The sequence below is a fragment of the Salvelinus fontinalis genome, unplaced genomic scaffold (assembly GCF_029448725.1).
Source record: "Salvelinus fontinalis isolate EN_2023a unplaced genomic scaffold, ASM2944872v1 scaffold_0137, whole genome shotgun sequence".
Classification (NCBI taxonomy): Eukaryota; Metazoa; Chordata; class Actinopteri; order Salmoniformes; family Salmonidae; genus Salvelinus; species Salvelinus fontinalis.
In genome coordinates this window covers 121,906-192,500 of record NW_026600346.1, presented here as the reverse complement: position 1 = coordinate 192,500, position 70,595 = coordinate 121,906, and the positions used below count along the sequence as shown (strand labels likewise).

The 70,595-nt window shown below is 45.8% G+C and overlaps 2 protein-coding genes and 9 long non-coding RNA genes across 15 annotated transcripts; 2 read left to right on the top strand and 9 right to left on the bottom strand.

Annotated features, from left to right (window-relative positions):
• The first annotated feature begins 4,680 nt into the window (after positions 1 to 4,680).
• LOC129843436 (uncharacterized) lies at positions 4,681 to 9,419 on the top strand. 3 transcript variants are annotated; one of them, XR_008757838.1, is made up of 3 exons: positions 4,681 to 5,009; positions 5,057 to 5,469; positions 5,564 to 9,419. It is a non-coding gene; the product is annotated as an uncharacterized LOC129843436 (long non-coding RNA). The 3 variants fall into 3 exon arrangements; XR_008757837.1 differs by having other exon boundaries at positions 5,057 to 7,104; positions 7,199 to 9,419; XR_008757836.1 differs by having other exon boundaries at positions 5,057 to 8,185; positions 8,280 to 9,419.
• A 13,396-nt stretch (positions 9,420 to 22,815) lies between these two features.
• On the bottom strand, positions 22,816 to 26,369 carry LOC129843438 (hematopoietically-expressed homeobox protein hhex-like). Its single transcript, XM_055912158.1, has 4 exons — positions 25,794 to 26,369; positions 24,059 to 24,237; positions 23,792 to 23,842; positions 22,816 to 23,563 (listed from the first exon to the last, which is right to left on the bottom strand). The coding sequence occupies exons 1-4, from the start codon at positions 26,152 to 26,154 to the stop codon at positions 23,300 to 23,302; spliced, it is 855 nt and encodes a 284-aa protein (XP_055768133.1). The 5' UTR covers positions 26,155 to 26,369; the 3' UTR covers positions 22,816 to 23,299.
• On the top strand, positions 23,530 to 70,206 carry LOC129843437 (fumarate hydratase, mitochondrial). Of its 2 annotated transcripts, XM_055912156.1 has the most exons (11): positions 23,530 to 23,619; positions 34,400 to 34,563; positions 38,659 to 38,787; positions 39,602 to 39,712; positions 40,821 to 40,997; positions 42,531 to 42,713; positions 43,852 to 44,017; positions 44,513 to 44,716; positions 60,393 to 60,520; positions 65,365 to 65,518; positions 69,981 to 70,206. In XM_055912156.1, exons 2-11 carry the CDS (start codon positions 34,444 to 34,446, stop codon positions 70,121 to 70,123), a joined length of 1,515 nt encoding a protein of 504 aa, XP_055768131.1. In that variant the 5' UTR covers positions 23,530 to 23,619; positions 34,400 to 34,443; the 3' UTR covers positions 70,124 to 70,206. The 2 variants fall into 2 exon arrangements, with proteins under 2 accessions (XP_055768131.1, XP_055768132.1); XM_055912157.1 differs by lacking the exon at positions 34,400 to 34,563.
• Positions 46,995 to 47,452, bottom strand: LOC129843441 (uncharacterized). Its single transcript, XR_008757841.1, has 3 exons — positions 47,400 to 47,452; positions 47,161 to 47,217; positions 46,995 to 47,046 (listed from the first exon to the last, which is right to left on the bottom strand). It is a non-coding gene; the product is annotated as an uncharacterized LOC129843441 (long non-coding RNA).
• Positions 47,579 to 47,905, bottom strand: LOC129843446 (uncharacterized). Its single transcript, XR_008757847.1, has 2 exons — positions 47,859 to 47,905; positions 47,579 to 47,630 (listed from the first exon to the last, which is right to left on the bottom strand). It is a non-coding gene; the product is annotated as an uncharacterized LOC129843446 (long non-coding RNA).
• LOC129843439 (uncharacterized) lies at positions 48,558 to 50,195 on the bottom strand. The gene is made up of 4 exons (XR_008757839.1): positions 49,978 to 50,195; positions 49,622 to 49,947; positions 49,157 to 49,281; positions 48,558 to 48,594 (listed from the first exon to the last, which is right to left on the bottom strand). It is a non-coding gene; the product is annotated as an uncharacterized LOC129843439 (long non-coding RNA).
• Positions 50,347 to 50,732, bottom strand: LOC129843442 (uncharacterized). The gene is made up of 2 exons (XR_008757842.1): positions 50,668 to 50,732; positions 50,347 to 50,599 (listed from the first exon to the last, which is right to left on the bottom strand). It is a non-coding gene; the product is annotated as an uncharacterized LOC129843442 (long non-coding RNA).
• Positions 51,597 to 51,915, bottom strand: LOC129843445 (uncharacterized). Its single transcript, XR_008757846.1, has 2 exons — positions 51,850 to 51,915; positions 51,597 to 51,773 (listed from the first exon to the last, which is right to left on the bottom strand). It is a non-coding gene; the product is annotated as an uncharacterized LOC129843445 (long non-coding RNA).
• On the bottom strand, positions 52,040 to 52,672 carry LOC129843444 (uncharacterized). 2 transcript variants are annotated; one of them, XR_008757845.1, is made up of 3 exons: positions 52,638 to 52,672; positions 52,320 to 52,417; positions 52,040 to 52,129 (listed from the first exon to the last, which is right to left on the bottom strand). It is a non-coding gene; the product is annotated as an uncharacterized LOC129843444 (long non-coding RNA). The 2 variants fall into 2 exon arrangements; XR_008757844.1 differs by lacking the exon at positions 52,638 to 52,672 and adding an exon at positions 52,505 to 52,568 and having other exon boundaries at positions 52,320 to 52,398.
• LOC129843440 (uncharacterized) lies at positions 54,096 to 54,730 on the bottom strand. Its single transcript, XR_008757840.1, has 3 exons — positions 54,673 to 54,730; positions 54,244 to 54,338; positions 54,096 to 54,213 (listed from the first exon to the last, which is right to left on the bottom strand). It is a non-coding gene; the product is annotated as an uncharacterized LOC129843440 (long non-coding RNA).
• Positions 54,928 to 55,291, bottom strand: LOC129843443 (uncharacterized). The gene is made up of 3 exons (XR_008757843.1): positions 55,211 to 55,291; positions 55,094 to 55,172; positions 54,928 to 55,017 (listed from the first exon to the last, which is right to left on the bottom strand). It is a non-coding gene; the product is annotated as an uncharacterized LOC129843443 (long non-coding RNA).
• Positions 70,207 to 70,595: the final 389 nt, after the last annotated feature.

Here is a 70,595-nt window from a genome sequence, read left to right as displayed (position 1 = left end):
AACCAATTGCACTTTATGGCAGCGAGGTGTGGGGTCCACTTGCAAAACAAGATTTCATCAAATGGGACAAACATCCCATTGAAACCCTGCATGCAGAGTTCTGTAAGATTCTCCTACATGTCCAGAGGAAAACTACAAACAATGCATGCAGGGCAGAATTAGGCAAATATCCACTAATAATAAAAACTCAAAAAAGAGCAATTAAGTTTTGGAAACATCTAAAATACAGTGACCCCCTCTCATATCACTACCAAGCCCTGCAATACCAAGAGCTGAGCAAAGAAAAGAGTCCCCTCATCCAGCTGGTCCTGGGGCTGAGTTCACTAACCTGTTCTACTAACACACTGAAGCCTCAGGACCAGAACATCCAATCAATCAGGATAAACCAAATTACAACACAGTCAAAACAAAACTACATTGCTTATTGGGAAACACAAGCACAAACACAAAGCAAAATGCAGTGCTATCTGGCCCTAAATCGACAGTACACCGTGGCTAACTATTTGACTATGGTTACTGATCAAAACCTTAGAAAAACCTTGACAAAGTACAGGCTCAGTGAGCACAGCCTTGCCATTGAGAAGGGTAGACACAGGAAAACCTGGCTCCCTGTAGAGGAAAGGCTGTGCAACCACTGCACAACAGCAGAACCTGAGACGGAGCTGCATTTCCTGACAAAATATCAAAAATATAAAACAATTAGAGAGTGTCATTTCCCCAAATTTGAAACTCTTATTCAAGGTTTCAAAGACCTCTCTGATGAGGATAGGCTACCCGTCCTGTTGGGGGAGGACGCAGAGAGCTGTGGGTTGGCAGCGCACTACATTGCTGCCTGCCATAAGTTGAGGGACAGTGTCTGACAGACCAATCAACCTGCACATGTCCTCTACTGTATGTTTATTGTTATTGTTGAATGTATGGTTATTTTGACACTTAGTTATTGTTGTTACTGTTGTCCCGTTGACCATTTTGAGTCTCATTTTTTATATTGTAAATAAGCTTTGGCAATATGTACATTGTTACGTCATGCCAATAAAGCAAATTGAATTGAATTGAGAGGGAGAGGGAGAGGGAGAGAGAGAGAGAGAGAGAGAGAGAGAGAGAGAGGGAGAGAGAGAGGGAGACAGAGGGAGAGACAGAGGGAGAGACAGAGACAGAAGGAGAGACAGAGGGAGAGGGAGAGGGAGAGGGAGAGGGAGAGGGAGAGGGAGAGGGAGAGGGAGAGGGAGAGAGAGAGAGGGAGAGAGAGAGAGAGAGAGACAGAGAGACAGAGAGAGAGACAGAGACAGAAGGAGAGACAGAGGGAGAGGGAGAGGGAGAGGGAGAGGGAGGGAGAGAGGGAGAGCAACATTTGTATGTCCTTATATTGAACCTCTTTAGTCAGTAATTTTGCCCTGAATATACAGTCTCTGACAGCTATAGCAGTAATCGTATTATTATTAATAATATGAAGATAATTCTTAATTTATATGTTTGAGATTATGTGTGTATTGCTAGGTATTACTGCGTGGTTGGAGCTAGAAACACAAGCGTTTCACTGCACCTGCGATATAACATCTGCAAATATGTGTACGCTACCGATAAAGTTGGATTTGATTTGATTTCCCTGCTGCTACCCTGAATCGCCTTGTCATTAACAGGGTGGATGTTTGCTGCCTGTGGAACAAACTATTTATTAACTGATCTTGTTATTCCATCAGTCCTCTTTGTTTGAGCAAGTCATCTGTTTTATGGACCTATCTGTAATTGGAGGATCAGGTAGAACGTCTTGTGGTCCTTTAAGTGGTAGCTGAGTACTTTGAAAAACGTCCTATCTACATCTGGCCACGGCCCCCTAATTGAAAAACAAATAGTACAGCTGAGTGAACAATAAAACACACTGAGTGAGATCTCCTTAGCTGTCACAGGAATCTCCATCTCTTTTCAAACGGGACACATGACTCATTGAATTCGTGTTTATTAAACGTTTCATATTAATCTCGAAATGCTACCTTTTAAAGGGGGGGGGGGGGGGGGGGTTTCTGTGATAACAACTAAGCGGCTAAATGTTGACTTAGTCTCCGAGGGATACAGAGAGACCTAACTCCACTGTTACCATTGATGGAATTGTTTACTTGAAAACATATTTTCTCTCCGTCTGGTCAATTAGCAGGTGTTCTTATTAGAGCAGTGAGGTAGAATAAACCGCCGGGCTGGTTAAGCTCTCAGTCGAGAATCGGAGATCCTGTGTGTTCTCTCTGTTTGTGTCTCTGAGACAAATGGACACAGACACAGAGGGACAGAGAGACAGAGGAACACAGAGACAGAGGGACACAGAGACAGAGGGACACAGAGACAGAGGGACACAGAGACAGAGGGACACAGAGACAGGGGGACACAGAGACAGAGGAACACAGAGACAGAGGGACACAGAGGGACACAGACACAGAGGGACACAGAGGGACACAGAGACAGAGGAACACAGAGACAGAGGAACACAGAGGGACACAGAGGAACACAGAGACAGAGAGACACAGAGGAACACAGAGACAGAGGAACACAGAGGGACACAGAGGGACACAGAGACAGAGGGACACAGAGGAACACAGAGACAGAGAGACACAGGGACACAGAGGCACACAGAGACAGAGAGACACAGAGGAACACAGAGACAGAGGAACACAGAGGGACACAGAGGGACACAGAGACAGAGGAACACAGAGGGACACAGAGGAACACAGAGACAGAGGGACACAGAGGAACACAGAGACAGAGAGACACAGAGACAGAGGGACACAGAGGCACACAGAGACAGAAGGACACAGAGGGACACAGAGACAGAGGGACACAGAGACAGGGGGACACAGAGACAGAGGAACACAGAGACAGAGGGACACAGAGGGACACAGACACAGAGGGACACAGAGGGACACAGAGACAGAGGAACACAGAGACAGAGGAACACAGAGGGACACAGAGACAGAGAGACACAGAGGAACACAGAGACAGAGGAACACAGAGGGACACAGAGGGACACAGAGACAGACGGACACAGAGGAACACAGAGACAGAGAGACAGAGAGACAGAGAGACAGAGGGACACAGAGGCACACAGAGACAGAAGGACACAGAGGGACACAGAGACAGAAGGACACAGAGGGACATGACATTGGTGCACCTCACCTCATTCTAACAGACAGATGCGAGGGACTCTATTTATTTATATGTCTATCTGACGGGGCCTTTGGAGCCTGAAGCAATCCACTCAATGTTTCACCTAATATCCACAGACCAAACTGTGTGTTCTTTCTCCACTGTTGATTCTATTGAGCACAATTTGTGAACCATTACACAATACAGGTGAAAATCGATGTACATTCTATTGGTTTTGGGATGGTCTAGGTGATCTACGGGCCATTGAACCCCATGAGTATTCATGTAGGTGCATACAGTTTAAATATTTATCACACACTCTCAGACCTTAGTTCATTGCAGGTCATGTTGCTTCATGTAAACTCTGTTGTTTTTTTTGTCTTTCTGCTGAATGATAAGCTATTTAATGTTCAATCTGCTGGTAGAGGAGTGGATGTAGAGCAGGGCTGTGTTGGACAATGTACCAGACCTACATCCTGGTGATTCAACAGGGCTGTGTTGGACAATGTACCAGACCTACATCCTGGTGATTCAACAGGGCTGTGATGGACAATGTACCAGACCTACATCCTGGTGATTCAACAGGGCTGTGTTGGACAATGTACCAGACCTACATCCTGGTGATTCAACAGTGCTGTGATGGACAATGTACCAGACCTACATCCTGGTGATTCAACAGGGCTGTGATGGACAATGTACCAGACCTACATCCTGGGGATTCAACAGAGCTGTGATGGACAATGTACCAGGTCTACATCCTGGTGATTCAACAGGGCTGTGATGGACAATGTACCAGACCTACATCCTGGTGATTCAACAGAGCTGTGATGGACAATGTACCAGACCAACATCCTGGTGATTCAACAGAGCTGTGATGGACAATGTACCAGGTCTACATCCTGGTGATTCAACAGGGCTGTGATGGACAATGTACCAGACCTACATCCTGGTGATTCAACAGAGCTGTGATGGACAATGTACCAGACCTACATCCTGGTGATTCAACAGAGCTGTGATGGACAATGTACCAGGTCTACATCCTGGTGATTCAACAGGGCTGTGATGGACAATGTACCAGGTCTACATCCTGGTGATTCAACAGGGCTGTGATGGACAATGTACCAGGTCTACATCCTGGTGATTCAACAGGGCTGTGTTGGACAATGTACCAGGTCTACATCCTGGTGATTCAACAGGGCTGTGATGGACAATGTACCAGGTCTACATCCTGGTGATTCAACAGGGCTGTGATGGACAATGTACCAGGTCTACATCCTGGTGATTCAACAGAGCTGTGATGGACAATGTACCAGGTCTACATCCTGGTGATTCAACAGGGCTGTGATGGACAATGTACCAGGTCTACATCCTGGTGATTCAACAGGGCTGTGATGGACAATGTACCAGGTCTATATCCTGGTGATTCAACAGAGCTGTGATGGACAATGTACCAGACCTACATCCTGGGGATTCAACAGAGCTGTGATGGACAATGTACCAGGTCTACATCCTGGTGATTCAACAGGGCTGTGATGGGCAATGTACCAGACCTACATCCTGGTGATTCAACAGAGCTGTGATGGACAATGTACCAGGTCTACATCCTGGGGAGTCAACAGGGCTGTGATGGACAATGTACCAGGTCTACATCCTGGTGATTCAACAGGGCTGTGATGGACAATGTACCAGACCTACATCCTGGTGATTCAACAGAGCTGTGATGGACAATGTATCAGGTCTACATCCTGGTGATTCAACAGGGCTGTGTTGGACAATGTACCAGGTCTACATCCTGGTGATTCAACAGGGCTGTGATGGACAATGTACCAGACCTACATCCTGGTGATTCAACAGGGCTGTGATGGACAATGTACCAGGTCTACATCCTGGTGATTCAACAGAGCTGTGATGGACAATGTACCAGACCTACATCCTGGTGATTCAACAGGGCTGTGTACCAGGTCTACATCCTGGTGATTCAACAGGGCTGTGATGGACAATGTAACAGGTCTATATCCTGGTGATTCAACAGGGCTGTGATGGACAATGTAACAGACCTACATCCTGGTGATTCAACAGAGCTGTGATGGACAATGTACCAGGTCTACATCCTGGTGATTCAACAGGGCTGTGATGGACAATGTACCAGGTCTACATCCTGGTGATTCAACAGGGCTGTGATGGACAATGTACCAGGTCTACATCCTGGTGATTCAACAGGGCTGTGTTGGACAATGTACCAGGTCTACATCCTGGTGATTCAACAGGGCTGTGATGGACAATGTACCAGGTCTACATCCTGGTGATTCAACAGGGCTGTGATGGACAATGTACCAGGTCTACATCCTGGTGATTCAACAGAGCTGTGATGGACAATGTTCCAGGTCTACATCCTGGTGATTCAACAGAGCTGTGATGGACAATGTACCAGACCTACATCCTGGTGATTCAACAGGGCTGTGATGGACAATGTACCAGACCTACATCCTGGTGATTCAACAGGGCTGTGATGGACAATGTAACAGGTCTACATCCTGGTGATTCAACAGAGCTGTGATGGACAATGTACCAGGTCTACATCCTGGTGATTCAACAGAGCTGTGATGGACAATGTACCAGACCTACATCCTGGTGATTCAACAGGGCTGTGATGGACAATGTACCAGACCTACATCCTGGTGATTCAACAGAGCTGTGATGGACAATGTACCAGACCTACATCCTGGTGATTCAACAGGGCTGTGATGGACAATGTACCAGGTCTACATCCTGGTGATTCAACAGGGCTGTGATGGACAATGTACCAGGTCTATATCCTGGTGATTCAACAGAGCTGTGATGGACAATGTACCAGACCTACATCCTGGGGATTCAACAGAGCTGTGATGGACAATGTACCAGGTCTACATCCTGGTGATTCAACAGGGCTGTGATGGACAATGTACCAGACCTACATCCTGGTGATTCAACAGAGCTGTGATGGACAATGTACCAGGTCTACATCCTGGGGAGTCAACAGGGCTGTGATGGACAATGTACCAGGTCTACATCCTGGTGATTCAACAGGGCTGTGATGGACAATGTACCAGGTCTACATCCTGGTGATTCAACAGGGCTGTGATGGACAATGTACCAGACCTACATCCTGGTGATTCAACAGGGCTGTGATGGACAATGTACCAGACCTACATCCTGGTGATTCAACAGGGCTGTGATGGACAATGTAACAGGTCTATATCCTGGTGATTCAACAGAGCTGTGATGGACAATGTACCAGGTCTACATCCTGGTGATTCAACAGGGCTGTGTTGGACAATGTACCAGGTCTACATCCTGGTGATTCAACAGGGCTGTGATGGACAATGTACCAGGTCTACATCCTGGTGATTCAACAGGGCTGTGATGGACAATGTACCAGGTCTACATCCTGGTGATTCAACAGAGCTGTGATGGACAATGTACCAGACCTACATCCTGGTGATTCAACAGGGCTGTGATGGACAATGTACCAGGTCTACATCCTGGTGATTCAACAGAGCTGTGATGGACAATGTACCAGACCTACATCCTGGTGATTCAACAGGGCTGTGTACCAGGTCTACATCCTGGTGATTCAACAGGGCTGTGATGGACAATGTAACAGGTCTATATCCTGGTGATTCAACAGGGCTGTGATGGACAATGTAACAGACCTACATCCTGGTGATTCAACAGAGCTGTGATGGACAATGTACCAGGTCTACATCCTGGTGATTCAACAGGGCTGTGATGGACAATGTACCAGGTCTACATCCTGGTGATTCAACAGGGCTGTGATGGACAATGTACCAGGTCTACATCCTGGTGATTCAACAGGGCTGTGTTGGACAATGTACCAGGTCTACATCCTGGTGATTCAACAGGGCTGTGATGGACAATGTACCAGGTCTACATCCTGGTGATTCAACAGGGCTGTGATGGACAATGTACCAGGTCTACATCCTGGTGATTCAACAGAGCTGTGATGGACAATGTTCCAGGTCTACATCCTGGTGATTCAACAGAGCTGTGATGGACAATGTACCAGACCTACATCCTGGTGATTCAACAGGGCTGTGATGGACAATGTACCAGACCTACATCCTGGTGATTCAACAGGGCTGTGATGGACAATGTAACAGGTCTACATCCTGGTGATTCAACAGAGCTGTGATGGACAATGTACCAGGTCTACATCCTGGTGATTCAACAGAGCTGTGATGGACAATGTACCAGACCTACATCCTGGTGATTCAACAGGGCTGTGATGGACAATGTACCAGACCTACATCCTGGTGATTCAACAGAGCTGTGATGGACAATGTACCAGACCTACATCCTGGTGATTCAACAGGGCTGTGATGGACAATGTACCAGGTCTACATCCTGGTGATTCAACAGGGCTGTGATGGACAATGTACCAGGTCTATATCCTGGTGATTCAACAGAGCTGTGATGGACAATGTACCAGACCTACATCCTGGGGATTCAACAGAGCTGTGATGGACAATGTACCAGGTCTACATCCTGGTGATTCAACAGGGCTGTGATGGACAATGTACCAGACCTACATCCTGGTGATTCAACAGAGCTGTGATGGACAATGTACCAGGTCTACATCCTGGGGAGTCAACAGGGCTGTGATGGACAATGTACCAGGTCTACATCCTGGTGATTCAACAGGGCTGTGATGGACAATGTACCAGGTCTACATCCTGGTGATTCAACAGGGCTGTGATGGACAATGTACCAGACCTACATCCTGGTGATTCAACAGGGCTGTGATGGACAATGTACCAGACCTACATCCTGGTGATTCAACAGGGCTGTGATGGACAATGTAACAGGTCTATATCCTGGTGATTCAACAGAGCTGTGATGGACAATGTACCAGGTCTACATCCTGGTGATTCAACAGGGCTGTGTTGGACAATGTACCAGGTCTACATCCTGGTGATTCAACAGGGCTGTGATGGACAATGTACCAGGTCTACATCCTGGTGATTCAACAGGGCTGTGATGGACAATGTACCAGGTCTACATCCTGGTGATTCAACAGAGCTGTGATGGACAATGTACCAGACCTACATCCTGGTGATTCAACAGAGCTGTGATGGACAATGTACCAGACCTACATCCTGGTGATTCAACAGGGCTGTGATGGACAATGTACCAGGTCTACATCCTGGTGATTCAACAGGGCTGTGATGGACAATGTACCAGGTCTACATCCTGGTGATTCAACAGGGCTGTGTTGGACAATGTACCAGGTCTACATCCTGGTGATTCAACAGAGCTGTGTTGGACAATGTAACAGGTCTACATCCTGGTGATTCAACAGGGCTGTGATGGACAATGTACCAGGTCTACATCCTGGGGATTCAACAGAGCTGTGATGGACAATGTACCAGGTCTACATCCTGGTGATTCAACAGGGCTGTGTACCAGGTCTACATCCTGGTGATTCAACAGGAAATAGGCTTCTTGGAAATGGAATGCATGTCCTGTATTCACACTCATAACATGGATTTAGTCAATAACCTATAGGAATACAGTAGAAACCATTGAGCTCATTTACAAGGAAATTAATGTTTAACTTAAAAAGGAAGATACACTTTTAGACAGAACATGTGCTATCTAGAACCTTTAAGGGGTCTTCAGCTGTCCCCATAGGAGAACCCTTTAATTAAGGGTTATTCAGCTGTCCCCATAGGATAACCCTTTAATTAAGGGGTATTCAGCTGTCCCCATAGGAGAACCCTTTAATTAAGGGGTCTTCAGCTGTCCCCATAGGAGACCCTTTAATTAAGGGCTATTCAGCTGTCCCCATAGGAGAACCCTTTAATTAAGGGTTATTCAGCTGTCCCCATAGGAGAACCCTTTAAGGGGTCTTCAGCTGTCCCCATAGGAGAACCCTTTAAGGGGCTTTCAGCTGTCCCCATAGGAGAACCCTTTAAGGGGTCTTCAGCTGTCCACATAGGAGAACCCTTTAATTAAGGGTTATTCAGCTGTCCCCATAGGAGAACCCTTTAAGGGGTCTTCAGCTGTCCCCATAGGAGAACCCTTTAAGGGGTCTTCAGCTGTCCCCATAGGAGAACCCTTTAATTAAGGGTTATTCAGCTGTCCCCATAGGAGAACCCTTTAAGGGTTATTCAGCTGTCCCCATAGGAGAACCCTTTAATTAAGGGTTATTCAGCTGTCCCCATAGGAGAACCCTTTAATTAAGGGGTATTCAGCTGTCCCCATAGGAGAACCCTTTAAGGGTTATTCAGCTGTCCCCATAGGAGAACCCTTTAATTAAGGGGTCTTCAGCTGTTCCCATAGGAGAACCCTTTAAGGGGTCTTCAGCCGTCCCCATAGGAGAACCCTTTAATTAAGGGTTATTCAGCTGTCCCCATAGGATAACCCTTTAATTAAGGGGTATTCAGCTGTCCCCATAGGAGAACCCTTTAATTAAATGTTATTCAGCTGTCCCCATAGGAGAACCCTTTAATTAAGGGGTCTTCAGCTGTTCCCATAGGAGAACCCTTTAAGGGGTCTTCGGCCGTCCCCATAGGAGAACCCTTTAAGGGGTCTTCAGCTGTCCACATAGGAGAACCCTTTAATTAAGGGTTATTCAGCTGTCCCCATAGGAGAACCCTTTAAGGGGTCTTCAGCTGTCCCCATAGGAGAACCCTTTAAGGGGCTTTCAGCTGTCCCCATAGGAGAACCCTTTAAGGGGTCTTCAGCTGTCCACATAGGAGAACCCTTTAATTAAGGGTTATTCAGCTGTCCCCATAGGAGAACCCTTTAAGGGGTCTTCAGCTGTCCCCATAGGAGAACCCTTTAAGGGGTCTTCAGCTGTCCCCATAGGAGAACCCTTTAATTAAGGGTTATTCAGCTGTCCCCATAGGAGAACCCTTTAAGGGTTATTCAGCTGTCCCCATAGGAGAACCCTTTAATTAAGGGTTATTCAGCTGTCCCCATAGGAGAACCCTTTAATTAAGGGGTATTCAGCTGTCCCCATAGGAGAACCCTTTAAGGGTTATTCAGCTGTCCCCATAGGAGAACCCTTTAATTAAGGGGTCTTCAGCTGTTCCCATAGGAGAACCCTTTAAGGGGTCTTCAGCCGTCCCCATAGGAGAACCCTTTAATTAAGGGTTATTCAGCTGTCCCCATAGGATAACCCTTTAATTAAGGGGTATTCAGCTGTCCCCATAGGAGAACCCTTTAATTAAATGTTATTCAGCTGTCCCCATAGGAGAACCCTTTAATTAAGGGGTCTTCAGCTGTTCCCATAGGAGAACCCTTTAAGGGGTCTTCGGCCGTCCCCATAGGAGAACCCTTTAAGGGGTCTTCAGCTGTCCACATAGGAGAACCCTTTAATTAAGGGTTATTCAGCTCTCCCCATAGGAGAACCCTTTAATTAAGGGGTCTTCAGCTGTCCCCAAAGGAGAACCCTTTAATTAAGGCGTCTTCAGTTGTCCCCATAGGAGAACCCTTTAAGGGGTCTTCAGCTGTCCCCATAGGAGAACCCTTTAAGGGGTCTTCAGCTGTCCCCATAGGAGAACCCTTTAAGGGGTCTTCAGTTGTCCACATAGGAGAACCCTTTAAGGGGTCTTCAGCTGTCCACATAGGAGAACCCTTTAATTAAGGGGTCTTCAGCTGTCCCCATAGGAGAACCCTTAAAAGGGTCTTCAGCTGTCCCCATAGGAGAACCCTTTAAGGGGTCTTCAGCTGTCCACATAGGAGAACCCTTTAAGGGGTCTTCAGCTGTCCCCATAGGAGAACCCTTTAAGGGGTCTTCAGCTGTCCCCATAGGAGAACCCTTTAAGGGGTCTTCAGCTGTCCACATAGGAGAACCCTTTAAGGGGTCTTCAGCTGTCCCCATAGGAGAACCCTTTAAGGGGTCTTCAGCTGTCCACATAGGAGAACCCTTTAAGGGGTCTTCAGCTGTCCCCATAGGAGAACCCTTTAATTAAGGGTTATTCAGCTGTCCCCATAGGTGAACCCTTTAAGGGGTCTTCAGCTGTCCCCATAGGAGAACCCTTTGATTAACCGTCTTTGGTTGCAGGTGGGTTCCATGCAGAACCCTTTCTACAGAGGGTTACACCTGGAACCCAACAGGGTTCTGGTACGGGGACAGCCGAACAACCGTTTTGGAAGCCTTGTTTCTAACATTATGTATATTGGTAACTAAGGGGATCCAGGAAGTGGTATTGAACTGAAGACATGATAAAGACACCTGACACATCCCTCGTCTTTTCTCAGCAACCAAGTGATGACGCACAGAAGCTGTTAAAACGTCCAGGTGAATATCTGATGACAACACGCCTTTATCACTGAGGTGTCATGACTGTGTCATTGACTTTTCTCCCCTCCAATGAGTCACCTGTTGGTCGGGCTTTTCTCCCCTCCAACGAGTCACCTGTTGGTCAGGCTGAGGTGTCTGTCTTATATCTGAGGTGTCTGTCTTCTATCTGAGGTGTCTGTCTTATATCTGAGGTGTCTGTCTTATATCTGAGGTGTCTGTCGTCTATCTGAGGTGTCTGTCTTATATCTGAGGTGTCTGTCTTATATCTGAGGTGTCTGTCTTATATCTGAGGTGTCTGTCTTATATCTGAGCGTTATTAGAAAGCTCAGGATTTACAATTGTTTTACAGTGGAATGACCCTTTGACCTGTTCACTTCCATTAATTTACCCTTCAGGCAGTCAGTACTGGGTTACCTTCAGACAGTCAGTACTGGGTTACCTTCAGACAGTCAGTACTGGGTTACCTTCAGTCAGTCAGTACTGGGTTACCTTCAGACAGTCAGTACTGGGTTACCTTCAGACAGTCAGTACTGGGTTACATTCAGACAGTCAGTACTGGGGTACCTTCAGACAGTCAGTACTGGGTTACCTTCAGACAGTCAGTACTGGGTTACCTTCTGACAGTCAGTACTGGGTTACCTTCAGACAGTCAGTACTGGGTTACCTTCAGACAGTACTGGGTTACCTTCAGACAGTCAGTACTGGGTTACCTTCAGACAGTACTGGGTTACCTTCAGTCAGTCAGTACTGGGTTACCTTCAGTCAGTCAGTACTGGGTTACCTTCAGACAGTCAGTACTGGGTTACCTTCAGACAGTCAGTACTGGGTTACCTTCAGACAGTCAGTACTGGGTTACCTTCAGACAGTCAGTACTGGGTTACCTTCAGACAGTCAGTACTGGGTACCTTCAGACAGTCAGTACTGGGGTACCTTCAGTCAGTACTGGGTTACCTTCAGACAGTCAGTACTGGGTTACCTTCAGACAGTCAGTACTGGGTTACCTTCAGACAGTCAGTACTGGGTTACCTTCAGTCAGTACTGGGTTACCTTCAGACAGTCAGTACTGGGGTACCTTCAGACAGTCAGTACTGGGTTACCTTCAGACAGTACTGGGTTACCTTCAGACAGTCAGTACTGGGGTACCTTCAGACAGTCAGTACTGGGTTACATTCAGACAGTCAGTACTGGGTTACCTTCAGACAGTCAGTACTGGGTTACCTTCAGTCAGTACTGGGTTACCTTCAGTCAGTACTGGGTTACCTTCAGACAGTCAGTACTGGGTTACCTTCAGACAGTCAGTACTGGGTTACCTTCAGACAGTCAGTACTGGGTTACCTTCAGACAGTCAGTACTGGGGTACCTTCAGTCAGTACTGGGTTACCTTCAGACAGTACTGGGTTACCTTCAGACAGTACTGGGTTACCTTCAGACAGTCAGTACTGGGTTACCTTCAGACAGTCAGTACTGGGTTACCTTCAGACAGTCAGTACTGGGTTACCTTCAGACAGTCAGTACTGGGTTACCTTCAGACAGTCAGTACTGGGTTACCTTCAGACAGACAGTACTGGGTTACCTTCAGACAGTCAGTACTGGGTTACCTTCAGACAGTACTGGGTTACCTTCAGACAGTCAGTACTGGGTTACCTTCAGACAGTCAGTACTGGGTTACCTTCAGTCAGTACTGGGTTACCTTCAGTCAGTACTGGGTTACCTTCAGACAGTCAGTACTGGGTTACCTTCAGACAGTCAGTACTGGGTTACCTTCAGTCAGTACTGGGTTACCTTCAGTCAGTACTGGGTTACCTTCAGACAGTCAGTACTGGGTTACCTTCAGACAGTACTGGGTTACCTACAGTCAGTACTGGGTTACCTTCAGATAGTCAGTACTGGGTTACCTTCAGACAGTCAGTACTGGGGTACCTTCAGTCAGTACTGGGTTACCTTCAGACAGTCAGTACTGGGTTACCTTCAGTCAGTCAGTACTGGGTTACCTTCAGACAGTCAGTACTGGGTTACCTTCAGACAGTCAGTACTGGGTTACCTTCAGACAGTCAGTACTGGGTTACCTTCAGACAGTCAGTACTGGGTTACCTTCAGACAGTCAGTACTGGGTTACCTTCAGACAGTCAGTACTGGGTTACCTTCAGACAGTCATTACTGGGTTACCTTCAGTCAGTACTGGGTTACCTTCAGACAGTCAGTACTGGGTTACCTTCAGACAGTCAGTACTGGGGTACCTTCAGTCAGTACTGGGGTACCTTCAGACAGTCAGTACTGGGTTACCTTCAGACAGTCAGTACTGGGTTACCTTCTGACAGTCAGTACTGGGTTACCTTCAGACAGTCAGTACTGGGTTACCTTCAGACAGTACTGGGTTACCTTCAGACAGTCAGTACTGGGTTACCTTCAGACAGTACTGGGTTACCTTCAGTCAGTCAGTACTGGGTTACCTTCAGTCAGTCAGTACTGGGTTACCTTCAGACAGTCAGTACTGGGTTACCTTCAGACAGTCAGTACTGGGTTACCTTCAGACAGTCAGTACTGGGTTACCTTCAGACAGTCAGTACTGGGTTACCTTCAGACAGTCAGTACTGGGTACCTTCAGACAGTCAGTACTGGGGTACCTTCAGTCAGTACTGGGTTACCTTCAGACAGTCAGTACTGGGTTACCTTCAGACAGTCAGTACTGGGTTACCTTCAGACAGTCAGTACTAGGTTACCTTCAGTCAGTACTGGGTTACCTTCAGACAGTCAGTACTGGGGTACCTTCAGACAGTCAGTACTGGGTTACCTTCAGACAGTACTGGGTTACCTTCAGACAGTCAGTACTGGGTTACCTTCAGACAGTCAGTACTGGGTTACCTTCAGACAGTCAGTACTGGGTTACATTCAGACAGTCAGTACTGGGTTACCTTCAGTCAGTACTGGGTTACCTTCAGTCAGTACTGGGTTACCTTCAGACAGTCAGTACTGGGTTACCTTCAGACAGTCAGTACTGGGTTACCTTCAGACAGTCAGTACTGGGTTACCTTCAGACAGTCAGTACTGGGGTACCTTCAGTCAGTACTGGGTTACCTTCAGACAGTACTGGGTTACCTTCAGACAGTACTGGGTTACCTTCAGACAGTCAGTACTGGGTTACCTTCAGACAGTCAGTACTGGGTTACCTTCAGACAGTCAGTACTGGTTTACCTTCAGACAGTCAGTACTGGGTTACCTTTAGACAGTCAGTACTGGGTTACCTTCAGACAGACAGTACTGGGTTACCTTCAGACAGTCAGTACTGGGTTACCTTCAGACAGTACTGGGTTACCTTCAGACAGTCAGTACTGGGTTACCTTCAGACAGTCAGTACTGGGTTACCTTCAGTCAGTACTGGGTTACCTTCAGTCAGTACTGGGTTACCTTCAGACAGTCAGTACTGGGTTACCTTCAGACAGTCAGTACTGGGTTACCTTCAGTCAGTACTGGGTTACCTTCAGACAGTCAGTACTGGGTTACCTTCAGACAGTACTGGGTTACCTACAGTCAGTACTGGGTTACCTTCAGATAGTCAGTACTGGGTTACCTTCAGACAGTCAGTACTGGGGTACCTTCAGTCAGTACTGGGTTACCTTCAGACAGTCAGTACTGGGTTACCTTCAGTCAGTCAGTACTGGGTTACCTTCAGACAGTCAGTACTGGGTTACCTTCAGACAGTCAGTACTGGGTTACCTTCAGACAGTCAGTACTGGGTTACCTTCAGACAGTCAGTACTGGGTTACCTTCAGACAGTCAGTACTGGGTTACCTTCAGACAGTCAGTACTGGGTTACCTTCAGACAGTCATTACTGGGTTACCTTCAGTCAGTACTGGGTTACCTTCAGACAGTCAGTACTGGGTTACCTTCAGACAGTCAGTACTGGGGTACCTTCAGTCAGTACTGGGGTACCTTCAGACAGTCAGTACTGGGTTACCGTCAGACAGTCAGTACTGGGTTACCTTCAGACAGTCAGTACTGGGTTACCTTCAGACAGTCAGTACTGGGTTACATTCAGACAGTCAGTACTGGGTTACATTCAGACAGTCAGTACTGGGTTACCTTCAGACAGTACTGGGTTACCTTCAGACAGTCAGTACTGGGTTACCTTCAGTCAGTACTGGGGTACCTTCAGACAGTCAGTACTGGGTTACCTTCAGACAGTCAGTACTGGGTTACCTTCAGACAGTCAGTACTGGGTTACCTTCAGACAGTCAGTACTGGGTTACCTTCAGACAGTCAGTACTGGGTTACCTTCAGACAGCCAGTACTGGGTTAACTTCAGACAGTCAGTACTGGGTTACTTTCAGTCAGTACTGGGGTACCTTCAGACAGTCAGTACTGGGTTACCTTCAGTCAGTACTGGGTTACCTTCAGTCAGTACTGGGTTACCTTCAGACAGTCAGTACTGGGTTACCTTCAGACAGTACTGGGTTACCTTCAGACAGTCAGTACTGGGTTACCTTCAGACAGTCAGTACTGGGTTACCTTCAGACAGTCAGTACTGGGTTACATTCAGACAGTCAGTACTGGGTTACCTTCAGACAGTCAGTACTGGGTTACTTTCAGTCAGTACTGGGGTACCTTCAGTCAGTACTGGGTTACCTTCAGTCAGTACTGGGTTACCTTCAGACAGTCAGTACTGGGTTACCTTCAGTCAGTACTGGGTTACCTTCAGACAGTCAGTACTGGGTTACCTTCAGTCAGTCAGTACTGGGTTACCTTCAGACAGTCAGTACTGGGTTACCTTCAGACAGTCAGTACTGGGTTACCTTCAGACAGTCAGTACTGGGTTACCTTCAGACAGTCAGTACTGGGTTACCTTCAGACAGTCAGTACTGGGTTACCTTCAGACAGTCAGTACTGGGTTACCTTCAGTCAGTACTGGGTTACCTTCAGACAGTACTGGGTTACCTTCAGACAGTCAGTACTGGGTTACCTTCAGACAGTCAGTACTGGGTTACCTTCAGACAGTACTGGGGTACCTTCAGTCAGTACTGGGTTACCTTCAGACAGTCAGTACTGGGTTACCTTCAGACAGTCAGTACTGGGTTACCTTCAGACAGTCAGTACTGGGGTACCTTCAGACAGTCAGTACTGGGTTACCTTCAGACAGTCAGTACTGGGTTACCTTCAGTCAGTACTGGGTTACCTTCAGTCAGTACTGGGTTACCTTCAGACAGTACTGGGTTACCTTCAGATAGTCAGTACTGGGTTACCTTCAGACAGTCAGTACTGGGTTACCTTCAGACAGTCAGTACTGGGTTACCTTCAGACAGTACTGGGTTACCTTCAGTCAGTACTGGGTTACCTTCAGACAGTACTGGGTTACCTTCAGTCAGTACTGGGTTACCTTCAGACAGTCAGTACTGGGTTACCTTCAGTCAGTCAGTACTGGGTTACCTTCAGTCAGTACTGGGTTACCTTCAGTCAGTACTGGGTTACCTTCAGACAGTACTGGGTTACCTTCAGTCAGTACTGGGTTACCTTCAGACAGTACTGGGTTACCTTTAGTCAGTACTGGGTTACCTTCAGACAGTCAGTACTGGGTTACCTTCAGACAGTCAGTACTGGGTTACCTTCAGACAGTCAGTACTGGGTTACCTTCAGACAGTCAGTACTGGGTTACCTTCAGTCAGTCAGTACTGGGTTACCTTCAGCCAGTCAGTACTGGGTTACCTTCAGACAGTCAGTACTGGGTTACCTTCAGACAGTACTGGGTTACCTTCAGACAGTCAGTACTGGGTTACCTTCAGACAGTCAGTACTGGGTTACCTTCAGACAGTACTGGGGTACCTTCAGTCAGTACTGGGTTACCTTCAGACAATCAGTACTGGGTTACCTTCAGACAGTCAGTACTGGGTTACCTTCAGACAGTCAGTACTGGGGTACCTTCAGACAGTCAGTACTGGGTTACCTTCAGACAGTCAGTACTGGGTTACCTTCAGACAGTACTGGGTTACCGTCAGACAGTCAGTACTGGGGTACCTTCAGACAGTCAGTACTGGGTTACCTTCAGACAGTCAGTACTGGGTTACCTACAGACAGTCAGTACTGGGTTACCTTCAGACAGTCAGTACTGGGTTACCTTCAGACAGTACTGGGTTACCTTCAGACAGTCAGTACTGGGTTACCTTCAGTCAGTACTGGGTTACCTTCAGTCAGTACTGGGTTACCTACAGACAGTCAGTACTGGGTTACCTTCAGACAGACAGTACTGGGTTACCTTCAGACAGTACTGGGTTACCTTCAGACAGTACTGGGTTACCTTCAGACAGTCAGTACTGGGTTACCTTCAGTCAGTACTGGGTTACCTTCAGTCAGTACTGGGTTACCTACAGACAGTCAGTACTGGGTTACCTTCAGACAGTCAGTACTGGGTTACCTTCAGACAGTACTGGGTTACCTTCAGACAGTCAGTACTGGGTTACCTTCAGACAGTACTGGGTTACCTTCAGACAGTCAGTACTGGGTTACCTTCAGACAGTCAGTACTGGGTTACCTTCAGTCAGTACTGGGTTACCTTCAGTCAGTACTGGGTTACCTTCAGACAGTCAGTACTGGGTTACCTTCAGACAGTCAGTACTGGGTTACCTTCAGTCAGTACTGGGTTACCTTCAGACAGTCAGTACTGGGTTACCTTCAGACAGTACTGGGTTACCTACAGTCAGTACTGGGTTACCTTCAGATAGTCAGTACTGGGTTACCTTCAGACAGTCAGTACTGGGGTACCTTCAGTCAGTACTGGGTTACCTTCAGACAGTCAGTACTGGGTTACCTTCAGTCAGTCAGTACTGGGTTACCTTCAGACAGTCAGTACTGGGTTACCTTCAGACAGTCAGTACTGGGTTACCTTCAGACAGTCAGTACTGGGTTACATTCAGACAGTCAGTACTGGGTTACCTTCAGACAGTCAGTACTGGGTTACCTTCAGACAGTCAGTACTGGGTTACCTTCAGACAGTCAGTACTGGGTTACCTTCAGTCAGTACTGGGTTACCTTCAGTCAGTACTGGGTTACCTTCAGACAGTCAGTACTGGGGTACCTTCAGTCAGTACTGGGGTACCTTCAGACAGTCAGTACTGGGTTACCGTCAGACAGTCAGTACTGGGTTACCTTCAGACAGTCAGTACTGGGTTACCTTCAGACAGTCAGTACTGGGTTACATTCAGACAGTCAGTACTGGGTTACATTCAGACAGTCAGTACTGGGTTACCTTCAGACAGTACTGGGTTACCTTCAGACAGTCAGTACTGGGTTACCTTCAGTCAGTACTGGGGTACCTTCAGACAGTCAGTACTGGGTTACCTTCAGACAGTCAGTACTGGGTTACCTTCAGACAGTCAGTACTGGGTTACCTTCAGACAGTCAGTACTGGGTTACCTTCAGACAGTCAGTACTGGGTTACCTTCAGACAGTCAGTACTGGGTTACTTTCAGTCAGTACTGGGGTACCTTCAGACAGTCAGTACTGGGTTACCTTCAGTCAGTACTGGGTTACCTTCAGTCAGTACTGGGTTACCTTCAGACAGTCAGTACTGGGTTACCTTCAGACAGTACTGGGTTACCTTCAGACAGTCAGTACTGGGTTACCTTCAGACAGTCAGTACTGGGTTACCTTCAGACAGTCAGTCCTGGGTTACATTCAGACAGTCAGTACTGGGTTACCTTCAGACAGTCAGTACTGGGTTACCTTCAGACAGTCAGTACTGGGTTACTTTCAGTCAGTACTGGGGTACCTTCAGTCAGTACTGGGTTACCTTCAGTCAGTACTGGGTTACCTTCAGACAGTCAGTACTGGGTTACCTTCAGATAGTCAGTACTGGGTTACATTCAGACAGTCAGTACTGGGTTACCTTCAGACAGTCAGTACTGGGTTACCTTCAGACAGTCAGTACTGGGTTACCTTCAGTCAGTACTGGGTTACCTTCAGACAGTCAGTACTGGGTTACCCTCAGACAGTCAGTACTGGGTTACCTTCAGACAGTCAGTACTGGGTTACCTTCAGTCAGTACTGGGTTACCTTCAGACAGTCAGTACTGGGTTACCTTCAGTCAGTACTGGGTTACCTTCAGACAGTCAGTACTGGGTTACCTTCAGTCAGTCAGTACTGGGTTACCTTCAGACAGTCAGTACTGGGTTACCTTCAGACAGTCAGTACTGGGTTACCTTCAGTTAGTCAGTACTGGGTTACCTTCAGACAGTCAGTACTGGGTTACCTTCAGACAGTCAGTACTGGGTTACCTTCAGACAGTCAGTACTGGGTTACCTTCAGACAGTACTGGGTTACCTTCAGACAGTCAGTACTGGGTTACCTTCAGACAGTCAGTACTGGGTTACCTTCAGACAGTCAGTACTGGGTTACCTTCAGACAGTCAGTACTGGGTTACCTTCAGACAGTCAGTACTGGGTTACCTTCAGACAGTCAGTACTGGGGTACCTTCAGACAGTCAGTACTGGGTTACCTTCAGACAGTCAGTACTGGGTTACCTTCAGTCAGTACTGGGTTACCTTCAGACAGTCAGTACTGGGTTACCTTCAGACAGTACTGGGTTACCTTCAGTCAGTACTGGGTTACCTTCAGACAGTCAGTACTGGGTTACCTTCAGACAGTCAGTACTGGGTTACCTTCAGACAGTACTGGGGTACCTTCAGTCAGTACTGGGTTACCTTCAGACAGTCAGTACTGGGTTACCTTCAGTCAGTCAGTACTGGGTTACCTTCAGACAGTACTGGGTTACCTTCAGTCAGTACTGGGTTACCTTCAGACAGTACTGGGTTACCTTCAGTCAGTACTGGGTTACCTTCAGACAGTCAGTACTGGGTTACCTTCAGACAGTCAGTACTGGGTTACCTTCAGACAGTCAGTACTGGGTTACCTTCAGACAGTCAGTACTGGGTTACCTTCAGTCAGTCAGTACTGGGTTACCTTCAGCCAGTCAGTACTGGGTTACCTTCAGACAGTCAGTACTGGGTTACCTTCAGACAGTACTGGGTTACCTTCAGACAGTCAGTACTGGGTTACCTTCAGACAGTCAGTACTGGGTTACCTTCAGACAGTACTGGGGTACCTTCAGTCAGTACTGGGTTACCTTCAGACAGTCAGTACTGGGTTACCTTCAGACAGTCAGTACTGGGTTACCTTCAGACAGTCAGTACTGGGGTACCTTCAGACAGTCAGTACTGGGTTACCTTCAGACAGTCAGTACTGGGTTACCTTCAGACAGTACTGGGTTACCGTCAGACAGTCAGTACTGGGGTACCTTCAGACAGTCAGTACTGGGTTACCTTCAGACAGTCAGTACTGGGTTACCTACAGACAGTCAGTACTGGGTTACCTTCAGACAGTCAGTACTGGGTTACCTTCAGACAGTACTGGGTTACCTTCAGACAGTACTGGGTTACCTTCAGTCAGTACTGGGTTACCTTCAGTCAGTACTGGGTTACCTACAGACAGTCAGTACTGGGTTACCTTCAGACAGACAGTACTGGGTTACCTTCAGTCAGTACTGGGTTACCTTCAGACAGTCAGTACTGGGTTACCTTCAGACAGTTAGTACTGGGTACCTTCAGACAGTCAGTACTGGGTTACCTTCAGTCAGTACTGGGTTACCTTCAGACAGTCAGTACTGGGTTACCTTCAGTCAGTACTGGGTTACCTTCAGTCAGTACTGGGTTACCTTCAGACAGTCAGTACTGGGTTACCTTCAGACAGTCAGTACTGGGTTACCTTCAGACAGTACTGGGTTACCTTCAGTCAGTCAGTACTGGGTTACCTTCAGACAGTCAGTACTGGGTTACCTTCAGACAGTCAGTACTGGGTTACCTTCAGACAGTCAGTACTGGGTTACCTTCAGACAGTCAGTACTGGGTTACCTTCAGACAGTACTGGGTTACCTTCAGTCAGTCAGTACTGGGTTACCTTCAGACAGTCAGTACTGGGTTACCTTCAGACAGTCAGTACTGGGTTACCTTCAGACAGTCAGTACTGGGTTACCTTCAGACAGTCAGTACTGGGTTACCTTCAGACAGTACTGGGTTACCTTCAGACAGTCAGTACTGGGGTACCTTCAGTCAGTACTGGGTTACCTTCAGACAGTCAGTACTGGGTTACCTTCAGTCAGTACTGGGTTACCTTCAGTCAGTCAGTACTGGGTTACCTTCAGTCAGTACTGGGTTACCTTCAGACAGTCTGTACTGGGTTACCTTCAGACAGTCAGTACTGGGTTACCTTCAGACAGTACTGGGTTACCTTCAGACAGTCAGTACTGGGTTACCTTCAGTCAGTACTGGGTTACCTTCAGACAGTCAGTACTGGGTTACCTTCAGACAGTCAGTACTGGGTTACCTTCAGACAGTCAGTACTGGGTTACCTTCAGACAGTCAGTACTGGGTTACCTTCAGACAGTCAGTACTGGGTTACCTTCAGTCAGTACTGGGTTACCTTCAGACAGTCAGTACTGGGTTACCTTCAGACAGTACTGGGTTACCTTCAGTCAGTACTGGGTTACCTTCAGACAGTCAGTACTGGGTTACCTTCAGTCAGTACTGGGTTACCTTCAGACAGTCAGTACTGGGTTACCTTCAGACAGTCAGTACTGGGTTACCTTCAGACAGTACTGGGTTACCTTCAGACAGTACTGGGTTACCTTCAGACAGTACTGGGTTACCTTCAGACAGTCAGTACTGGGTTACCTTCAGTCAGTACTGGGTTACCTTCAGACAGTCAGTACTGGGTTACCTTCAGACAGTCAGTACTGGGTTACCTTCAGACAGTCAGTACTGGGTTACCTTCAGACAGTCAGTACTGGGTTACCTTCAGACAGTCAGTACTGGGTTACCTTCAGGCAGTGTTGTGGGCGTGGTAGATCAAAACAAAACTGTTTAGACTGCAGACATTTTCCTGAGAAGACAGATTTTCGGGATGTCACACCATATTCTGACAAACACACCTGCTACGAAAAGTCAATTCTGACATAAACTACATCCCATCTACAAAACCCTGAAAAGTCAGTTCTGACATAAACTACATCCCATCTACAAAACCCTGAAAAGTCAATTCTGACATAAACTACATCCCATCTACAAAACCCTGAAAAGTCAGTTCTGACATAAACTACATCCCATCTACAAAACCCTGTAGAAAACACCTTCCACCACAGACACGGATGTGGCATACTGCGATATCGCTATATACTGAGATATCGCATACCCAGATATCGCTCGCTTAATTAAGAGTCTCTGCCAAGGGTTCTACTAAACTAACACATGGAATTGTTTGAAGATGGTCATACCACGAATCATTTAGCTTTTTAATTTAGTAAAACATTTTTTTATTAAAAGGAAGTTTGTTTTAAAGTGTCTGTCCGATATCTGAGAGGTATAAGAACGATCAGGATTTTATTTTCATATTTGTACCCGTATTTAACAACAAAAATAAAAGGCACTAAACTACATCCACATAATTCCATTCATGTTTTTAACCGGTACGAGGCTTCCTTCAAATCAAATCAAATTGTATATGTCACATGAGCCGAATACCGTGAAATGTTTACGTTCCCGTCCAGAGAGGTTTGTGGTCGTCCTAGATCAAAACATGTCGTTCGTAGGCCTAACCGTTTCCGACGCTCATTTTTTTTTCTCAATTCATATTTATTTTTTTAAACTCATAATGACATTAAAACAACATCACAAAATATACAGGTAATTATATACAAAAAACAAATCAATGTCCCAGATGCTACGACAAATGTTTACTGACGTTGGTCCTCTTCCCGGGCCGTCAGTCACCCAGTGGGACAACATCCAGGTTGACCTGTAAACAGTGATCTGATGAGCTCATATCTGTGGATTCAGTGGGAACTCCATGTCATCCTCTATGTCCAGCTCTTGGTCTGTATCATCTGACATGTCTGACTCTATTTGTCCTTGTGATAGAGGCGATGTGGAACACTGCAACCGACTGTGAGTGTGCGTCATCTCTGTAGCCCTACATCTCTGGTCCCGGCCCGGGCTGAGGCTCACACCGGACTCCGGTCCCTCCTCGCAGTTTCTCCCGGTGCTCTCGTCCTCCAGATCTGTCTTACTGCCGGTAGGGTTCTCCTGGGGGAAATAACAACAACGGTGACCAATCAACCACAACGAACATTTCACATTGGGTACGCCATTGGCATTGTGCATGAATTTTACGCACAGGCTACTCAAGCACGAAATCTATAATACATTTCATTTTTTAGCTTGAAATTAGATATAAATAGTCTTTACTCTATTCATAATTGACAACTTTAATCGAAAAGTACATGAATAAACCCAGTCCTAATTTATTCATACCTGCTTCAGTCGCCTCCACTTGGCTCTTCGATTTTGGAACCACGTCTTCACCTGGAAAACAATGTCAACGAGAAATGTTTTAAAATGTCAGGCTATTAGATTCTGTGTCAGATCATTTACCTTCGACTAAAGGCCTATGTGGAAATCAGTTGAACGAAACATGTAATTGATGATACGGATGAAACGGATAAAAGCCAACTGATTTACCGAAGGTAATCTGACATGAATAGAGCCTGGACGTGGACCCTAATAAAACATACTGCTGACCTGTCGTTCACTCAGTTGCAACATTTTCGCCAGTCGTTTTCGTTCTGGGGGTGAAAGGTACTTCTGTGTCTCAAACTTCTTCTCCAACTCTATCGTCTGGTCGTTGGAGAATCGGACTTGTCCACCTTTTCTCTTGTGCAGTGGACGCTGAATGAACGGGCTCCATAGAAGTTGTTTACCTTTGAAGACAAAAAAAATAACAAAAAATAATGATTTCATATTTTAAAAACATGTTTATACAAACGGGGCAGAATTATGTGGTTAATGTTACACCTTTAAAGTAGCCCCCCAGGAAAAAAAAGTGAAAATAAATCAAAATTGTTTTCGTTAACTTGATTCGTTTCTCCTCCAGCAGAGGCCTAAATGTTTCTATGCAAATATTTACAGCTATTGTAATCTTTCTTGTCCGTTTTTGCAGGCATCCGTTTCACCTCCGTTTTTAAGGAAGGCCGTGAGATGAAACTTGAAGCTGAGTGGAGAGAGTAAAACTATGGCAAAATATCCGTCCGGTGTTTCCTGTTGCCTTACCAGTTTCTCTCATTACTAACGACCTTTCCGTCAACATACTGCAAGTGATGCTATTAAAAATCGAAATATGTTTTAATCAGCTTATCTCATTTAACTATAACCATAACCTCATAAGAATACAATAATAATCACCATAACAATTCAATCTTTAAAAAAAAAAAATATATATATACATATACACACATACATACATATCTTCCAAAAGGCAAGAAATAAATAATCGCTTTTTAAAAGGTTATGTGATTCATTATACCCCCAAAAATATATTAGTTTTGTGGCACAATGATCAAACCCAGATTTTTCTTATAGGCATGAATTGAATCATTTAATAAATGAAATAAATTGGATAAAATAGTGAAATTCTAATAAATTCAAAGTCACCCTAAAGATTTTAAATTGCGTCAGTCAGTGCATAGGCCTATTTCATGATTGCAGTTTGATTATTTTAGCAACCATAAAGTCACAATTCACCACAAAGGAAATGAACAATATCAGACAAACGGATCCCGGCTATCAGAAGTCGAGTGTTTCCTGAATGTGTCTGTATTGAGGATGTCGATAAAATAATCAGCATCATGCACGACTCCCGGGGAAGAGGCAGCTCGAGGCCGCCAGGAAAACATTCAACAGCTTCTGAAAGCAGATTTACTCCTATCGAGAGCTCAAGACTTCCTGTATGAACGGAAAGGGTCAGGCTTGCTGAGCAGAGAGGCAGTTCACCCCAGGGCGACACTTTCATGCTGAAATAACAAGTGATATAGAGGATGTTTTAGTCGCAGGATGCATCAGATGTTTGAAACAATAACGGATTTTGCAACACAAAAAAAACTCAAGGTTGTTGATTTATTAAGTGGCCCAAACACTTTAACAATTAGCTAATTAAACAGATTACTTAATGTATTTAGGCAAATGATGTATAGGCAAATGATGCCTGAAGTAAATCAACTATGTTCAAGCATGATACAATGCTTATACATTTTTACCTCTAAAACATACTACCACTTTAGGATGGAAACCTGCAGCACGCAGGGAATGAGAATCTAGTTTCAAAATCAAGTACACGCACAAACGTTTCATCTCCTTTCGCCTACACATTGTACACAGGTTATTACAGATGCATAGTAGTTGTCAACATTAAAAGTATCTTAACGAATTTCAGCATAAAAATCATTCAAACAAACAAGAGATTGATATGAGGTGAACTCACCAAGCGGATCGTGCCTGATCAGAGCATGAGTATAGTCCCCCATAGTGCGGTGGAATGGATACAGTGAATTAGCGAAAGCCCCCGAGGCATACGTGGCTGTCAGCGCGGCGTGGTGAGAGAACGCAGGGTGGATCGGTGTCGGTTCATAGATGGGGGTCCGGTACGGAGAGACCAAACTGGTGAAGGATGAATTCGGTGACGGTAGATTTGGCGTGGAGACCACCGCTGAAGACTGGGCCAGGGTCTCATTTCTCCCCAGGATGTCTTCTATGTAGAAAGGAGTCGGGTGGACGGGCTGGATAGGGGTCGGCGCGTAAAGAGGAACACCCATGGCTGAAGGCGCACTGTGTTGGTACTGCATCTTGCGTAATGAATAATATCTCTATCCAACTATATTATCTTCTGCTGTCAAAGGAAGAAGTGTAGGAAACCTATAGGCGCCTGCCTCTCTCTCTCTCCATGAGTAAGCTGAGGTTTGTTCGCTGGTGAGTGTGACCCCAGTTAAAGCTACTTCATATCTCAGCATTAGAGGGAGGAGATAACGGAGCAGGCCACTTCCTGCAGGTACACACACACACACACTGCGATTGGTCCCCTCGGCAAATACACTTTATCATTCAATAATATCCAATCATTAGGCTATCCTTTATCTTACCTTTAAGCGCCTATGTTCATTAATAAAATAGGCCTTTACATGTTATCTGTGTGTTTGTTAAAGATGGTATGAACATCTCCTGACGTGTGGCACATGTAATAAGACATTTCCTTATAAGTGATTCAATAGGCACGTGGTTTTCCAGATTAAATAGACTATTCATGTGGTTTTCCATGTGCGTAAAACGTAGAAAAAAATCTCTAATCTGTACAAAGTGAATTATAATGGATCAATCGGATAGGATATTTGGAGCACATTATCACAGACTATTACTACATATTTAAACGGCAACAACAGATTGTAAAATACAATTGTGTCTGTGACAGGTGATTAACTCATGATTTGGATGATTAAAATGATACTGAGGGTGATTCCTGTATCAGTGAGCCAATAGAGAGACACTATAACAGTGTTGTGTGTTGTGGCCTATTATGAATGTTAGTGGTTTTAAATAGCTAACCGAGTAGGCCTCTATCGGATTATTCCCGCATCGTTTCCTCTTCTCTGTTAAACAGTAATGAATACATTCCGTTATAAACTTCTCTAATGTGTCAGTTTGATCAATAATAAGTCATCTGTGCTCTCTCCAGTTTAAAACAGAGCCTATGACTACGAGCAGGCCCTAGCCTATATTTTGAACATTTTGTGTAATATTTCGCAGCTATTTGGGTGTGTATTCTATATTCACTGAAGCTGCAATTTTTCTAACTCGGCTCTTTTCAGCTCTTTTAACAGTTATTTTTTGTCTTGATGCAAAATTGTGCCGCAAAGCTGAAATCCCATTGACAATAGTTCCACTGATTAGCCCATGCGATTCTTCTACAAGCGAGTCACTCCAATAGTGGACACTTTCTAACGTTGTGATTTAGATAACAGAGACCCAAAGAATAAACACTGACATGAGAGAAGCTGAGACATATCGCCTCACATGAAAGTCAAATCACTAGATGGCTAATATTTGGACGTTTGACAATCATTGCAGTGAATTGATCGGAGTGGCGTCGGACTCCTGTTCCGACAACAGCTGATAATTTACAGAGAGCAGGGTGGGTGGTTATCGCTGTCTAACGTCGTCAAGCGGCAGGGACCTTGTTGGCGCCACATGTCCGATTTTACAGACGTTTTGAATTGAATGGAGTCAATTAATAGAAAAGGTTTTACTAAAATAAATTATCATCAAACACCCAACTGTCTCTATTTTAAATATGTGGTATTTTATTAAAGCTAATCTCATGAATATCCATAGGCCGTCTAGGCTACTTTATCCAGTCAATTGTGAGAGAACGTTAAATGGTGTAGTCACAGGCTTTAGGACTATAATCTGTAATGGCACAGTTGGATATTCGTTTTCAACAAATGATACAAAGTGAGTCTTCAACGGTGTTATCACCTGATAGCTTTATGGTGTTAAAATGAAGGACTCGTTATGATGATTAGTCTGCCTACATGTAATTATAGTTTATCCGCCCCCAGATTACCAAGTAACATCCTAGATTTTGGACAACAATTAAAATGCTTATGGTTTGCGACCTGCTTTATGCTGCCTGGTGGTTAGAGCGTTGGACTAGTAACCGAAAGGTTGCTAGATTGAATCCCCGAGTTGACAAGGTAAAAATCTGTCATTTTGCCCCTTGAACAAGGCAGTTAACCCACTGATCCCCTGTAGGCCGTTATTGTAAATAAGACTTTTTTTCTTAACTGACTAGCCTAGTTAAATAAAGGTTAAACAAAGGTTAGATTAAAAAACACATAGGGTGGCCCTATCATGGTTTCACTTGTCCCCATTGAGTGCTGCCCGCCTGTGTGATTTATGGACCACCTAAACAGAAGGAGCAACATTGCTGCCATCTACAGGAAGATAGATATATAGGAGCAGACTAGTTTTTTATTTCTGAAGGGTAAAAACGGTGCATCTCCTATTGAATGACAACAACAAACATGTCATGTTCCCACTCCCACTAGGAGTAGTACTGTTGACCAATCACCGACGAAAGGGGCGTAAACTTCGGATCCCGAATTTTCACAAAATGTCACGTGAACAAACAGCCGAGAAAAGCCCGCCTAAATTCAAAACAAACAAACAGTTATTTTCTGGGTTAAAAAGGGGCTGATATGGTGGCCGTGACAGGGATTTTAGAAAAGCCCCCCCCATCTTGGTGGTGTAGAGAAATGTATGCCGTTTAAAGCTAATTTCCTGCAATTCTACAAACAAAAAATTGCCATGCAAATGAGAGAAAAGGTTGAAGTTTTCAAACTGATCTCTCCTTTAAACTTCTCTCTCCTTCAAGGAGTCCATTTGGCGCTAGCACAAAACTCCAACCTGAGCACCAATTACGTGAACAAGAAGCTCAACATATTAAATATTTTCCAGTATTTGAGAATTTGTACATTTAATTTGTATAGCGCTTTATATTACAGTTATCTAAAGCTTAACTTGTCATCTGCAATATCGTAAAGCGTTGAAATCATGACATTACGTACTTTCGAGGAAAACAGGGAGGTTTCTATTAAAGTCATAGCCAGACTTTTAGAAGGGATTGCTTGACGATTAGCTTAGCAACCGCTGATAACGGGAACGTGATTGGTCGATATTCTGCTGGGCGGAGCGTTATATGTTCCTCTATTCATTTCCTGCTGGGATTCTTATCTCCTCCTTTTCTACATGACTCAGCCAACCAAAATCTCTCCAGGGGGAGCGGCTGAAAGCGGATGTTTCCGGTTTTCAAGATACAGTATTTTCCATAGAATTAGGAATTAGAATACTAGAATCAGTGGCGATATTAGCATGTAAATCTTGGTATGGCAAACTCATTTAAAAAAAAAAATGCATGCCAGCAAAGCCACTACACAACACAACACCAAACAATACAATAATTGCACTATAATGATGACAAACGGTGCCCACAAACTGTTAGGGTCTTTATAAAGCTTTCCCCAACAGCAGAGCTTTATTTTCAGCACCATGGAGTGAATCCTTACCACTGTTACACCTGGTTATCAGCGGAGCCTTGTCTGGCAGCGACACAGTTCATTCAGCCTCATTTACTGCCCTAAAAAAAAAACACATGGTACCAGTCAAAAGTTTAGACACACATACTCATTCAGGGTTTTTTTTTTTTTTTTTTACTATTTTCTACATTGTAGAATAATAGCGAAGACATCAAAACAAAACCCTGAAAGACTATGAAATATCACATATGGAATCATGTCGTAACCAAAAAAAAGTGTTTAAAGAATCTCAAATATAAAGTATATTTTGATTTGTTTAAGTAGCCACCCTTTGCCTTGATGACAGCTTTGCACACTCTTGGCATTCTCTCAACCAGCTTCATGAGGTAGTCACCTGGAATGCATTTCAATTAACAGGTGTGCCTTGTTAAAAGTTAATTTGTGGAATTTCTTTCCTTCTTAATGTGTTTGAGACAATCAGTTGTGTTGTGACAAGGTAGGGGTGGTATACAGAAGATAGCCCTATTTGGTAAAAGACCAAGTCCATACTATGGCAAGAACAGCTCAAATAAGCAAAGGGAAACAACAGTATCATGATTATAAGACATGAAGGTCCGTCAATCAGGAACATTTCAAGAACTTTTAAAGTTTCTTCAAGTGCAGTCGCAAAAACCATCAAGCGCTTTGATGAAACTGGCTCTCATGAGAACCGCTACAGGAAATGAAGACCCAGAGTTACCTCTGCTGCAGAGGATAAGATCATTAGAGATTAACTGCACCTCAGATTGCAGCCCAAATAAGTGCTTCACAGAGTTCAAGTAATAGACACATCTCAACATCAACTGTTCAGAGGAGACTGTGTGAATCAGGCCTTCGTGGTCGAATTACTGCAAAGAAACCACTTCTAAAAGGACACCAATAAGAAGAAGAGACCAAGAAACATTAGACCGGTGGAAATCTGTCCCTTTGATCTGATGAGTTCAAATTTGTAATTTTTGGTTCCAACTGCAGTGTCTTTGTGAGACACAGAGTAGGTGAACGGAGGATCTCCGCATGTGTGGTTCCCACCGTGAAGCGTGGAGGAGGAGGTGTGATGGTGCTTCGCTGGTGACACTGAGGAGGCTATATTGTAGAGGCTGTTTATACATAAATTAGGTATAAAACCCATATGAACTGTATCTATAATTAAAAATCGAATCAAATAAAATGTTATTGGTCACATACACATATTTAGCAGATGTTATTGGTCACATACACATATTTAGCAGATGTTATTGGTCACATACACATATTTAGCAGACGTTATTGGTCACATATACCTATTTAAAATATGTTATTGAGGATGTAGCGAAATGCTTATGTTTCTAGCTCCAACAGTGCAGTAGTATCTAACTAAATGCTTGTGTTTCTAGCTCCAACAGTGCAGTAGTATCTAACAATTCACAACAATACACACAAATCTAAAAGAATGGAATTAAGGAATATATAAATATTAGGATGAGCAATGTCGGAGTGGCATAAAATACAGTAGAATAGAATACAGTATATACATATGAGATGAGTAAAATAGTATGTAAACATTAATAACGTGACTAGTAATCCATTATTGAAGTGACCAGTGATTCCCATGTCTATGTACAGTTGAAGTTGGAAGTTTACATACACCTTAGCCAAACACATTTAAACTCAGTTTTTCACAATTCCTGACATTTAATCCAAGTAAAAATTCCCAGTCTTAGGTCAGTTAGGATCACCACTTTATTTTAAGAATGTGAAATGTCAGAATAATAGTAGAGAGAATGATTTATTTTGGCTTTTATTTCTTTCATCACATTCCCAGTGGGTCAGAAGTTTACATACACTCAATTAGTATTTGGTAGCATTTCCTTTAAATTGTTTAACTTTGGTCAAACATTACGGGTAGCCTTCCACATGCTTCCCACAATAAGTTGGGTGAATTTTAACCCATTCCTCCTGACAGAGCTGGTGTAACTGAGTCAGGTTTGTAGGCCTCCTTGCTCACGCACAGTTTTTCAGTTCTGCCCAAAAATGTTCTATGGGATTGAGGTCAGTGCTTTGTGATGGCCACTCCAATACCTTGACTTTGTTGTCCTTAAGCCATTTCGCCACAACTTTGGAAGTATGCTTGGGTTCATTGTCCATTTGGAAGACCCATTTGCGACCAAGCTTTAACTTCCTGACTGATGTCTTGAGATGTTGCTTCAGTATATCCACATCATTTTACTGCCTCATGATGCCATCTATTTTGTGAAGTGTACCAGTCCCTCCTGCAGCAAAGCACACCCACAACATGATGCTGCCACCCCCGTGTTTCACGGTTGGGATGGTGTTCTTCGGCTGGCAAGCCCCCCCCTTTTTCCTCCTAACATAACGATGGTCATTATGGCCAAACAGTTCTATTTTGTTTCATCAGACCAGAGGACATTTCTCCAAAAAGTACAAACCGTAATCTGGCTTTTTTTATGGCGGTTTTGGAGCAGTGGCTTCTTCCTTGCTGAGTGGCCTTTCAGGTTATGTCGATATAGGACTCGTTCTACTGTGGATATAGATACTTTTGTACCTGTTTCCTCCAGCATCTTCACAAGGTACTTTGCTGTTGTTCTGGGATTTATTTGCACTTTTCGCACCAAAGTATGTTCATCTCTAGGAGACAGAACGCGTCTCCTTCCTGAGCGGTATGACGACTGCGTGGTCCCATGGTGTTTATACTTGCGTACTATTGTTTGTACAGATGAACGTGGTACCTTCAGGCATTTGGAAATTGCTTCCAAGGATGAACCAGACTTGTGGAGGTCTACAATAATTTTTCTGAGGTCTTGGCTGATTTCTTTTTGATTTTCCCATGATGTCAAGCAAAGAGGCACTGAGATTGAAGGTAGTCCTTGAAATACATCCACAGGTACACCTCCAATTGACTCAAATGACGTCAATTAGCCTATCTGAAGCTTCTAAAGCCATGACATAATTTTCTGGAATTTTCCAAGCTGTTTAAAGGCACAGTCATCTTAATGTATGTAAACTTCTGACTCACTGGAATTGTGATACAGTGAATTATAAGTGAAATAATCTGTCTGTAAACAATTGTTGGAAATGTTACTTGTGTCATGCACAAAGTAGATGTCCTAACCGACTTGCCAAAACTATAGTTTGTTAACAAGAAATTTGTGGAGTGGTTGAAAAACGAGTTTTAATGACTCCAACCTAAGTCTATGTAAACTTCCGACTTCAACTGAACATAGGGCAGCAGCCTCTAAGGTGCAGGGTTGAGTAAGCGGGTGGTAGGCGGCTAGTGATGTCTATTTAACAGTCTGATGGCCTTGAGATAAAAGCTGTTTTTCCAGTCTCTCTGTCCCAGCTTGATGATCTTTTTGGCCTTCCTGTGACATCGGGTGGTGTAGGTGTCCTGGAGGGCAGGTAGTTTGCCCCCGGTGATGCGTTGTGCAGACCACACCACCCTCTGGAGAGCCCTGCAGTTGCGGGTGGTGCAGTTGCCGTACCAGGCGGTGATACAGCCTGACAGGACGCTCTCAATTGTGCATCTGTAAAAGTGAGGGTCTTAGGGGCCAAGACTCATTTCTTCAGCCTCCTGAGGTTGAAGAGGCGCTGTCGCGCCTTCTTCACCACACTGTCTGTGTGGGTGGACCATTTCAGATTGTCAAGTTCCTCTTGAAGCTTTTCACCTTCAACACTGCGGTCCAATCGATGTGAATAGGGGGCGTGCTCCCTCTGCTGTCTCCTGAAGTCCACGATCAGCTCCTTAATTTTGTTGATGTTGAGGGAGAGGTTATTTTCCTGGCACCACTCCGCCAAGGCCCTCACCTTCTCCCTGTAGGCTGTCTCGTCATTGTTGGTAATCAGGCCTACTACTGTTGTGTTGTCTGCAAACTTGATGATTGAGTTGGAGGCGTGCGTGGCCATGCAGTCATGAGTGAACAGGGAGTACAGGACAGGGCTGGGCACACACTCTTGTGGGGCCCCAGTATTCAGGATCAGCATAGTGGTGTTGTTTCCTGGGGGACGGCCCGTCAGGAAGTCCAGGACCCAATTGCACATGGCGAGGTGCAGACCCAGAGCTTAATGATGAGTTTGGAGGGTACTATGGTGTTGAATGCTGAGCTGTAGTCAATGAACAGCATTCTTACATAGGTATTCCTTTTGTCCAGATGGGTTTGGGCAGTGTACAATGCAATGGCGATTGCATGGTCCGTGGATCTATTGGGCCGGTAAGCAAACTGAAGTGGGTCTAGGGTGTCAGGTAAGGTAGAGGTGATATGATCCTTAACGAGCCTCTCAAAGCACTTCATGATGACAGAAGTGAGGCACACTTTTACTGACAGTATTTTATGTTGTCTATAATTCCATTAAACAATTTCTGATGGATTACATGCCTTACTTTTATTTTCCTGCCCAAGTAAAATCAGGACTTGTGACAACTCCGAAAAACTGTTGTAGGGACTCTGCTCAAGCTCTTTTTTACCAACAAACAAACACACAAAGGCTTAAAAACAACTTAGCCTAAAAATCCTCATAGGATAAATTCAAGTTTAGACAATTAAATTGGTATCCCTCTGTCAGTATCAGTTATTAGAGATAGCATTTTAGGACTTAACATTACATGATTTCTAGCCTAGAAAGCCGCTAGTGTCCGCTATTTACCTGTCTTTTGACGTTAAACTCCGTCAAAAAATATGTAAATAGCGCCCACTAGCGGCTATACAGGCTACATGATTGTTTACACATTTGCAATTACCCAACACTAGTTTTGACAAACCAAAAGGCCTAAAATGTAATGACAAATACTGTAATATCAAACAACGTCACATGTTTCAACGGCACGAAGACAGTCAAATGTAGTATAACATTGTATACTGCTTTTGATTCGGTGTGCTGTTTTAAATGATCTTCCCCCCCACATGCACAAGAAATGTTGCAAATATATGTTTCCGCCCCCTAACACAGGCTTGTGGTTGGCTCATTTTAGTTCCGCTCTGCTCCCTGGTCTGAAGTGACAGCTGAGTTAGCGCAATGTATCGCTCTTTGAGAAACGTCCAGCGATTTAACGGCCAACTCCAGGCGTTGCAGAGGAACCTAGCCAACACAAAGCACAGTCCTGCAGCAGGAGTCATCTTCACATCCTCCAGAATGGTACGTTTGGTCTTTTCGGAGATTGGAGTCAGTTGTTAGCCCATCGCAGGCCCGCAAATGACCTTATTAGTTAGCCAAGCTAACTGGCTAGTTAGCGGTATTAGCTAAAATTAATGAATAGTTAGCCATCTTGCTGTCTAGCTTTACACGAATGTAGTAATGCTGTTTTTTTAGGACAACCGCAGATAGTCTTTCAAACAAGAAACAAGTATTCACAGCAATATTCTGGTAGCAAGCAAGCTAGTTTGTCATTTGGCTAATGTTATCTTGTCAAGCTAGCAGAAGGTCAAAGTCAGTTTACAACTATCTGGCTAACTTTCACTGCATAACTTACTTGCCAAGTTCACACGGAGTTCAAATCAAATTGTATTTGTCACATGCGTCGAATACAGCAGGTGTCGACTTTACCGTGGAATGCTTATTTACGAGCCCTTTCCCAACAATACAGAGTGCAAACGTAAGAAAAATGTCCTAAATAAAAAAAGCAAATAGTTAAAATAGCAATAACGCGGCTATACAAGGAGTAACTTAGCGAGTCGATGTGCAGAGGGGTACGAGGTAGTTGGTGAAAGTAGTTAACGTTAGGGGTAAAAGTAGCCCCTAGGAATCCGAGACTCCTCTCTCGTCTCTAACATGTAGGCACACTTTTGGTGAACAGTCACACCACAGACTGTTGAATTTCAATAGACAAGGAGGCAGCCGCTACTTTTCCTGTGGTCCAGCAAAAATGAAGGCAGTAATATACATTATAATACCATTTTTTAAACATTAAAATATAATTTACAACAGATTTCACAATACATTGTGTGCCCTCCGGCCACTACTCTACTACATCACAATCCAGGTCTGCGTGTGTGTTGTATGTATGTGTGTGTGACTCTCTAAAGTCCTCACTGTTCAATAATGTGTATTTTTTTTAAAAATCTGTTTCTTAAATCAGAATTTACAGCTTTTGTTAGTTACTTGATGTGGAATAGAGTTCCATGTAGCCATGGGTCTATGTAGTACTGTGCGCCTCCCATAGTCTGGACTTGGGGACTGTGATGATTCATTCAAAACAACCATAAACATATTAGAGCTTATGCATATCCATAGGCTTATGAGGCCAAGCCGAAAGGAAAAACCTGAATTAAAAAGACAATTGTGCCGTTATACATTACATAGCCTACCACATATTACCAAGTGCAGAAAAACACAAAACCAAACGGATTTAAGATGTCTTTGGTACATAATTGCCTATACTCCAAAATTAAACAAATTCGAGCAATTGCCTTTGAGTATGAACTTTTATTATGCATAGTGGATGGACTGGTTACCCTATGTGTAACAGTTTAACTTTAATCCGTCCCCTCGCCCAGACCCCTGGCGCGAACCAGGGACCCTTTGCACACATCAACAACAGTCACCCACGAAGCATCGTTACCCATCACTCCACAAAAGCCGCGGCCCTTGCAGAGCAAGGGGAACCACTACTTCAAGGTCTCAGAGCGAGTGACGTCACCGATTTAAAAGGCTATTAGCGCGCACCACCGCTAACTAGCTAGCCATTTCACATCCGTTACATTTTTCGTTGTGAATGATACAAACCTTGGAAATCACATCATATATGGGCGTCATGGTGCGACTATCGGCATTTGATGATTTAAGAAAGTAGCAGAAAAAAAGCTTCCTCTGGTCTTTGCTTCAGGCTGCACAGCTGTTTTCTCATCAAGTCATCGTATTTTCACCCAACGGACTACTGTCAATTTAATCTGGTCTTTACTAATATGTAAAATGAGTTTAGATTTAGAATGGCCCACTATGTAATGTGCAGGAACAGGTGCTGGGGGAAAGACGGGTAATCTGTATACACTGGAATAGCGAATGGAGGCGGCGCGCATTCCCGCTCGTCCGTTTCGTAGGCTACTTTGGTTTCATAACGGAGCATGTGCTTTGAGATATAAATATAAAAAAAATACTTATTTCCCTCCACGTTTCACCCACTGTTTGAGGAGCTCTCGCTGCCCGACAGGAGATATCCCCCCTAAACTGTATGCCATGCGTTCTCCGACCTTCAGTCAGCCACTCGGTGCTTAATTTGGGCAACCAGGTGAAATCTGTACGGTAACATCGATAGTAAGATGTTTTCGCAAACAAAACATATTTCACTAAACAGTTGACGCTCGAGTAAAATTTTACTCATACTTGAGTAAAATTCAAAGATATCTTAAAAGAAAATGACTCACCCAGTAAAATACTACTTGAGTAAAAGTCTAAAATTATTTGATTTTCAAATGTACTTAAGTATCAAAAGTAAAAGTATAAATCATTTTAAATTCCTTATATTAAAGCAAAAGACACGATTTTCTTATTTGAATTTTTAAAAAATTGTACAATTTTCCTGTCCTGCTTATCATTCAAAATGTACTTTTGGGTGTCAGGGAAAATGTAAGGAGTAAAAATTACATTATTTTATATAGGAATGTAGTGGAGGAAAATGAAAAGCTGTCAAATATAAATAAAGTACAGATACTAAAAAAACTACTTAAGTAGTACTTTCAATTATTTTTTACCTAAGTACGTTACACCACTGAGCTGATGTAACGGATGTGAAATGGCTAGCTAGTTAGCGGTGGTGCGCGCTAATAGCCTTTTAATCGGTGACGTCACTTGCTCTGAGACCTTGAAGTAGTGGTTGATGGGTAACGATGCTTCGTGGGTGACTGTGGTGATGTGTGCAGAGGGTCCCTGGTTCGCGCCCGGGTCTGGGCGAAGGGCGAAGGGACGGACTAAAGTTAAACTGTTACATAAAGTTGCCAAATAACTCTAACTTTTACGCTCAACATAGCCACTTCATATGCGCACTCGCTCCATAATGGGGAAACATTTAATTTATATTTTATTCAATTAAATTCTTCTTACTATAAAATCATATAAAATAATTTCACAGGACTTTTTAAGCATATGTTGTCAGCAAAATGATCAAGTCTACAGCCTATGGCGTGGAACATAGCTGTTCTTCTGAAATACATTTTCTACACATCAGAATGTTTCTGACTGAAATATATAACGGCTGTGTTGTGATGCTGTATATTAAATAGATTTATTAGACTATTATAACTGTAGATGTTCCAAAGGCGCGCATCGGCGGCTTGTATGTTGGAGGCCTGGAGATTGTTAACATGTTATTTAACGATAAATGATTGTTAGACCGGCGTCCTTTTGCCGCCATCATTTCATGACCGCCACAGCCCTAGAGGTTCATTTAAAAAACGGTCCACTCTCAACTCCGTGGTGGAGGAGTCGAGGTACTTGGCAAACTGCATACCAACACTACCGCTGGCACAGAGCACTGTGGAAATGGCTGCGTAATTATGTGTTTACATAACTCCTCGCTAATTGTATAGGTATCTGAACACCTGATTGTTCAGCCTGAGAAACAGCTGTTTTGTTGTTCAGTCTTAGAAGAGGTTAGCTTTCAAATGTCAATAACTAGCTAGCTACTTTTTTAGATTATTCCTCTCTAACCAAGTAACCATGTAGCTACTGTAACAGTATAACTTTATGGAATCCCCTCGCCCCGACCTCGGGTGCAAACCAGGGACCCTCTGCACACCTCAACAACAGTCACCCACGAAGCATCGTTACCCATCGCTCCACAAAAGCCACGACCCTTGCAGAGCAAGGGGAACCACTACTTCTAGGTTTCAGAGCAAGTGACGTAACCGACTGAAAGGCTGCTAGCTCGCGCCACCGCTAACTAGCTAGCCATTTCACATCCGTTACACTAGCCGCCGTCAAGTAACCGTGTAGCTAGCCGCCGTCAAGTAACCGTGTAGCTAGCCGCCGTCAGGTAACCGTGTAGCTAGCCGCCGCCAAGTAACCGTGTAGCTAGCCGCCGCCAAGTAACCGTGTAGCTAGCCGCCGCCAAGTAACCGTGTAGCTAGCCGCCGCCAAGTAACCGTGTAGCTAGCCGCCGCCAAGTAACCGTGTAGCTAGCCGCCGCCAAGTAACCGTGTAGCTAGCCGCCGCCAAGTAACCGTGTAGCTAGCCGCCGTCAAATAACCCTGACTAACTTTTCATCTTTGCTATTTGACTGTCAATGTTGTTGTTCAGTCTTCAGAGTACAGAATTGAAGCAGACACCTTTGGAGAGCTGAAGGTGCCAGTTGACAAGTATTATGGGGCTCAGACTGTCAGGTCCACCATGAACTTCAAGATCGGAGGACCGTCGGAGAGAATGCCAGTAAGTTCAGACTAAATGTTACTTCATCTGTCAAGTTGTAGCTTGCCCTGAGACACGGCTGTGGGTTCCTGTGGCTGTAGGTTACCAGTCCCGCCATGTCTTAGAGAATCATTGTAGCTTGTCCTGAGACATGGCTGTGGGTTCCTGTGGCTGTAGGACACCAGTCCCACCATGTCTTAGAGAATCATTGTAGCTTGTCCTGAGACACGGCTGTGGGTTCCTGTGGCTGTAGGTCACCAGTCCCACCATGTCTTAGAGAATCATTGTAGCTTGTCCTGAGACACGGCTGTGGGTTCCTGTGGTTGAAGGACACCAGTCCCACCATGTCTTAGAGAATCATTGTAGCTTGTCCTGAGACATGGCTGTGGGTTCCTGTGGCTGTAGGTCACCAGTCCCACCATGTCTTAGAGAATCATTGTAGCTTGTCCTGAGACACGGCTGTGGGTTCCTGTGGCTGTAGGACACCAGTCCCACCATGTCTTAGAGAATCATTGTAGCTTGTCCTGAGACATGGCTGTGGGTTCCTGTGGCTGTAGGTCACCAGTCCCACCATGTCTTAGAGAATCATTGTAGCTTGTCCTGAGACACGGCTGTGGGTTCCTGTGGCTGTAGGTCACCAGTCCCGCCATGTCTTAGAGAATCATTGTAGCTAGCTCTCGCTACAAATTGGACACACATCCTTGCAACATTTCCTGTCCTATTTTCCCAGATTCAGATCAGACTAAAGGTTACTTTCTGTATCCAGTGCATCCCTGTGTAACAGTAAAACCATCGTAGCTCCACACGTCCTCACTACTGCTTTCTGTCCCAACAGATCCAGGTGATCAAAGCCTTTGGCATTCTGAAGAGGGCTGCTGCAGAGGTCAACAAGGACTACGGACTGGACCCGAAGCTGGCTGATGCCATCGTGCAGGCTGCTGATGAGGTGCCTAATACAGGGTGAACAGCGACACCACTACAGGAGAGAGCGAGAGGGTTGCATGACTGTCAGCGTTGTGAGTTCACAGAGTAGACAGGTCAGCCTGGGTACCTGTCTACTTCTAACATTAGGCTACACTGCTGTAGAGAATAGCTATAGCTTTTGATACGGTACTGAGCAAAAAGCAGAGCACTTACACCTTGCTACCTAGCCTGGTGCCAGGCCTGTTTGTGTTGTTGGCAAGACGGCACAAACAGATCTGGGATCAAGCTATTCGCTAGCTACATTAGACCTACTAGTTACATTTAGCCATGGTGCCCTCATTCTACTGATTTAATGCCTTGATACTGCTCAGGTGGTACTTGGTACCGGTCTTGGCCTTGGTACTGCTCAGGTGGTACTTGGTACCGGCCTTGGCCTTGGTACTGGTCTTGGTACAATACTGAACAATGTAATTACCTAAATGTAACATTATAGCCAGTCTTAGCCTCGTCCCAGATGGTCCCAAACATGGCGCCGCAATGACAATAGGAGTTAGAGATGGCACAAACAGATGTTGGACCAGACTAAGGCATGTTGACCTCTCTGGTCTGATGTCCGTGTTCCTTGGACCAGACTAAGGCATGTTTACCTCTCTGGTCTGATGTCCGTGTTCCTTGGACCAGACTAAGGCATGTTGACCTCTCTGGTCTGATGTCCATGTTCCTTGGACCAGACTAAGGCATGTTGACCTCTCTGGTCTGATGTCCGTGTTCCTTGGACCAGACTAAGGCATGTTGACCTCTCTGGTCTGATGTCCGTGTTCCTTGGACCAGACTAAGGCATGTTGACCTCTCTGGTCTGATGTCCATGTTCCTTGGACCAGACTAAGGCATGTTGACCTCTCTGGTCTGATGTCCGTGTTCCTTGGACCAGACTAAGGCATGTTGACCTCTCTGGTCTGGTGTCCGTGTTCCTTGGACCAGACTAAGGCATGTTGATCTCTCTGGTCTGGTGTCTGGTCCAAGGAACACAGACTAAAGCATGTTAACCTCTCTGGTCTGATGTCCATGTTCCTTGGACCAGACTAAGGCATGTTGACCTCTCTGTTCTGATGTCCATGTTCCTTTACCAGGTGGCAGCTGGTAAGCTGGATGACCACTTCCCTCTGGTGGTGTGGCAGACCGGGTCAGGAACTCAGTCCAATATGAACGTCAACGAGGTGATCAGCAACAGGGCCATTGAGATCCTCGGAGGGAAGCTGGGGAGCAAGGACCCTGTTCACCCCAACGACCACGTCAACAAAAGCCAGGTAGGCTAACCATTCAGAAACACTTTCTCATTTCATACAAAATGTTGAAGAAGGAAATAACCTCTCTGGTATCATTGGGACGCTAGCGTCCCACCTCGACAACAGCCAGGGAAATTGCAGGGCTCCAAATTCAAACAACAGAAATCCCATAATTTAAAATTCCTCAAGCATACAAGTATTATTCACCGTTTTAAAGATAAACTTCTTGTTAATCCAACCACAGTGTCCGATTTTCAAAAAGGCTTTACGGCGAAAGCCCACCATGCGATTATGTTAGGACAGCGCCTAGCCACAACACCATACAGACATTTTCCAGCCAAGGAGAGGACTTGCAAAAGTCAGAAAGAGCGATTTAAATTAATCACTTACCTTTGATCACTCCCAGGACTCCATGTTACACAATAAATGTTTGTTTTGATCGATAATGTCCCTCTTTATGTCCGAGAACCTCCGTTTTGTTGGTGCGTTTAGTTCAGTAATCCAAATGGCACACAGCGTGCTCCCAACATCCAGACGAAAAGTAAAAATAGTACAATAAAAGTTCATAGAAACATGTTAAACGATGTTTAAAATCAATCCTCAGGTTTTTGTCATAAATAATCAATAATGTTTCAACCGGACGAAAGCTTCGTCAATAGAAAAGGAGAAACAAGAAAGGCGCTCTCCCGATCACGCGCTGGACTCATGTCTGGAAATTTCCACTGTCCACTCATCGAAAAGTGCTGTATCTCCTTCATTTTTCAGAGTAAAAGCCTGAAACAAAGCCTAAAGACTGGCCACATGTAGAGGAAGACACAGAGCTCGTGAACTGGGTCCTACGTCTTCGTATGGTGGATAGGCTTTCAATGGAAAAACAGCCTTTCAAAATAATAGTACTTCCTGGATGGATTTTCCTCAGGTTTTCGCCTGCCATATCAGTTCTGTTATACTCACAGACATTATTTTAACAGTTTTGGAAACTTTAGAGTGTTTTCTATCCAAATCTACCAATTATATGCATATCCTAGCTTCTGGGCCTAAGTAGCAAGCAGTTTAATTTGGGCACGCTTTTCATAAACATTTTCGAATCCTGCCCCACCCTAGTGAAGATGAGCTGTTTTTCACCCAGATAGAAGTAGCTAGTGACAGTGTTTTATTTGGACCCTCAGAAGGGTAACAGGCTGCAGTGTTTGCCCTCAGAAGGGTAACAGGCTGCAGCGTTTGCCCTCAGAAGGGTAACAGGCTGCAGCGTTTGCCCTCAGAAGGGTAACAGGCTGCAGCGTTTGCCCTCAGAAGGGTAACAGGCTGCAGTGTTTGCCCTCAGAAGGGTAACAGGCTGCAGCGTTTGCCCTCAGAAGGGTAACAGGCTGCAGTGTTTGCCCTCAGAAGGGTAACAGGCTGCAGTGTTTGCAGATACTTGTCTTATTATTTATGGGCATCTTAAAAGCTCAGGCAAAGAGTTTGATATATAATCTGTATTTAATGTAAATAGTTTGGTCTTTCAGAGTATTTGAATGGACCTGTTTTAGTTGACGCCACCTTTTCGTCTCGCAGAGCTCCAACGATACGTTCCCCACAGCCATGCACATCGCAGCAGCCAAAGAGGTCCACGAGGTTCTGCTGCCCGGTCTACAACACCTCCACGACGCCCTGCACGCCAAGGCTGTGGCGTTTAAAGACATCATCAAGATCGGACGTACGCACACACAGGACGCTGTGCCGTTGTCTCTGGGACAGGTACAGTACACACACACACAGGACGCTGTACCGTTGTCTCTGGGACAGGTACAGTACACACACACACACAGGACGCTGTGCCGTTGTCTCTGGGACAGGTACAGTACACACACACACAGGACGCTGTACCGTTGTCTCTGGGACAGGTACAGTACACACACACACAGGACGCTGTGCCGTTGTCTCTGGGACAGGTACAGTACACACGCACTCGATACCAGAAATGATACCATGGCAGAGAAAGCAGCTTCTCGCTCTGTCACACTGTATTTAGTTTCACAAAACAAATGGCCACTGGATTGATGTAAATAATCATGATGTCATTCTGCCAGGTAGGCATGGGATATGTTGTCATTAGCATTATCGCCTCATTAGCCTTTCCAGCTACCGGCAGACAGTTGTCATTAGCATTATTGCCTCATTAGCCTTTCCAGCTACCAGCAGACAGTTGTCATTAGCATTATCGCCTCATTAGCCTTTCCAGCTACCGGCAGACTGTTGTCATTAGCATTATCGCCTCATTATCGCCTTTCCAGCTACCAGTAGACGGTTGTCATTAGCATGCTAACGGCTACACAAAGTGGTAGACATGCATACCACACAGACGGGCATTCCCTTGCCGTTGCCTCTTGAGAAAGTTGCAGGGAATACGAATAACTGTTGATGGTTTTATGATAAACTTGGACAAATGTTATTAATTTCAAAGCATTTAACTTGGTTTCCAAACGTGAGAGACACATTTTTGATAGAAGAAACGAAAGTTACAAAATAAAATTGTACCGACCCGTTTTTTCGTGTTGTATTGGAAAAGTGCAGATGTTTCGGTGTCCTGTACGTGCAACACAAGTAACATACCAGTCTGCTAGATGTCAAACTATCCTAATGAGACGTTTTAAAATGTATTTCTACCAGGCAACTATCAATTTTATTTTATATAGCCCTTCGTACATCAGCTAATATCTCGAAGTGCTGTACAGAAACCCAGCCTAAAACCCCAAACAGCAAGCAATGCAGGTGTAGAAGCACGGTGGCTAGGAAAAACTCCCTAGAAAGGCCAAAACCTAGGAAGAAACCTAGAGAGGAACCAGGCTATGCTGTCCTGTTTCTCTAACTGTCCTGTTTCTCTGCGTTTTTACAGGAGTTCGGTGGGTACGTGCAGCAGGTAAAGTACAGTATTGTGCGAGTGAAGACGGCCATGCCCAGAATATATGAGCTGGCAGCGGGAGGTACTGCCGTGGGCACAGGCCTCAACACACGCATCGGCTTCGCTGAGAAAGTAGCAGCTACTGTCGCGTCTCTCACAGGTACAGGAGGGTACACACACACACACACACACACACACACACACATATATAATGGTTATCATGGTCATGTATGGTCCATGTTTTCTCACTACTGGTGTCCCCCAGGGCTCTGCACTAGGTCCTCTTTAATGTCTCACCACTGGTGTCCCTCAGGGCTCTGCACTAGGTCCTCTTTAATGTCTCACTACTGGTGTCCCTCAGGGCTCTGCACTAGGTCATCTTTAATGTCTCACTACTGGTGTCCCCCAGGGCTCTGCGCTAGGTCATCTTTAATGTCTCACTACTGGTGTCCCCCAGGGCTCTGCACTAGGTCCTCTCCTGTTTTCTCTGTACACCAAGTCACTTGGTTCTGTCAGAGGGTTTACAGTGTGGTATTATGGCTACAGTTCACCCTCCCAGCTGTTATCACAAGTCATACAGTACATACACTGTCAACCTTGAATTGTTTCTAATGTTATCAAGACCTGTCTACATGATGTCATATCCTGTCTCCAGGTCTGCCTTTCGTGACGGCTCCCAACAAATTTGAGGCTCTGGCGGCCCACGATGCTCTGGTGGAGCTGAGCGGAGCGTTGAACACGGTGGCCGTCAGTATGATGAAGATCGCCAACGATATCCGCTTCCTGGGGTCCGGGCCCCGCTCTGGCCTGGGAGAACTCTCTCTGCCTGAGAACGAGCCTGGTAGCAGCATCATGCCTGGTGAGTAAGTTAGGGTCCTGGCCCCGCTCTGGCCTGGGAGAACTCTCTCTGCCTGAGAACGAGCCTGGTAACAGCATCATGCCTGGTGAGTAAGTTAGGGTCCGGGCCCCGCTCTGGGAGAACTCTCTCTGCCTGAGAACGAGCCTGGTAACAGCATCATGCCTGGTGAGTAAGTTAGGGTCCGGGCCCCGCTCTGGCCTGGGAGAACTCTCTCTGCCTGAGAACGAGCCTGGTAACAGCATCATGCCTGGTGAGTAAGTTAGGGTCCGGGCCCCGCTCTGGGAGAACTCTCTCTGCCTGAGAACGAGCCTGGTAGCAGCATCATGCCTGGTGAGTAAGTTAGGGTCCGGGCCCCGCTCTGGGAGAACTCTCTCTGCCTGAGAACGAGCCTGGTAGCAGCATCATGCCTGGTGAGTAAGTTAGGGTCCGGGCCCCGCTCTGGGAGAACTCTCTCTGCCTGAGAACGAGCCTGGTAACAGCATCATGCCTGGTGAGTAAGTTAGGGTCCGGGCCCCGCTCTGGCCTGGGAGAACTCCCTCTGCCTGAGAACGAGCCTGGTAACAGCATCATGCCTGGTGAGTAAGTTAGGGTCCGGGCCCCGCTCTGGGAGAACTCTCTCTGCCTGAGAACGAGCCTGGTAGCAGCATCATGCCTGGTGAGTAAGTTAGGGTCCGGGCCCCGCTCTGGGAGAACTCTCTCTGCCTGAGAACGAGCCTGGTAACAGCATCATGCCTGGTGAGTAAGTTAGGGTCCGGGCCCCGCTCTGGGAGAACTCTCTCTGCCTGAGAACGAGCCTGGTAACAGCATCATGCCTGGTGAGTAAGTTAGGGTCCGGGCCCCGCTCTGGGAGAACTCTCTCTGCCTGAGAACGAGCCTGGTAACAGCATCATGCCTGGTGAGTAAGTTAGGGTCCGGGCCCCGCTCTGGGAGAACTCTCTCTGCCTGAGAACGAGCCTGGTAACAGCATCATGCCTGGTGAGTAAGTTAGGGTCCTGGCCCCGCTCTGGCCTGGGAGAACTCTCTCTGCCTGAGAACGAGCCTGGTAACAGCATCATGCCTGGTGAGTAAGTTAGGGTCCGGGCCCCGCTCTGGGAGAACTCTCTCTGCCTGAGAACGAGCCTGGTAACAGCATCATGCCTGGTGAGTAAGTTAGGGTCCGGGCCCCGCTCTGGGAGAACTCTCTCTGCCTGAGAACGAGCCTGGTAACAGCATCATGCCTGGTGAGTAAGTTAGGGTCCGGGCCCCGCTCTGGGAGAACTCTCTCTGCCTGAGAACGAGCCTGGTAGCAGCATCATGCCTGGTGAGTAAGTTAGGGTCCGGGCCCCGCTCTGGGAGAACTCTCTCTGCCTGAGAACGAGCCTGGTAACAGCATCATGCCTGGTGAGTAAGTTAGGGTCCGGGCCCCGCTCTGGGAGAACTCTCTCTGCCTGAGAACGAGCCTGGTAACAGCATCATGCCTGGTGAGTTTCCGGGGTCTGGTTTTCACCGTTGTTGTCAAGCATAACACGATATAGTTCACTGTCAAATCAACACGTGTTCAGCAGGTGTTATCGCGGGTGTAGCGAAATGATTGTGTTTCTAGTTCCGACAGTGCAGTAATTATCTAACATGTAATCTAACATTTCCACAACAAAAACCCAATACACACACATCTAAGTAGGAATGGAATTAAGAATATGTAAATATTTGGATCAGCAATATCAGAGCGGCATAAACTAAGATACAGTAGAATAGAATATCAATCAATCAATCAAGTTTATTCGTACATCAGCTAATATCTCAAAGTGCTGTACAGAAACCCAGCCTAAAACCCCAAACAGCAAGCAATGCAGGTGAAGAAGCACAGAATATACATATGAGATGAGTTTATTCAGACTACCTCTCTAGCTACCCACAACCTGCCTTTATTCAGACTACCTCTCTAGCTACCCACAACCTGCCTTTATTCAGACTACCTCTCTAGCTACCCACAACCTGCCTTTATTCAGACTACCTCTCTAGCTACCCACAACCTGCCTTTATTCAGACTACCTCTCTAGCTACCCACAACCTGCCTTTATTCAGACTACCTCTCCACAACCTGCCTTTATTCAGACTACCTCTCTAGCTACCCACAACCTGCCTTTATTCAGACTACCTCTCCACAACCTGCCTTTATTCAGACTACCTCTCTAGCTACCCACAACCTGCCTTTATTCAGGCTACCTCTCTGGCTACCCACAACCTGCCTTTATTCAGACTACCTCTCTAGCTACCCACAACCTGCCTTTATTCAGACTACCTCTCCACAACCTGCCTTTATTCAGACTACCTCTCTAGCTACCCACAACCTGCCTTTATTCAGACTACCTCTCTAGCTACCCACAACCTGCCTTTATTCAGACTACCTCTCTAGCTACCCACAACCTGCCTTTATTCAGACTACCTCTCTAGCTACCCACAACCTGCCTTTATTCAGACTGCCTCTCTAGCTACCCACAACCTGCCTTTATTCAGACTACCTCTCTAGCTACCCACAACCTGCCTTTATTCAGACTACCTCTCTAGCTACCCACAACCTGCCTTTATTCAGACTACCTCTCCATAACCTCCCTTTATTCAGACTACCTCTCTGGCTACCCACAACCTGCCTTTATTCAGACTACCTCTCTAGCTACCCACAACCTGCCTTTATTCAGACTACCTCTCCACAACCTGCCTTTATTCAGACTACCTCTCTAGCTACCCACAACCTGCCTTTATTCAGACTACCTCTCTAGCTACCCACAACCTGCCTTTATTCAGACTACCTCTCTAGCTACCCACAACCTGCATTTATTCAGACTACCTCTCTAGCTACCCACAACCTGCCTTTATTCAGACTACCTCTCCACAACCTGCCTTTATTCAGACTACCTCTCTAGCTACCCACAACCTGCCTTTATTCAGACTACCTCTCTAGCTACCCACAACCTGCCTTTATTCAGACTACCTCTCTAGCTACCCACAACCTGCCTTTATTCAGACTACCTCTCTAGCTACCCACAACCTGCCTTTATTCAGACTACCTCTCTAGCTACCCACAACCTGCCTTTATTCAGACTACCTCTCTAGCTACCCACAACCTGCCTTTATTCAGACTACCTCTCTAGCTACCCACAACCTGCCTTTATTCAGACTGCCTCTCTAGCTACCCACAACCTGCCTTTATTCAGACTACCTCTCTAGCTACCCACAACCTGCCTTTATTCAGACTGCCTCTCCACAACCTGCCTTTATTCAGACTGCCTCTCTAGCTACCCACAACCTGCCTTTATTCAGACTACCTCTCTAGCTACCCACAACCTGCCTTTATTCAGACTACCTCTCTAGCTACCCACAACCTGCCTTTATTCAGACTACCTCTCTAGCTACCCACAATCTGCCTTTATTCAGACTACCTCTCTAGCTACCCACAACCTGCCTTTATTCAGACTACCTCTCTAGCTACCCACAACCTGCCTTTATTCAGACTACCTCTCTAGCTACCCACAACCTGCCTTTATTCAGACTACCTCTCTAGCTACCCACAACCTGCCTTTATTCAGACTACCTCTCTAGCTACCCACAACCTGCCTTTATTCAGACTACCTCTCTAGCTACCCACAACCTGCCTTTATTCAGACTACCTCTCTGGCTACCCACAACCTGCCTTTATTCAGACTGCCTCTCTAGCTACCCACAACCTGCCTTTATTCAGACTACCTCTCTAGCTACCCACAACCTGCCTTTATTCAGACTACCTCTCTAGCTACCCACAACCTGCCTTTATTCAGACTACCTCTCTAGCTACCCACAACCTGCCTTTATTCAGACTACCTCTCCACAACCTGCCTTTATTCAGACTACCTCTCCACAACCTGCCTTTATACAGACTACCTCTCTAGCTACCCACAACCTGCCTTTATTCAGACTACCTCTCTAGCTACCCACAACCTGCCTTTATTCAGACTACCTCTCTAGCTACCCATAACCTGCCTTTATTCAGACTACCTCTCCACAACCTGCCTTTATTCAGACTACCTCTCTAGCTACCCACAACCTGCCTTTATTCAGACTACCTCTCTAGCTACCCACAACCTGCCTTTATTCAGACTACCTCTCTAGCTACCCACAACCTGCCTTTATTCAGACTACCTCTCTAGCTACCCACAACCTGCCTTTATTCAGACTACCTCTCTAGCTACCCACAACCTGCCTTTATTCAGACTACCTCTCTAGCTACCCACAACCTGCCTTTATTCAGACTACCTCTCTAGCTACCCACAACCTGCCTTTATTCAGACTACCTCTCTAGCTACCCACAACCTGCCTTTATTCAGACTACCTCTCTAGCTACCCACAACCTGCCTTTATTCAGACTACCTCTCTAGCTACCCACAACCTGCCTTTATTCAGACTACCTCTCTAGCTACCCACAACCTGCCTTTATTCAGACTACCTCTCTAGCTACCCACAACCTGCCTTTATTCAGACTGCCTCTCTAGCTACCCACAACCTGCCTTTATTCAGACTACCTCTCCACAACCTGCCTTTATTCAGACTACCTCTCTAGCTACCCACAACCTGCCTTTATTCAGACTACCTCTCTAGCTACCCACAACCTGCCTTTATTCAGACTACCTCTCTAGCTACCCACAACCTGCCTTTATTCAGACTACCTCTAGCTACCCACAACCTGCCTTTATTCAGACTACCTCTCTAGCTACCCACAACCTGCCTTTATTCAGACTGCCTCTCTAGCTACCCATAACCTGCCTTTATTCAGACTACCTCTCTAGCTACCCACAACCTGCCTTTATTCAGACTACCTCTCTAGCTACCCACAACCTGCCTTTATTCAGACTACCTCTCTAGCTACCCATAACCTGCCTTTATTCAGACTACCTCTCTAGCTACCCATAACCTGCCTTTATTCAGACTACCTCTCTAGCTACCCACAACCTGCCTTTATTCAGACTACCTCTCTAGCTACCCATAACCTGCCTTTATTCAGACTACCTCTCTAGCTACCCACAACCTGCCTTTATTCAGACTACCTCTCTAGCTACCCACAACCTGCCTTTATTCAGACTACCTCTCCACAACCTGCCTTTATTCAGACTACCTCTCTAGCTACCCACAACCTGCCTTTATTCAGACTACCTCTCTAGCTACCCACAACCTGCCTTTATTCAGACTACCTCTCCACAACCTGCCTTTATTCAGACTACCTCTCCACAACCTGCCTTTATTCAGACTACCTCTCTAGCTACCCACAACCTGCCTTTATTCAGACTACCTCTCTGGCTACCCACAACCTGCCTTTATTCAGACTACCTCTCTAGCTACCCACAACCTGCCTTTATTCAGACTACCTCTCTAGCTACCCACAACCTGCCTTTATTCAGACTACCTCTCTGGCTACCCACAACCTGCCTTTATTCAGACTACCTCTCTAGCTACCCACAACCTGCCTTTATTCAGACTACCTCTCTAGCTACCCACAACCTGCCTTTATTCAGACTACCTCTCCACAACCTGCCTTTATTCAGACTGCCTCTCTAGCTACCCACAACCTGCCTTTATTCAGACTACCTCTCTAGCTACCCACAACCTGCCTTTATTCAGACTACCTCTCCACAACCTGCCTTTATTCAGACTACCTCTCTAGCTACCCACAACCTGCCTTTATTCAGACTACCTCTCTAGCTACCCACAACCTGCCTTTATTCAGACTACCTCTCCACAACCTGCCTTTATTCAGACTACCTCTCTAGCTACCCACAACCTGCCTTTATTCAGACTACCTCTCTAGCTACCCACAACCTGCCTTTATTCAGACTACCTCTCTAGCTACCCATAACCTGCCTTTATTCAGACTACCTCTCTAGCTACCCACAACCTGCCTTTATTCAGACTGCCTCTCCACAACCTGCCTTTATTCAGACTACCTCTCCACAACCTGCCTTTATTCAGACTACCTCTCTAGCTACCCACAACCTGCCTTTATTCAGACTACCTCTCTAGCTACCCACAACCTGCCTTTATTCAGACTACCTCTCTAGCTACCCACAACCTGCCTTTATTCAGACTACCTCTCCACAACCTGCCTTTATTCAGACTACCTCTCTAGCTACCCATAACCTGCCTTTATTCAGACTACCTCTCTAGCTACCCACAACCTGCCTTTATTCAGACTACCTCTCCACAACCTGCCTTTATTCAGACTACCTCTCCACAACCTGCCTTTATTCAGACTACCTCTCTAGCTACCCACAACCTGCCTTTATTCAGACTACCTCTCTGGCTACCCACAACCTGCCTTTATTCAGACTACCTCCCCACAACCTGCCTTTATTCAGACTACCTCTCTAGCTACCCACAACCTGCCTTTATTCAGACTACCTCTCTAGCTACCCACAACCTGCCTTTATTCAGACTACCTCTCCACAACCTGCCTTTATTCAGACTACCTCTCCACAACCTGCCTTTATTCAGACTACCTCTCTGGCTACCCACAACCTGCCTTTATTCAGACAGCCTCTCTAGCTACCCACAACCTGCCTTTATTCAGACTACCTCTCTAGCTACCCACAACCTGCCTTTATTCAGACTACCTCTCTAGCTACCCACAACCTGCCTTTATTCAGACTACCTCTCTAGCTACCCACAACCTCCCTTTATTCAGACTGCCTCTCTAGCTACCCACAACCTGCCTTTATTCAGACTACCTCTCTAGCTACCCACAACCTGCCTTTATTCAGACTACCTCTCTAGCTACCCACAACCTGCCTTTATTCAGACTACCTCTCTAGCTACCCACAACCTGCCTTTATTCAGACTACCTCTCTAGCTACCCACAACCTGCCTTTATTCAGACTACCTCTCCACAACCTGCCTTTATTCAGACTACCTCTCTAGCTACCCACAACCTGCCTTTATTCAGACTACCTCTCTAGCTACCCACAACCTGCCTTTATTCAGACTACCTCTCTAGCTACCCACAACCTGCCTTTATTCAGACTACCTCTCCACAACCTGCCTTTATTCAGACTACCTCTCTAGCTACCCACAACCTGCCTTTATTCAGACTACCTCTCTGGCTACCCACAACCTGCCTTTATTCAGACTACCTCTCCATAACCTGCCTTTATTCAGACTACCTCTCTAGCTACCCACAACCTGCCTTTATTCAGACTACCTCTCTAGCTACCCACAACCTGCCTTTATTCAGACTACCTCTCTAGCTACCCACAACCTGCCTTTATTCAGACTACCTCTCCACAACCTGCCTTTATTCAGACTACCTCTCCATAACCTGCCTTTATTCAGACTACCTCTCTAGCTACCCACAACCTGCCTTTATTCAGACTACCTCTCTAGCTACCCATAACCTGCCTTTATTCAGACTACCTCTCTAGCTACCCACAACCTGCCTTTATTCAGACTACCTCTCTAGCTACCCACAACCTGCCTTTATTCAGACTACCTCTCTAGCTACCCACAACCTGCCTTTATTCAGACTACCTCTCTAGCTACCCACAACCTGCCTTTATTCAGACTACCTCTCTAGCTACCCACAACCTGCCTTTATTCAGACTACCTCTCCACAACCTGCCTTTATTCAGACTACCTCTCTAGCTACCCACAACCTGCCTTTATTCAGACTACCTCTCCACAACCTGCCTTTATTCAGACTACCTCTCTACCTCTCTACAACCTGCCTTTATTCAGACTACCTCTCCACAACCTGCCTTTATTCAGACTACCTCTCTAGCTACCCACAACCTGCCTTTATTCAGACTGCCTCTCTAGCTACCCACAACCTGCCTTTATTCAGACTACCTCTCTAGCTACCCACAACCTGCCTTTATTCAGACTACCTCTCTAGCTACCCACAACCTGCCTTTATTCAGACTACCTCTCTAGCTACCCATAACCTGCCTTTATTCAGACTGCCTCTCTAGCTACCCACAACCTGCCTTTATTCAGACTACCTCTCTAGCTACCCACAACCTGCCTTTATTCAGACTACCTCTCTAGCTACCCACAACCTGCCTTTATTCAGACTACCTCTCCACAACCTGCCTTTATTCAGACTACCTCTCTAGCTACCCACAACCTGCCTTTATTCAGACAGCCTCTCTAGCTACCCACAACCTGCCTTTATTCAGACTACCTCTCTAGCTACCCACAACCTGCCTTTATTCAGACTACCTCTCCACAACCTGCCTTTATTCAGACTACCTCTCTAGCTACCCACAACCTGCCTTTATTCAGACTACCTCTCTAGCTACCCACAACCTGCCTTTATTCAGACTACCTCTCTAGCTACCCACAACCTGCCTTTATTCAGACTACCTCTCCACAACCTGCCTTTATTCAGACTACCTCTCTAGCTACCCACAACCTGCCTTTATTCAGACTACCTCTCTAGCTACCCATAACCTGCCTTTATTCAGACTACCTCTCTAGCTACCCACAACCTGCCTTTATTCAGACTACCTCTCTAGCTACCCACAACCTGCCTTTATTCAGACTACCTCTCTAGCTACCCACAACCTGCCTTTATTCAGACTACCTCTCTAGCTACCCACAACCTGCCTTTATTCAGACTACCTCTCTAGCTACCCACAACCTGCCTTTATTCAGACTACCTCTCTAGCTACCCACAACCTGCCTTTATTCAGACTACCTCTCCACAACCTGCCTTTATTCAGACTACCTCTCCACAACCTGCCTTTATTCAGACTACCTCTCTAGCTACCCACAACCTGCCTTTATTCAGACTACCTCTCTAGCTACCCACAACCTGCCTTTATTCAGACTACCTCTCTAGCTACCCATAACCTGCCTTTATTCAGACTACCTCTCTAGCTACCCACAACCTGCCTTTATTCAGACTACCTCTCTAGCTACCCACAACCTGCCTTTATTCAGACTACCTCTCTAGCTACCCACAACCTGCCTTTATTCAGACTACCTCTCTAGCTACCCATAACCTGCCTTTATTCAGACTACCTCTCTAGCTACCCACAACCTGCCTTTATTCAGACTACCTCTCTAGCTACCCACAACCTGCCTTTATTCAGACTACCTCTCTAGCTACCCACAACCTGCCTTTATTCAGACTACCTCTAGCTACCCACAACCTGCCTTTATTCAGGCTACCTCTCTAGCTACCCACAACCTGCCTTTATTCAGACTACCTCTCTAGCTACCCACAACCTGCCTTTATTCAGACTACCTCTCCACAACCTGCCTTTATTCAGACTACCTCTCTAGCTACCCACAACCTGCCTTTATTCAGACTACCTCTCTAGCTACCCACAACCTGCCTTTATTCAGACTACCTCTCTAGCTACCCACAACCTGCCTTTATTCAGACTACCTCTCTAGCTACCCACAACCTGCCTTTATTCAGACTACCTCTCTAGCTACCCACAACCTGCCTTTATTCAGACTACCTCTCCACAACCTGCCTTTATTCAGACTACCTCTCCACAACCTGCCTTTATTCAGACTACCTCTCTAGCTACCCACAACCTGCCTTTATTCAGACTGCCTCTCTAGCTACCCACAACCTGCCTTTATTCAGACTGCCTCTCTAGCTACCCACAACCTGCCTTTATACAGACTACCTCTCCACAACCTGCCTTTATTCAGACTACCTCTCTAGCTACCCACAACCTGCCTTTATTCAGACTACCTCTCTAGCTACCCACAACCTGCCTTTATTCAGACTACCTCTCTAGCTACCCATAACCTGCCTTTATTCAGACTGCCTCTCTAGCTACCCACAACCTGCCTTTATTCAGACTACCTCTCTAGCTACCCACAACCTGCCTTTATTCAGACTACCTCTCTAGCTACCCACAACCTGCCTTTATTCAGACTACCTCTCTAGCTACCCACAACCTGCCTTTATACAGACTACCTCTCTAGCTACCCACAACCTGCCTTTATTCAGACTACCTCTCCACAACCTGCCTTTATTCAGACTACCTCTCTAGCTACCCACAACCTGCCTTTATTCAGACTACCTCTCCACAACCTGCCTTTATTCAGACTACCTCTCTAGCTACCCACAACCTGCCTTTATTCAGACTACCTCTCTAGCTACCCACAACCTGCCTTTATTCAGACTACCTCTCTAGCTACCCACAACCTGCCTTTATTCAGACTACCTCTCTAGCTACCCACAACCTGCCTTTATTCAGACTACCTCTCTAGCTACCCACAACCTGCCTTTATTCAGACTACCTCTCTAGCTACCCATAACCTGCCTTTATTCAGACTACCTCTCTAGCTACCCACAACCTGCCTTTATTCAGACTGCCTCTCTAGCTACCCACAACCTGCCTTTATACAGACTACCTCTCCACAACCTGCCTTTATTCAGACTACCTCTCTAGCTACCCACAACCTGCCTTTATTCAGACTACCTCTCCACAACCTGCCTTTATTCAGACTACCTCTCTAGCTACCCACAACCTGCCTTTATTCAGACTGCCTCTCTAGCTACCCACAACCTGCCTTTATTCAGACTACCTCTCTAGCTACCCACAACCTGCCTTTATTCAGACAGCCGCACGATAACATGTTGACAAATACTTCTAGAGGATTTCAAAGGGTAAGCATCCTACGCTCTTGACATGAAGGGATCGTACTGATGGACTGATTACAGAACAGTTTCTAGTGAAGACAGCCTTGACGTGAAGGGATCGGACTGATTACAGAACAGTTTCTACTGAAGACAGTCTTGACATGTTTGAGAGCCTTGAAAGTGGTGCTGTCCAGTGTTTACCGTCCGTTCAGAAGTCTTGTTGACCTCTGTTCAGCTGTCATGTTGACCTCTGTTCAGCTGTCGTGTTGACCTCTGTTCAGCTGTCGTGTTGACCTCTGTTCAGCTGTCATGTTGACCTCTGTTCAGCTGTCGTGTTGACCTCTGTTCAGCTGTCATGTTGACCTCTGTTCAGCTGTCGTGTTGTAGGATTCCAACCGGTTGTGATTGGAGCCGGTGTAACGTTACAGCTCTGCCTTGGACTTTGTTTAGTTTATTTGCACAAATAGAACAGTTTGTAACAGTAAATGACAACAACAGTATATCCAGCAGGGGGAAAAGGCCGACAGGGGTCGTCGACTGTTGCTTTTAACCAACATGTGTTTTAACCAAGGGGTCGTCGACTGTTGGTTTAACCAACATGTGTTTTAACCAAGGGGTCGTCGACTGTTGGTTTTAACCAACATGTGTTTTAACCAAGGGGTCGTCGACTGTTGGTTTTAACCAACATGTGTTTTAACCAAGGGGTCGTCGACTGTTGCTTTTAACCAACATGTGTTTTAACCAAGGGGTCGTCGACTGTTGGTTTTAACCATCATGTGTTTTAGCTAATATGTGTTTTAACCATGGGGTTTTTAACTAATATGTGTTTTAACCATGGGTTTTTTAACTAATATGTGTTTTAACCATGGGGTTTTTAACTAATGTGTTTTAACCATGGGGTTTTAACTAATATGTGTTTTAACCATGGGGTTTTTAACTAATATGTGTTTTAACCATGGGGTTTTAGCTAATATGTGTTTTAACCATGGGGTTTTTAACTAATATGTGTTTTAACCATGGGTTTTTTAACTAATATGTGTTTTAACCATGGGGTTTTTAACTAATATGTGTTTTAACCATGGGGTTTTAACTAATATGTGTTTTAACCATGGGTTTTTTAACTAATATGTGTTTTAACCATGGGGTTTTAACCATGGGGTTTAACTAATATGTGTTTTAACCATGGGGGTTTAACTAATATGTGTTTTAACCATGGGGGTTTAACTAATATGTGTTTTAACCATGGGGGTTTAACTAATATGTGTTTTAACCATGGGGTTTTAACTAATATGTGTTTTAACCATGGGGTTTTAACTAATATGTGTTTTAACCATGGGGTTTTTAACTAATATGTGTTTTAACCATGGGGTTTTTAACTAATATGTGTTTTAACCATGGGGGTTTTAACTAATATGTGTTTTAACCATGGGGTTTTAACTAATATGTGTTTTAACCATGGGGTTTTTAACTAATATGTGTTTTAACCATGGGGTTTTAACCATGGGGTTTTAACTAATATGTGTTTTAACCATGGGGTTTTAACTAATATGTGTTTTAACCATGGGGTTTTAACTAATATGTGTTTTAACCATGGGGTTTTAACTAATATGTGTTTTAACCATGGGGTTTTAACTAATATGTGTTTTAACCATGGGGTTTTAACTAATATGTGTTTTAACCATGGGGTTTTTAACTAATATGTGTTTTAACCATGGGGTTTTTAACTAATATGTGTTTTAACCATGGGGTTTTTAACTAATATGTGTTTTAACCATGGGGTTTTTAACTAATATGTGTTTTAACCATGGGGTTTTTAACTAATATGTGTTTTAACCATGGGGTTTTTAACTAATATGTGTTTTAACCATGGGGTTTTAACTAATATGTGTTTTAACCATGGGGTTTTAACTAATATGTGTTTTAACCATGGGGTTTTAACTAATATGTGTTTTAACCATGGGGTTTTAACTAATATGTGTTTTAACCCATGGGGTTTTAACTAATATGTGTTTTAACCCATGGGGTTTTTAACTAATATGTGTTTTAACCCATGGGGTTTTTAACTAATATGGGTTTTAACCCATGGGGTTTTTAACTAATATGGGTTTTAACCATGGGGTTTTAACTAATATGGGTTTTAACCATGGGGTTTTAACTAATATGGGTTTTAACCATGGGGTTTTAACTAATATGGGTTTTAACCATGGGGTTTTAACTAATATGGGTTTTAACCATGGGGTTTTAACTAATATGGGTTTTAACCATGGGGTTTTAACTAATATGGGTTTTAACCATGGGGTTTTAACTAATATGGGTTTTAACCATGGGGTTTTAACTAATATGGGTTTTAACCATGGGGTTTTAACTAATATGGGTTTTAACCATGGGGTTTTAACTAATATGGGTTTTAACCATGGGGTTTTAACTAATATGGGTTTTAACCATGGGGTTTTAACTAATATGGGTTTTAACCATGGGGTTTTAACTAATATGGGTTTTAACCATGGGGTTTTAACTAATATGGGTTTTAACCATGGGGTTTTAACTAATATGGGTTTTAACCATGGGGTTTTAACTAATATGGGTTTTAACCATGGGGTTTTAACTAATATGGGTTTTAACCATGGGGTTTTAACTAATATGGGTTTTAACCATGGGGTTTTAACTAATATGGGTTTTAACCATGGGGTTTTAACTAATATGGGTTTTAACCATGGGGTTTTAACTAATATGGGTTTTAACCATGGGGTTTTAACTAATATGGGTTTTAACCATGGGGTTTTAACTAATATGGGTTTTAACCATGGGGTTTTAACTAATATGGGTTTTAACCATGGGGTTTTAACTAATATGGGTTTTAACCATGGGGTTTTAACTAATATGGGTTTTAACCATGGGGTTTTAACTAATATGGGTTTTAACCATGGGGTTTTAACTAATATGGGTTTTAACCATGGGGTTTTAACTAATATGGGTTTTAACCATGGGGTTTTAACTAATATGGGTTTTAACCATGGGGTTTTAACTAATATGGGTTTTAACCATGGGGTTTTAACTAATATGGGTTTTAACCATGGGGTTTTAACTAATATGGGTTTTAACCATGGGGTTTTAACTAATATGGGTTTTAACCATGGGGTTTTAACTAATATGGGTTTTAACCATGGGGTTTTAACTAATATGGGTTTTAACCATGGGGTTTTAACTAATATGGGTTTTAACCATGGGGTTTTAACTAATATGGGTTTTAACCATGGGGTTTTAACTAATATGGGTTTTAACCATGGGGTTTTAACTGTGTTTTAACCATGGGGTTTTAACTGTGTTTTAACCATGGGGTTGTAACTAATATGTGTTTTAACCCATGGGGTTGTAACTAATATGTGTTTTAACTAATATGTGTTTTAACCATGGGGTTTTAACCATGGGGTTTTAACTAATATGGGTTTTAACTGTGTTTTAACCATGGGGTTTTAACTGTGTTTTAACCATGGGGTTGTAACTAATATGTGTTTTAACCCATGGGGTTGTAACTAATATGTGTTTTAACCCATGGGGTTGTAACTAATATGTGTTTTAACCCATGGGGTTGTAACTAATATGTGTTTTAACTAATATGTGTTTTAACCATGGGGTTTTAACCATGGGGTTTTAACTAATATGTGTTTTAACCATGGGGTTTTAACTGTGTTTTAACCATGGGGTTGTAACTAATAAGTGTTTTAACCCATGGGGTTGTAACTAATATGTGTTTTAACTAATATGTGTTTTAACCATGGGGTTTTAACCATGGGGTTTTAACTAATATGGGTTTTAACTGTGTTTTAACCATGGGGTTTTAACTGTGTTTTAACCATGGGGTTGTAACTAATATGTGTTTTAACCATGGGGTTTTAACCATGGGGTTGTAACTAATATGTGTTTTAACCCATGGGGTTGTAACTAATATGTGTTTTAACTAATATGTGTTTTAACCATGGGGTTTTAACCATGGGGTTTTAACTAATATGTGTTTTAACCATGGGGTTTTAACTAATATGTGTTTTAACCATGGGGTTTTAACTAATATGTGTTTTAACCATGGGGTTTTAACTAATATGTGTTTGACCCATGGGGTTTTAACTAATATGTGTTTGACCCATGGGGTTTTAACTAATATGTGTTTGACCCATGGGGTTTTAACTAATATGTGTTTGACCCATGGGGTTTTAACTGTATGTGTTTGACCCATGGGGTTTTAACTGTGTGTGTTTGACCCATGGGGTTTTAACTGTGTGTGTTTGACCCATGGGGGTTTAACTGTGTGTGTTTGACCCATGGGGTTTTAACTGTGTGTTTGACCCATGGGGGTTTAACTGTGTGTGTTTGACCCATGGGGTTTTAACTGTGTGTTTGACCATGGGGTTGTAACTGTGTGTTTGACCCATGGGGTTGTAACTGTGTGTTTGACCCATGGGGTTTTAACTGTGTGTTTGACCCATGGGGGTTTAACTGTGTGTTTGACCCATGGGGGTTTAACTGTGTGTTTGACCCATGGGGGTTTAACTGTGTGTTTGACCCATGGGGGTTTAACTGTGTGTTTGACCCATGGGGGTTTAACTGTGTGTTTGACCCATGGGGTTGTAACTGTGTGATGGTTGTCTTCCAGGGAAGGTTAACCCCACCCAGTGTGAGGCCATGACCATGGGGTTGTAACTGTGTGTGATGATTGTCTTCCAGGGAAGGTTAACCCCACCCAGTGTGAGGCCGTAACCATGGGGTTGTAACTGTGTGTGATGGTTGTCTTCCAGGGAAGGTTAACCCCACCCAGTGTGAGGCCGTAACCATGGGGTTGTAACTGTGTGTGATGGTTGTTTTCCAGGGAAGGTTAACCCCACCCAGTGTGAGGCCGTAACCATGGGGTTGTAACTGTGTGATGGTTGTCTTCCAGGGAAGGTTAACCCCACCCAGTGTGAGGCCGTGACCATGGGGTTGTAACTGTGTGATGGTTGTCTCCCAGGGAAGGTTAACCCCACCCAGTGTGAGGCCGTAACCATGGGGTTGTAACTGTGTGTGATGGTTGTCTTCCAGGGAAGGTTAACCCCACCCAGTGTGAGGCCATGACCATGGTAGCAGCCCAGGTGATGGGGAACAACGTGGCTGTGACCATCGGAGGAAGCAACGGACACTTTGAGCTTAACGTCTTCAAGCCAATGATGGTAAGAACTGATATTACCCCGGACTAAGACAATACTAATAGGCCAGTTTCACCCTGGACTGAGACAATACTAATAGGCCAGTTTCACCCTGGACTGAGACAATACTAATAGGCCAGTTTCACCCTGGACTGAGACAATACTAATAGGCCAGTTTCACCCTGGACTAAGACAATACTAATAGGCCAGTTTCACCGTGGACTAAGACAATACTAATAGGCCAGTTTCACCGTGGACTAAGACAATACTAATAGGCCAGTTTCACTGTGGACTAAGACAATACTAATAGGCCAGTTTCACCGTGGACTAAGACGATACTAATAGGCCAGTTTCACTGTGGACTGAGACAATACTAATAGACCAGTTTCACCCCGGACTAAGACAATACTAATAGGCCAGTTTCACCGTGGACTAAGACAATACTAATAGGCCAGTTTCACTGTGGACTAAGACAATACTAATAGGCCAGTTTCACCCTGGACTGAGACAATACTAATAGGCCAGTTTCACTGTGGACTAAGACAATACTAATAGGCCAGTTTCACCGTGGACTAAGATAATACTAATAGGCCAGTTTCACCGTGGACTGAGACGATACTAATAGGCCAGTTTCACCCTGGACTAAGACAATACTAATAGGCCAGTTTCACCCTGGACTGAGACAATACTAATAGGCCAGTTTCACCGTGGACTGAGACAATACTAATAGGCCAGTTTCACCCTGGACTGAGACGATACTAATAGGCCAGTTTCACCCTGGACTGAGACGATACTAATAGGCCAGTTTCACCGTGGACTGAGACGATACTAATAGGCCAGTTTCACCGTGGACTGAGACAATACTAATAGGCCAGTTTCACTGTGGACTGAGACGATACTAATAGGCCAGTTTCACCCTGGACTAAGACAATACTAATAGGCCAGTTTCACCGTGGACTAAGATAATACTAATAGGCCAGTTTCACCGTGGACTGAGACAATACTAATAGGCCAGTTTCACCGTGGACTAAGATAATACTAATAGGCCAGTTTCACCCTGGACTGAGACAATACTAATAGGCCAGTTTCACCCTGGACTGAGACAATACTAATAGGCCAGTTTCACCCTGGACTGAGACAATACTAATAGGCCAGTTTCAACCTGGACTGAGACAATACTAATAGGCCAGTTTCACCCTGGACTGAGATAATACTAATAGGCCAGTTTCACCCTGGACTGAGACGATACTAATAGGCCAGTTTCACCCTGGACTGAGACGATACTAATAGGCCGGTTTCACCCTGGACTGAGACAATACTAATAGGCCAGTTTCACCCTGGACTGAGACAATACTAATAGGCCAGTTTCACCCTGGACTGAGACAATACTAATAGGCCAGTTTCACTGTGGACTAAGACAATACTAATAGGCCAGTTTCACCCTGGACTAAGACAATACTAATAGGCCAGTTTCACCCTGGACTAAGACAATACTAATAGGCCAGTTTCACCCTGGACTAAGACAATACTAATAGGCCAGTTTCACCCTGGACTAAGACAATACTAATAGGCCAGTTTCACCCTGGACTAAGACAATACTAATAGGCCAGTTTCACCCTGGACTAAGACAATACTAATAGGCCAGTTTCACCCTGGACTAAGACAATACTAATAGGCCAGTTTCACCCTGGACTAAGACAATACTAATAGGCCAGTTTCACCCTGGACTAAGACAATACTAATAGGCCAGTTTCACCCTGGACTAAGACAATACTAATAGGCCAGTTTCACCCTGGACTAAGACAATACTAATAGGCCAGTTTCACCCTGGACTAAGACAATACTAATAGGCCAGTTTCACCCTGGACTAAGACAATACTAATAGGCCAGTTTCACCCTGGACTAAGACAATACTAATAGGCCAGTTTCACCCTGGACTAAGACAATACTAATAGGCCAGTTTCACCCTGGACTAAGACAATACTAATAGGCCAGTTTCACCCTGGACTGAGACAATACTAATAGGCCAGTTTCACCCTGGACTGAGACAATACTAATAGGCCAGTTTCACCCTGGACTGAGACAATACTAATAGGCCAGTTTCACCCTGGACTGAGACAATACTAATAGGCCAGTTTCACTGTGGACTGAGACAATACTAATAGGCCAGTTTCACCCTGGACTGAGACAATACTAATAGGCCAGTTTCACTGTGGACTGAGACAATACTAATAGGCCAGTTTCACCCTGGACTGAGACAATACTAATATGCCAGTTTTACTGTGGACTGAGACAATACTAATAGGCCAGTTTCACCCTGGACTGAGACAATACTAATAGGCCAGTTTCACCCTGGACTGAGACAATACTAATAGGCCAGTTTCACCCTGGACTGAGACAATACTAATAGGCCAGTTTCACCGTGGACTAAGACAATACTAATAGGCCAGTTTCACCGTGGACTGAGACAATACTAATAGGCCAGTTTCACCGTGGACTGAGACAATACTAATAGGCCAGTTTCACTGTGGACTAAGACAATACTAATAGGCCAGTTTCACCCTGGACTAAGACAATACTAATAGGCCAGTTTCACCCTGGACTAAGACAATACTAATAGGCCAGTTTCACCCTGGACTGAGACAATACTAATAGGCCAGTTTCACCGTGGACTAAGACAATACTAATAGGCCAGTTTCACCCTGGACTAAGACAATACTAATAGGCCAGTTTCACCCTGGACTGAGACAATACTAATAGGCCAGTTTCTCTGTGGACTAAGACAATACTAATAGGCCAGTTTCACCGCGGACTGAGAAACGGACTATTTTGTATTTATAAATCCCCATTAGTTCCTGCCAAGGCAGCAGCTACTCTTCCTGGGGTTTATTACGGATCCCCATTAGTTCCTGCCAAGGCAGCAGCTACTCTTCCTGGGGTTTATTACGGATCCCCATTAGTTCCTGCCAAGGCAGCAGCTACTCTTCCTGGGGTTTATTACGGATCCCCATTAGTTCCTGCCAAGGCAGCAGCTACTCTTCCTGGGGTTTATTACGGATCCCCATTAGTTCCTGCCAAGGCAGCAGCTACTCTTCCTGGGGTTTATTACGGATCCCCATTAGTTCCTGCCAAGGCAGCAGCTACTCTTCCTGGGGTTTATTACGGATCCCCATTAGTTCCTGCCAAGGCAGCAGCTACTCTTCCTGGGGTTTATTACGGATCCCCATTAGTTCCTGCCAAGGCAGCAGCTACTCTTCCTGGGGTTTATTACGGATCCCCATTAGTTCCTGCCAAGGCAGCAGCTACTCTTCCTGGGGTTTATTACGGATCCCCATTAGTTCCTGCCAAGGCAGCAGCTACTCTTCCTGGGGTTTATTACGGATCCCCATTAGTTCCTGCCAAGGCAGCAGCTACTCTTCCTGGGGTTTATTACGGATCCCCATTAGTTCCTGCCAAGGCAGCAGCTACTCTTCCTGGGGTTTATTACGGATCCCCATTAGTTCATGCCAAGGCAGCGGCTACTCTTCCTGGGGTTTATTACGGATCCCCATTAGTTCCTGCCAAGGCAGCAGCTACTCTTCCTGGGGTTTATTACGGATCCCCATTAGTTCCTGCCAAGGCAGCAGCTACTCTTCCTGGGGTTTATTACGGATCCCCATTAGTTCCTGCCAAGACAGCAGCTACTCTTCCTGGGGTTTATTATGGATCCCCATTAGTTCCTGCCAAGGCAGCAGCTACTCTTCCTGGGGTTTATTTGCGCCTGGAATGAGTAGGTGTGTCCAAACTTTTGACTGGTACTGACTATGCACAAACTGTTCTGAACTGTTTTGGATGGGAAGCATGCAGATGCCTTAACTCCTCTCCTCCTCCCAGATTAAGTGTTGAACTCAGCCAGGCCTCAGTCATACTGTAATTCCACCTCTCTCCTCCTCCTCCCAGATTAAGTGTTGAACTCAGCCAGGCTGCTGGGGGAGGCCTCAGTCATACTGTAATTCCACCTCTCTCCTCCTCCTCCCAGATTAAGTGTTGAACTCAGCCAGGCTGCTGGGGGAGGCCTCAGTCATACTGTAACCCCACCTCTCCTCCTCCTCCTCCCAGATTAAGTGTTGAACTCAGCCAGGCTGCTGGGCGATGCCTCAGTCATACTGTAACCCCACCTCTCCTCCTCCTCCCAGATTAAGTGTTGAACTCAGCCAGGCTGCTGGGGGAGGCCTCAGTCATACTGTAACTCCACCTCTCTCCTCCTCCTCCCAGATTAAGTGTTGAACTCAGCCAGGCTGCTGGGGGATGCCTCAGTCATACTGTAACTCTACCTCTCTCCTCTTCCTCCCAGATTAAGTGTTGAACTCAGCCAGTTCTCAGTCATACTGTAACTTCACCTCTCTCCTCCTCCCAGATTAAGTGTTGAACTCAGCCAGTTCTCAGTCATACTGTAACTCCACCTCTCTCCTCCTCCCAGATTAAGTGTTGAACTCGGCCAGGCTGCTGGGGGAGGCCTCAGTCATACTGTAACTCCACCTCTCTCCTCCTCCTCCCAGATTAAGTGTTGAACTCAACCAGTTCTCAGTCATACTGTAACTCCACCTCTCTCCTCCTCCTCCCAGATTAAGTGTTGAACTCAGCCAGGCTGCTGGGGGAGGCCTCAGTCATACTGTAACTACCTCTCTCCTCCTCCCAGATTAAGTGTTGAACTCAGCCAGTTCTCAGTCATACTGTAACTCCACCTCTCTCCTCCTCCCAGATTAAGTGTTGAACTCAGCCAGTTCTCAGTCATACTGTAACTACCTCTCTCCTCCTCCCAGATTAAGTGTTGAACTCGGCCAGGCCTCAGTCATACTGTAACTCCACCTCTCTCCTCCTCCTCCCAGATTAAGAACGTGTTGAACTCGGCCAGGCTGCTGGGGGATGCCTCAGTCTCCTTCACTGATAACTGTGTGGTGGGCATCGAAGCGAACATCGACAGGATCAACAAACTCATGAACGAGTCCTTGATGCTGGTCACCGCCCTCAACCCACACATAGGTATGTGTCTTAGTCCTCAACCCACACATAGGTATGTGTCTTAGTCCTCAACCCACACATAGGTATGTGTCTTAGCCCTCAACCCACACATAGGTATGTGTCTTAGCCCTCAACCCACACATAGGTATGTGTCTTAGCCCTCAACCCACACATAGGTATGTGTCTTAGCCCTCAACCCACACATAGGTATGTGTCTTAGCCCTCAACCCACACATAGGTATGTGTCTTAGCCCTCAACCCACACATAGGTATGTGTCTTAGCCCTCAACCCACACATAGGTATGTGTCTTAGCCCTCAACCCACACATAGGTATGTGTCTTAGCCCTCAACCCACACATAGGTATGTGTCTTAGCCCTCAACCCACACATAGGTATGTGTCTTAGCCCTCAACCCACACATAGGTATGTGTCTTAGCCCTCAACCCACACATAGGTATGTGTCTTAGCCCTCAACCCACACATAGGTATGTGTCTTAGCCCTCAATCCACACATAGGTATGTGTCTTAGCCCTCAATCCACACATAGGTATGTGTCTTAGCCCTCAACCCACACATAGGTATGTGTCTTAGCCCTCAACCCACACATAGGTATGTGTCTTAGCCCTCAACCCACACATAGGTATGTGTCTTAGCCCTCAACCCACACATAGGTATGTGTCTTAGCCCTCAACCCACACATAGGTATGTGTCTTAGCCCTCAACCCACACATAGGTATGTGTCTTAGCCCTCAACCCACACATAGGTATGTGTCTTAGCCCTCAACCCACACATAGGTATGTGTCTTAGCCCTCAACCCACACATAGGTATGTGTCTTAACCCCTCAACCCACACATAGGTATGTGTCTTAGCCCTCAACCCACACATAGGTATGTGTCTTAGCCCTCAACCCACACATAGGTATGTGTCTTAGCCCTCAACCCACACATAGGTATGTGTCTTAGCCCTCAACCCACACATAGGTATGTGTCTTAGCCCTCAACCCACACATAGGTATGTGTCTTAGCCCTCAACCCACACATAGGTATGTGTCTTAGCCCTCAACCCACACATAGGTATGTGTCTTAGCCCTCAACCCACACATAGGTATGTGTCTTAGCCCTCAACCCACACATAGGTATGTGTCTTAGCCCTCAACCCACACATAGGTATGTGTCTTAGCCCTCAACCCACACATAGGTATGTGTCTTAGCCCTCAACCCACACATAGGTATGTGTCTTAGCCCTCAACCCACACATAGGTATGTGTCTTAGCCCTCAACCCACACATAGGTATGTGTCTTAGCCCTCAACCCACACATAGGTATGTGTCTTAGCCCTCAACCCACACATAGGTATGTGTCTTAGCCCTCAACCCACACATAGGTATGTGTCTTAGCCCTCAACCCACACATAGGTATGTGTCTTAGCCCTCAACCCACACATAGGTATGTGTCTTAGCCCTCAACCCACACATAGGTATGTGTCTTAGCCCTCAACCCACACATAGGTATGTGTCTTAGCCCTCAACCCACACATAGGTATGTGTCTTAGCCCTCAACCCACACATAGGTATGTGTCTTAGCCCTCAACCCACACATAGGTATGTGTCTTAGCCCTCAACCCACACATAGGTATGTGTCTTAGCCCTCAACCCACACATAGGTATGTGTCTTAGCCCTCAACCCACACATAGGTATGTGTCTTAGCCCTCAACCCACACATAGGTATGTGTCTTAGCCCTCAACCCACACATAGGTATGTGTCTTAGCCCTCAACCCACACATAGGTATGTGTCTTAGCCCTCAACCCACACATAGGTATGTGTCTTAGCCCTCAACCCACACATAGGTATGTGTCTTAGCCCTCAACCCACACATAGGTATGTGTCTTAGCCCTCAACCCACACATAGGTATGTGTCTTAGCCCTCAACCCACACATAGGTATGTGTCTTAGCCCTCAACCCACACATAGGTATGTGTCTTAGCCCTCAACCCACACATAGGTATGTGTCTTAGCCCTCAACCCACACATAGGTATGTGTCTTAGCCCTCAACCCACACATAGGTATGTGTCTTAGCCCTCAACCCACACATAGGTATGTGTCTTAGCCCTCAACCCACACATAGGTATGTGTCTTAGCCCTCAACCCACACATAGGTATGTGTCGTAGTAACGCAGGTGCTTCAAAGTAGTGTATGGACATACAGCAGGGGACCAAAAGTCATGAACGAGTTCTAGATACCTGCTCTCTAGAGACAGCAGGAGCGGTAGAGATACTCTCAATGATCGGCTATGGAACCCTGACCTGTTCACCGGACGTGCTACCTGTCCCAGACCTGCTGTTTTCAACTCTCTAGAGACAGCAGGAGCAGTAGAGATACTCTGAATGATCGGCTATGAAAAGCCAACTGACATTTACTCCTGATTATCCATCTGTCTTTGTCCATCTGTCTGGTGGCTTAGTGTGTAGGGAGTCCATCTGTCTGGTGGCTTAGTGTGTAGGGAGTCCACCCCTCTGTCTGGTGGCTTAGTGTGTAGGGAGTCCGCCCTCTGGTGGCTTAGTGTGTAGGGAGTCCACCCCTCTGTCTGGTGGCTTAGTGTGTAGGGAGTCCACCCCTCTGTCTGGTGGCTTAGTGTGTAGGGGGTCCACCCCTCTGTCTGGTGGCTTAGTGTGTAGGGAGTCCGCCCTCTGTCTGGTGGCTTAGTGTGTAGGGAGTCCGCCCTCTGTCTGGTGGCTTAGTGTGTAGGGAGTCCGCCCTCTGGTGGCTTAGTGTGTAGGGAGTCCACCCCTCTGTCTGGTGGCTTAGTGTGTAGGGAGTCCACCCCTCTGTCTGGTGGCTTAGTGTGTAGGGAGTCCACCCCTCTGTCTGGTGGCTTAGTGTGTAGGGAGTCCACCCTCTGTCTGGTGGCTTAGTGTGTAGGGAGTCCACCCCTCTGTCTGGTGGCTTAGTGTGTAGGGAGTCCACCCTCTGTCTGGTGGCTTAGTGTGTAGGGAGTCCACCCCTCTGTCTGGTGGCTTAGTGTGTAGGGAGTCCGCCCTCTGTCTGGTGGCTTAGTGTGTAGGGAGTCCGCCCTCTGTCTGGTGGCTTAGTGTGTAGGGAGTCCGCCCTCTGTCTGGTGGCTTAGTGTGTAGGGAGTCCACCCCTCTGTCTGGTGGCTTAGTGTGTAGGGAGTCCGCCCTCTGTCGGTTGGCTTAGTGTGTAGGGAGTCCGCCCTCTGTCGGTTGGCTTAGTGTGTAGGGAGTCCGCCCTCTGTCTGGTGGCTTAGTGTGTAGGGAGTCCACACTGTCTGGTGGCTTAGTGTGTAGGGAGTCCGCCCCTCTGTCTGGTGGCTTAGTGTGTAGGGAGTCCGCCCCTCTGTCTGGTGGCTTAGTGTGTGGCTCCCTCTGTCGGGACATTACAGAACCCGGGAGTTCTCTGTCGGGACGTCACAGAACCCGGGAGTTCTCTGTCGGGACGTCACAGAACCCGGGAGTTCTCTGTCGGGACGTCACAGAACCCGGGAGTTCTCTGTCGGGACGTCACAGGACCCGGGAGTTCTCTGTCGGGACGTCACAGGACCCGGGAGTTCTCTGTCGGGACGTCACAGGACCCGGGAGTTCTCTGTCGGGACGTCACAGGACCCGGGAGTTCTCTGTCGGGACGTCACAGGACCCGGGAGTTCTCTGTCGGGACGTCACAGGACCCGGGAGTTCTCTGTCGGGACGTCACAGGACCCGGGAGTTCTCTGTCGGGACGTCACAGGACCCGGGAGTTCTCTGTCGGGACGTCACAGGACCCGGGAGTTCTCTGTCGGGACGTCACAGGACCCGGGAGTTCTCTGTCGGGACGTCACAGGACCCGGGAGTTCTCTGTCGGGACGTCACAGGACCCGGGAGTTCTCTGTCGGGACGTCACAGGACCCGGGAGTTCTCTGTCGGGACGTCACAGGACCCGGGAGTTCTCTGTCGGGACGTCACAGGACCCGGGAGTTCTCTGTCGGGACGTCACAGGACCCGGGAGTTCTCTGTCGGGACGTCACAGGACCCGGGAGTTCTCTGTCGGGACGTCACAGGACCCGGGAGTTCTCTGTCGGGACGTCACAGGACCCGGGAGTTCTCTGTCGGGACGTCACAGGACCCGGGAGTTCTCTGTCGGGACGTCACAGGACCCGGGAGTTCTCTGTCGGGACGTCACAGGACCCGGGAGTTCTCTGTCGGGACGTCACAGGACCCGGGAGTTCTCTGTCGGGACGTCACAGGACCCGGGAGTTCTCTGTCGGGACGTCACAGGACCCGGGAGTTCTCAGCCAACTGTCACGACCACATATATCACCTCCTCTATAGTCTTCGAGAGTCTGCTATTGGTTCCTTAATTGTGTTCTCTGAGGGTCAGGTCTTCAGTGTTTTAGAGCTGGAGGTAGAAGGTCATTGTTTGTCATCAGTCTTAACGACGCTTCAGTAGTGTAACGTCTGAATTCCTCCTCCCATCTTCTCAACAGGTTACGACAAAGCTGCTAAGATCGCCAAGACGGCCCACAAAGAGGGAGGAAACCTCAAGGAAACAGCTATCAAGCTGGGCTACCTGACGGCAGAAGAGTTTGACGCGTGGGTCAAGCCACATGAGATGCTGGGACCCAAGTAGAACACGACACACTGCAGAATGTCCATGGTTATAAATGTCTTTGTGTCTTTGTACAAATAAAATAAAACATGTTTTTGTTGGAACGCATTGTTGTATTTTATTTAAACTTTATTTTACCAGTTGACTGAGAACACGTTGTCATTTACAGCAACAACCTGGGAAATAGTTACAGGGGAGATGGATGAGCCAATTAGATGTTCCGTTCCTCAGTGCAGGAACAGACAGACCTGATCTATGGACAGATGACTGCTGATCGTGGACACACACTTCGTAGTATTTCCCAACTCTGGTCCTCCAGTACCCCCAACCCCGGTCCTCCAGTACCCCCAACCCCGGTCCTCCAGTACCCCCCCCCCAACCCCGGTCCTCCAGTACCCCCCAACAGCCCATCCCCGGTCCTCTAGTACCCTCAACAGCCCAACCCCGGTCCTCCAGTACCCCCCAACAGCCCAACCCCGGTCCTCCAGTACCC

What these genes read in the sequence shown, in the direction of transcription:
- LOC129843438 (XM_055912158.1), bottom strand. Translation starts at nt 26,154, where the DNA reads ATGCAGTACCAACACAGTGCGCCTTCAGCCATGGGTGTTCCTCTTTAC. An exon ending in TGCAACTGAGTGAACGACAG is followed by an intron (nt 23,843 to 24,058) that starts GTCAGCAGTATG and finishes ATTGTTTTCCAG; the next exon opens with GTGAAGACGTGGTTCCAAAA. An exon ending in AGTGGAGGCGACTGAAGCAG is followed by an intron (nt 23,564 to 23,791) that starts GTATGAATAAAT and finishes TATTTCCCCCAG; the next exon opens with GAGAACCCTACCGGCAGTAA.
- LOC129843437 (XM_055912156.1), top strand. Translation starts at nt 34,444, where the DNA reads ATGTATCGCTCTTTGAGAAACGTCCAGCGATTTAACGGCCAACTCCAG. An exon ending in TACTGTCGCGTCTCTCACAG is followed by an intron (nt 44,018 to 44,512) that starts GTACAGGAGGGT and finishes TCCTGTCTCCAG; the next exon opens with GTCTGCCTTTCGTGACGGCT. An exon ending in ACGTCTTCAAGCCAATGATG is followed by an intron (nt 60,521 to 65,364) that starts GTAAGAACTGAT and finishes TCCTCCTCCCAG; the next exon opens with ATTAAGAACGTGTTGAACTC.